Source organism: Notothenia rossii, assembly GCF_949606895.1.
Source record: "Notothenia rossii genome assembly, chromosome: 1".
NCBI lineage: Eukaryota > Metazoa > Chordata > Actinopteri > Perciformes > Nototheniidae > Notothenia > Notothenia rossii.
In genome coordinates, this window is record NC_136912.1 from 40,027,950 (window position 1) to 40,100,038 (window position 72,089).

Sequence of the window (72,089 nt, forward strand, 5' to 3'; positions counted from 1 at the left end):
GATATATGCTGTCTCACTGAAACTTGGTTGAGTCATGAAGAATATGTCAGCATAAATGAGGCCACTCCACCCAGCCATATCCATACTCATATTGCTCGAGGCAAGGGCCGAGGAGGTGGAGTTGCATCAATCTTTGACTCAAGTTTACTTATCAATACTAAACAAAAATTAAATTATACCTCCTTTGAAAGCCTTGCTTTTAGTCTTACGCATCCGACCTGGAAAACTTTGCAGCCAATCTTATTTGGTACAGTGTACCGTGCACCAGGTCCTTATTCAGAATTCTTATCAGAATTCTCTGAGTTTTTATTAACTTTGGTACTTAAAACAGATAAAGTAATTCTCGTAGGCTCCTGCAGCAGGATCTGGATATGTTAGTGCTACAGCCAAATGTAAGGAAGAGATTCCACCAATACTTAACTCGATAGCATGTCTGCATATAAGGGAGGAAACTTATACAAAATGTACACCACCCCAACTTGATCATGTTGTTGATAGTGCTACATATGCCCTGCGAATAAAATTAGACTCTGTTGCTCCTTTGAAAAAGAAGAAAATAAAACAACATACAGATGTAGCACTCCAGATAGGACTCACATGGGTGTGTCCCAGTCAAAAACCCAGCGGATCCCAGTGGCTGGGGGTGTTGCCAAATTGCTAGAGGGCGTTGCCAAATTTCCCCATTTGTCCAATTACAGGATTTAACCATGAGATGGCGCTTCATTCGAAAATACACAAAGACAACTGGGTGTTGTAGAACTTGTTCTGTTTGCAATGTTTGCAGCTCTGCAGTTGTGTTTGCTGAATACTGTAGAATTTAATCACTTATTTGTTATGGTTTTCACAGGCTACTATAATGAAAAAACATCAATATTTTAGATCAAATAAAGTATATAGTTTGCTTTATGCAGTATATTTTTTGTAATATTGTTGGGGTGTTTTTACACAGCACAGTAGATTGAAGTAAATCAATTTATACATTAAGATAAGATAAGATGGACCTTTATTCATCCCCGTGGGGAAATTCAGGAGTTCAAACAGCAACAGGGTAAGAGTGAAAAACAGGATAGCACAGATTCACACAGATTAATAAAATCAAAAATAAGATGAGCGATAAAACTAATAATAATGAGAAACTATGAAATAAGAAATGAATAAAACTAAAATATAATTATCATATCATATATTATAATGTATTGTATTATTAAGTAATATCATACATGAACCCCATTATAGCAGATGCCACATTGAATGGATGAACACATTTATGCATCAATAATTACAACAGAGTATTTCTAAATACAAGTTGTAAAAATACAATATGTATTTAATATGAATGACATAATGATTCATTTCAAATGATAATACTTTTCAGGGTTAGGTCCGGTCTGACAGCGCTTAGCTCTCTGCTGAAGATCACTGCTCTAAACAAAGTCAAAAATCCTACATCCAAACGGAATAAATATAATTAATTATTATTAATACGTTAAGTCTTGTTCATTGTTTTTCACTTTTATTAAATGTTTGATATTTCCGGCACAGACCCTTTCATACCGGCAATGCGCGATAGAAACAACAGAAAGTACGACAGTTTAAAGAGCCTGTGACAGCATCCCAACAACTGTTGTGCAATGAAATATTGGGCAACTAGTCATCTCGAACCGTCAGTTTAAAAAAGAAGGTGCGATACCGTTCCGATAAATATCAATAATTTCGAACATCGCGGGGAAATTCCTTCGACTCATTTTGAAGTTTTGGGGTAGGCCGGAAGTGACGTCAACGCGAGAACGCTTCACTGTGCGGCGAGAGAACCAAACACGGACAAAGTGTGTTGTCATGCGCAGAAATGGTGAATTACTGAGTTTAGGCACGTTAATAACGTTTTAATGAAGTTGACTACAGTATATTCATATTTGTCAGTGCTTTCATGTCAATTTGGCGAACATAAACATAAATGATCGTGGTGAAGATGATGATTAAATTAGGATTAAAAATCGGTAGTGAGAGCTGCTGAATTTCCTCCCGTAGGATGTGATATAAAAACAAATCGATTATTTTTGTAGTTGTAAACTCAAGTGGATTACACTACATTTAGTAGTGCTTTCATGTCAATTCGGCGAACATATATTACATTAAATGATCGTGAGGATGATGATTTGAAAATCGTTTGTTTGGGCCGGTCTGCATTTCCTGATGAGAAAACAAACCGATGCTTTTTGTAGTAGTAGTACACCAACATGGATTAAATGTGTGGTTTTTCTTTACCACAATGTTGGGGAAATGAATGGATAAAATGCACGGATTATTATTATTATTATTATTCCCACTCCGATCGGGACACTACACTCTTAAAACTACTGGGTTGAAAAATAACCCAATCATAACCCAGCTGCTGAGTCACTATACCGAACACACGTTGGGTTGTCTTAACCCATCTGCTGGGCTGGATAATTTTAACCCATGTGCTGGGTTGTTTATTTAACCCAAGCTAGTGATTGAAATTAACTATATGACTGGGTTAAATATAAACCATATATTGGGTTGTTTATTTAACCCAAGCTAGTGATTGAAATTAACTATAAGACTGGGTTAAATATAAACCATACATTGGGTTGTTTATTTGACCCAAGCTAGTGATTGAAATTAACTATAAGACTGGGTTGAATATAAACCATACATTGGGTTGTTTATTTAACCCAAGCTAGTGATTGAAATTAACTATATGACTGGGTTAAATATGAACCATACATTGGGTTGTTTATTTGACCCAAGCTAGTGATTGAAATTAACTATATTGTTGCTAAATAGAATATAATAACGTATAATAGTGTAATAAATTATCTCCAAACACACCGTATATATATATATATATATATATATATATATATATATATATATATAAAAAATGCATTTATTGGTAATTAAAACAGCTTTGGCAAATCGTCAACATTCGTTTGCCACTATAAACAACAATGCATTTTAGCACAATACAAATAATAATAATAATAATGATGCATTACATTTTTTATTAGAGCGCTTTTACAGGTGCTCAAAGCACTTTACAATTACACATTACACATATTAGACATGTAAGAGTCATTACTGTGGACAATACCCACAGAAGCAAATACGGGTAAAGTGTCTTGCCCCGCCTGATGCAGTAGCGGCCGAGGCGGAATCCGAACTGGAGTTCACCAACGCCCCTTGATCTGATGACCAGCGCTCTAACCACTGCACCAAAACCGCTCAAAATAACAATATTTCTCTGCCCGGCAGAAACTATATATATACAGACACAAACAAAACAAGGTAAATGAATAAATGAATAAATGAAGTAAATTAAATCACGTAAGAAAAATTAAATTAAAATAAATGAATTAACAGGACTAGTAGGTACAGTGTAAACGCATGTCAATGTTTTGAGACAATTAAAGTGTGCCTACTGTCTTTTACAATCATGTTTTGTGTCATTCATCTTTTTAGAGAGCAGCTGTCAACTTTGACACAATCACATCACTAAAAGGCTACTTCTCTCTCTGTGTACCTTTAGGCCGAAGCTGCAATTGATGTCCTCAAAAATTTGACATTTGAGGATTCGTGTCCATTAATTTCATATCCTGCCAGTTGGATAAACTCCCAGGTGGGGAGACACTGCTTTGTGTAATTGATGTCAAACACAAAGAAAGCCTTAAAACAAAGATCTACTGCACCCAGCAAAGTGTCCGTTTCAATGGCGTTGTCTGACACAATGGTGAAGGTCTGGCATATTGTCATGTCATCACCAAGACACAAGATGTGTGGGAAGGGTTGAATTCTCTCTGCTGTCTGTAGGTACTGTTTCATGTTGGTCCCCACCTGTTAATTACAAAATAAGCATGTTGTTTTTATTATCTTTTTTATGGAAGAATGAAAATGCTAGTATATAAACACAGAAACACCCACCATTATTGAAGTAGAAAAACAAAAGTAAAACTTACTGGTTGGATATTAATGAAGGACTTGCGGGACTCCTCCATGGTGGGTTTGTGGACTTTTCCTCCAATCTTGTAGGCCGATGGAGGAAGCAGAGCCGGCAGGACTTTCAAAGCTCGGTCTACGCAATATAAGAATAATACATATTAACATCAACATTAATAAAGATTGATATTTCTGAAGCAATATTGACTTTTCTGCCCTGTTGTTGAGTGGTAAAAACATGACGTGAATTGTATAGCCTATTATAATCACAGGAAGTGTTGTGACATCTTATCAGAATCTTTATTGTCACATCACAGGTTTACAGGTGTAAAACAGTGGGTGAAATTTGTTTTTGTGCAAGCTCCATCGTTTTGATTGTTTCCAGAAAGAGAAAGAAAAGGAAGGAGGGAGCAGGAATCAAAGAAAGACAACAAGGTATCTAATGAAGTGGTTCACAGACTTGTTCATGTATTTATGTATTTGTCCACAGACTCCCATCCGAAAACATGTTGTGCAAGGGACCCCATACAAGATGATTGTTAAAATATTTAAAAAATTGCAGATCTACAAGCTCACAACGAGTCTCATTGGGACGCAACGCAAGCTTGTATATCTGCTATTTTCAAAGAACCGGTGTGTGTGTTTTACATAGTAAGAAATAGCTTACCTGGTGTCATGTCATCAAACTCCAAGGGCAGTTTTCCCTCTCGCTGGGCATATGTAAGGATTCGGTCACTCATAGTAGCCCAGTTCTTAAACAGTTTTCCCACTGCCTCTGGATGAAGCAGCTGGAAGTCTTGTGATATCTGATACATTTTGAAAAACATGAAAAACAATAGAACAGTGTTTAAAGAAATTATATGGGCTTGTAGTACCTGTTAGGAAAAGGGTTATCATCAAACCGCAATAGCAAAATCATTTCTTACCATGCCAGGATTGTCTACAAGCCTAGGGAACTCAGTCAAGATTTCCGGGAGGCTTTTAGATCCATTGCTGCGAATCCACTTGCCTCTATGTAGAGCTGTTTGATTCATGTAGTCCTCAACTTGGGACACTGGATACCGATTGACCTTCATCCATTCAACCATTTCTAGAAGTTTTTCAGGAAGCAGATCAGATTCTGTTGAATGATAAGTACTGAAGGATTATTTGAATTATTTGAAGTATTAAAGTAACGTGTTATGGCAGGAAAGTTCAATCTGGTATATTCATTTTAATGTCACCTTATATAGAATGTGTGTTAAACTTGTGATTTCTGCATGGAGTGACTTCTGCCTAGCAGATACCAAGAAGAGGCCCCTAGGGTCTCTCGGTTAATTATCAATAGTCCTTGCAATTAATAGGGGAAGTCCCAGATAAATTTTCAGATAATGTAGTTAAAGTCTTGTAGAATTAATGTTTATCTCCTACACATCCTGCAGGCCTTGAGACTTGGGTCACCCAGCAGTAACCAAGATAAACGTCCTTTTGAGCTTATCAATAAAATGTATTCATTCCTAGTAAGCTGACTTTGGGGTGAAGGGAAGTTCAGGGAAGCCATTAAGCCACAAGAACAATTAAACTTCTGTTAATCAACCAAAACTCATGACTTTCAGGGGACAGGACATTCGGACCTATAACAAGGGTCACTTCATAGAGAATATGTGTGTGTATTTCTTACTGTGATCAGATGTCCTGTATAATCATTTATCAACTATTCCTGTATTGGTGTTTTATTTGATTCCTCTGCTTTTATTCTTTCATATGTGGGTACTGGAGGGCTACAAACATTGTGGAGAAATTAGCTTAAACATGTTTTATTACTCTATGGGAAATGGAAGCAGCTTTTATGACAGGGACGAGAGAGCTGGGGGAGGGGACATTCTTCTTGAGATTTTCAGCATGTCAAATGATCAGGGAAATCTACTTGTTTTAAATAGATGTGTGTGGTTGATTACTTTGTATTAATAATAACAGTATGTGTAAAGGAAGCTGGAAATATGCAATGTGAAACCTTTTATTTGAAATAAAGATTCTGCAGGGAATATTCTTAAAGAACAATAGCTCAAGTGTCTGGAAGAATTGCAGGCTAAATGAGTGTGCGGTACTTTTTACTGCTTGAGATCAGAGCTGATGTTTTCCTCTTGTTATTATTGTTTGAGGTTAAGGTATCTCACATGTGTTATTTGTATAATCCAACTATAAAAAACTATATCTTAAAACTATCTTCATAAAATGCCAAAAGTATGTGAAACTTGCAAGGAGGGGTTTGTTATCTCGAATGTAAGGGTCGCCTCTGGCTCGCGCTGATTGGCTGTCTTTTCTAAGTGGAGGACCCCTCGGGGGGGGGGGGGCAGCCGCATAGCTCCTCCTGGGGTTTTGGATATAAGCCTATGTTTTCTATGTTTCTTCTTTTCTTCAAACTGACCAGATCCGTGAGATTGGAGGAAGAGCAGGAAGTACTTCCTTTGTATTGGTATTTGTATTGTTACTTTTTAGCATTAAAACAAGATTATTGTTTAACTTGCATTCTGGTGTTTCTTAATCCCTTCGTTTTTACGAATTTACCCAGCTTACCAAACGACGCGCGGAGACGAGGTTGGTTTTAAACATCCTCCAAATCTCCAACAAATGGTGACCCGACGTGTCTGAGTGGGGTGTTTTCGGGGAAGAGACCACCAGCAGCAAGCGGACGGAATAGTCAAGGGCTAAACATCTCGGCCTCTTCTGACAACTAAAAACAGAGCTCTGTACAATAACAGGTGTGCAGATGCCAGTGTAATTCGAAATCTGTGATTTGACCATATTCCGAATTTTAGGGTTGTCAGACGAAGTTTACAGTGTTTTTATCGTAACAATGCAAATGCGTGTTTTAGTTGTAGAGTAGGATATTGAGTTCCTACAGCCAGAAGGGTATTGAAGTGCCGGGCTTAAAAAGTGGAGGTATAGAGTCCCCACAGTTAAAGTAGGATATTGAGTTCCTGCAGCTAGAAGGGTATTAAAGTCCCTGGCTTAAAAAGTGGAGGTATAGAGTCCCCACAGTTAGACTGTCTGGAGTAGTCAAATGGTAGTATTAAGTCTCCATATCAGACTGACTCAAAATAACAAATCCACAGCTCGACGGGGCTGGAGATGAGTTATTTATGTTATAAGTGATCCAAAGGAGAGTAACGCAAACTTCAAAAAACAATTTTGAAGTGACCGGACCTCATTAATCCTTATTTCTGTGGGGTTGAATCTATAAAGCCAAACGTCACGATAAAGAGTTCTGTAAGCCTGGCTTACGACTCCATGTCAGCGTCACATTGTTGAAAGACGGTGTTTAAGCGCGCTGAGAGGCTTGCTAAACTTGTTGGAATAAACATCGGACAATAAAAGCTGAATAGACTGTACGGGGAAACATTTTTCTGTGAATATTTACTAGTAACAAAGAGAGAAAGTCAGATAAAGAAGCAAAGTTTAAGCCTGCTGCTTCGAAAATCATTTCTCCCCTCGGTGAGGTGGAGCTCATTCCTGGTCGGGTGCCGCCATCTGGTGGCCAACAAGGTGTGGCACAGAAAAGACAGACTAGCGGTTCAAATATTGCTTAATAGTATAGTTTGTTGGCTCCATCTGCTGGACGTATTTTGTAGTATTTCTTGCAATATTGCGTTACATTTGGGGGACGCTTTAATCCAAAACAACTCACAATAGCTGCGTTTCGCCAGGAACATACAATCAAAGAAGACAGGATCATTAAATTGATCAGGTTTTATAAGTACCAAAACATTTCAAGTGCTACTCAACTGGCTTTCAATAAGCCAGTCCGCTGTTCCTATATAGGTGCTTTATTGGTACTTTTCTGTTATTAAATGTATCACTCAAGGTGGAGTTCAAATACATGTGTTTATACACTCTACTTATACAACTATTTACACGTCTAGACAAAGGCAGGGCAGTTAAATAAATACAATAACTACATTAGGAGTGACAACGAGCATTGTCCGGTATATCACAAATTACTAGTGAACACATATTAACCTAGTCAGATAAATACACGCGAAGTCAATATGGAAGGGCAGTTCAAAAAAAGTGGTTTAGACTTCCCAATTCCCGGAAGTTTCCAAGAACAATGGGGACAGATTGAGGGATTGATTCTAAGTGGGACAAAACAGGGAGACAAGAAGAAGGCTTTTGCCGACCTTAGGTTCCTCCATGATAAAATGATCAAAGAAGATAGAGTGGGAGGGGATGACACTCTAGGAAATTTAGGCTCAGCTCTGAATCAGTATGAGCGACAGCTTGTAAAGAAACTGGGTAACCTAAACGAGCAGAAGCCCGGATTATTTGCCCGTCAGAAACTAAAGGAAGAGAAAGAGGCGGTTGATAAATTGAGGAGGATTTGCCACAACGCAGCACTTGTCAGGAAGGGGATGATTGTGGTTCTCCCCCCAGTCAACAATCCCCCAGTCATGGTAGAAGCCCAAACACAGGGGGGGGAGTTTCAACGCTCTAGTGACGTTGGCACTCTACTGTTCCCCCAGGACATTAGGGAAGCGTGCGTGCTGACACCACCACCCACAGATGACGACATACATCAATATGTTGCAGAACGTATCAGATTTTATAGGGATATGACTCAAAAGGGCACCTCTGCCTCAGACAGGAGGAGAAGAAATCTCAGCAGTGCTGTAAATAACGTGTGCACTGCAAGAAAGGCTAGATCAGGAGAGTGGTCTCAGACAGGACATATAGAGGATCAGTATGTCCCAATCAATTCCCCCCTCATTTATCCGGATTTATCCGGTTTATCTACACAACCGCCTCCTTACTCTTCCCCTGTCCTAATCGCACCCCCCGGGTATAATCTACAGATGCCACTGACACCAGTGGGCTCTGGGTCAGACCAAGAAAAAGCAAGTGTAAGGGGGGGTAACTTTAAAATGGTGGGAAATGTTTAGCTAACTCCTTTAAGGAAGACCTCCGTTAAAAAGGGCGAAAGCAGCCCCACACCGGAAGAATTGATCGCCATTGTAGAAAAATATGAGGAGAGGGAAAGAGAGGAGAAAGCACGGGCCGACGATTACAGAAAGCAACTGGAGGAGAGAGCATCTGAGGAAAGAGGAAGAGATTATGGTAGTAAGGACAATCAGGATAGTAAGGGGGTCCATTGCCAGGAAGCGGAAGAATTACTGAGACGAGAGAAGGAAGAAATAGAACGAGAAAGTCAGGACAGAATGAATAGAGAGCAGGAGGGCGGTAGCCAACAACAAGCAGGTGGGGAAGGGTACAGTGAAAGTTCTCCCAAGGGAGAGGGCAGTTTGAGTGACCTGCCGTTCCAAGAACGGCAGGCACAAACAGGCCATTACTCCACCAGCAAGGGTGGGGCATCGGGGGATGCCAGTGGTGAGTGTTCCTCTGGAGCGGAACAGGTAGAGGTCGACGGCAGGGGGCGCGGGAGCAAAGTTAAGTACATAAATATGACAGGAACAATCACTGAACTGACTGATACACAGGTTCTTGTACTTCCCCGCATGAGTTTGAGATCTCGGCACACCTCAGAAAACCCCACACCTCTTGCCTTTATGGGTCCAGTATTACAGGCTCCTTTAGTGGCGCTCCCCAATGGGAATACCGCTTACCACCCTTTCTCACTAGGAGATGTGCATGCACTGGTTGACAAAATGCCGCTACTTACTGAGGGAGGGAGACATTGGATGAGAAAGTTTGCTGATATGTCAGTAGGACAAACAATCTGCCTTGGAGATTTCAGGAGGATATTAGCACAACAGACTTCCAGCCATGACGTAAAGAAAGTTGAGGAAAGATCAGGAACAGTAAGAATGAACGATAACCAGCCTATTTCTTCCAACAACATACACAGCTTGCTGAGCTTGGCAATGAGAGAACATTTCCCACAGACGGGAGGAGGTTACGGCTCACTATCTTTCACGTTCACACCTGGAGAGGCCGCAGCAACCATGTTGCTCAGGTCACACCAAAAATACATAGTAGCTACTGACTGTAGTCCAGAAAATAGTGACCAACATATGCAGATGTTCCGTAAAGCAATATTAGCAGCAGTACCTGCCGAGATTAAAGCTCTTATGGAGGACAACCCAGAAGTGGATCTACTAAACACGCAGACATGGGAGCGTCATCTGGGCCATCATTTAGGAAAATTTAACAAACAACTTACAAAGAATAAAACTGAGGAAGAAGAGTTGAGAGTGCAACTACTCCGTGCTCAGCTAGAAATAGCCCGTAAAACAGTTCGAAATGAGAAGAAAAGTGCCAAACAGCTGATTGTTCATCCTGTGGCGCCGGCAGAGCAGGCACCGGGGCCGCAAAACCCGAAAGGGGGTTTTCCCAACCAAGGTCCATTCTATAACCAGCCCCAATATGGCTACAATAATGGTTTTCAGCAACAGAGGGGCGGGTTCAGAGGCAGAGCTGGAGGTAGAGGAGGGTTTCAAACAGCTCCAGGAGTGTACCAATATCAACAGAGGGCGTGCTTCATCTGTGGACAGGCCAGCCACTGGTACAAGCAGTGCCCAAAGGGAACCACTCCACAGGAAGGGCGGGGACAAGGGGGACAGAGAGGGCATGTACAAGAGTACAGAGCGGACATGCAGTATTTCCAGAAACCCCAAGAGGCAGCTCCACAGGCCCAACACCAAGACCAGGGTCACGTTGCACCAAATGTGATGGCTGCTCCCTATGGCCAGTTTGTCCAGTACGAACAAGACTGTTACCCACCACAATGAGGTCGCCCAGGGAACCCTGAATGTACGGGCCTGGCGGACCCTTACATGGACATGACTGTAAAAAACGCGAAATTACCATTCCTTGTTGATTCAGGAGCTAGATATTCAACTATCAACTCCCCCGTTTTCAACACATCCAAGTCCAGTAATACAGTCTCAGTCATAGGGTTTTCGGGAGAAATAGAGCAGGTGCCGCTCACTACGCCATTAACCACCAGAATAGCGGGCCAGCTATTTCTTCATCAGTACATTCTGGCACCCCAAAGTCCGGCTAACCTCATGGGGCGGGATGTTCTTATCAAAGCTAACGCCTCCATCCTCTGATCCCCCGACGGACTAATAATATCATTCCCAAATGGCACTCGCCTCAATTGTTCACTATCAACCATAGAATCAGCTTCTCAAATGATGTTGGCCCAATCCACTGCAGCAGAAGCAACTCAGCATGCCACTATATACTGGGGGTTGCTGGACCGGCCCCAAGACAAGACACCAGGACTATTTTCCATTTTTCAACAATGGAAGCCGTGGATTAACCTCCTCAGGCCTTATGGTTCCCCTCCAGATCCTCCCCATCTGACGCTGAATTATGATAGAATGGACGACCAAAGTTATGCATATGCGTATGACGCAGAGGTGGCTATGTCCATTTGGGACGTAGCCACAACCAATTTATTTGTGGGACAAGCGGGGGTGGCTGCATCTATTGAACTCACTGATGAACAACTCTATTGGTACCATATGTCAGCTGAAGCCACACCACACATTTCCTTAGCTATCGGGAAGGGCTATGAAGCTAGGGAACTTAGTCCTATGGTAAAGACACTGCTAGAAGTCGAGGATTGGGAACCAACACAAATAGCAGCACTCACATACTCTCCCTCACACAAGGCTTATGCTCTAAAAATCTGCACACAAGAATGCATCTTCATGGAGAGACACGAAGTGGAGAGACATCACGGTAGAGAAAAAACTGACCATTCATTTACTGAAGACATGTTGCGTGACCTCCCACCTGACCTGTGGGCATCTGACTCTCATGACGTAGGTTTCTGCTCAAAGGCTGCACCAATAACATTTGAGGTGAGTAGCACTATGCCTGTAAATCTATCACAGTACCCTGTTAAACCACAGGCAAAAGGGGGAATCAGCAAGGCAGTTGAGGGTCTGAAGAGAGCAGGGGTGTTGGAACCCTCACAAAGCGAGTGGAACACTCCAATACTCCCGGTATCAAAACCTAGCGGGGAGTACAGAATGGCTCATGATTTAAGGACCATTAATGCTATTACAACTACAGCTCTGGTACCAGTTCCTAACCCATACACGGCTATTTGTAATATCACACCTGAGCATACCTGGTTCACCTGTATTGACCTGGCCAACGCTTTCTTCTGCATACCTCTGGCGGAGAAAATGAGGCCTATTTTTTCATTTACAATGGGAGGGGAAAAACTACAGTACACGAGACTGCCCCAAGGCTTCAGTCTGTCTCCAGGAATATTTAACAAAATACTCAGGGAACAGCTAGATGGCGTTTCATTACCAGAGGGGGTGGTGTTGATCCAGTATGTAGATGACCTTCTCATTGCAGCACCCTCTGCAGCCTCTTGTTTAGAGGCCACTAGGAACCTACTGGTTTGCCTCCATGCAACAGGGTTCAAGGTCTCCAAGAAAAAGCTACAATGCACCCGTAAAGAGGTGACATTTTTGGGCAGAGTTATCTCTCCAGCAGGTACGGGCATGTCAGCAACACATCAGGAGGTTATATTGCATCACCCAAAACCCAGGACAGTCAAAGACATGTTATCTTTTCTGGGTCTCACAGGCTACAGCAGACACTATATCCCGGAGTATAACCCAAGAACAGCTGTACTGAGGACACTGATCAATGAGAAAGGCATGCGCAATCTCACTGTCACACTGGACTGGACACAAGCTGCAGAAGCTGCGTTCATTTCTCTCAAACAATCCATGTCTCAGGTCACCTCTCTCGCCTCTGCATCCTATGCATTGCCATTTTTCCTTGATGTTTCTGAAAATGAAAACACAGTAAATGGTGCTCTATTTCAGAAAAAGGGGGGATGTAGGTCAATACTGATGTACATTAGTATTACACTGGACAGAGTGGAGAACAGGGAACCTCCATGTACAAGACATGCAGCAGGTACAGCACGTATCTTAAACAAAATTTCACACATTGTGATGAGACACCCTTTGACAGTACTGACAACACATAGCATTGTCTCTTTTGTGAACTCAAGTGCATTCACAATGACTTCCACAAGACAGACCAGGTTAGAGAAAACTCTGACGCAAGCACACATCACCTACACACATGAGGGAGTTAACAGCGCAGACACCATTGTTAGCGGAGAACCCCATAGGTGTGAGGAAATAATCATCCAGGATGTGAAGCTAAGAATAGATCTAAGAGACGAGCCTATGCCATATGCAGAAAACCTGTTCACAGACGGCTGTTGTTTTAGACACCCCACCAAAGGGCTCCAAGCGGCCTACGCAGTCGTGAGTCAAACAGCTGAGGGAGAGTTTGAGGAAAGATCAACAGGAGAAGTAACAGGGAAAGTCTCAGCACAGTTGGCAGAAGTAATGGGAGTCATTGCAGCATTAGAGCTATCAAAGGGAGAAGATGTAAACATCTATACAGATTCAGCATATGTTCATGGTGTTATACATGTGGAAATGCGCCAATGGATGCGAGCAGGATTTGTAACATCCACCAATACTCCCATCAAACACGAAAAACAGATCAAAAGGCTTGCAGAAGCAGTAATGTTACCCAACAAACTAGCTTTACTTAAATGTAAAGGTCACAGCACGGTAGACAACTATTTGGCTTGGGGTAACAATGCAGCAGACAAGGCAGCTAAAGCCAAAGCAGGGTATATGCCCCAGTTTCAAATGCTGGTCTCAAAATCTGCTGACTTACTGCCCGCAGTAACAGATGATACTCTTAAAGAAGCTCAAGCAACAGGGTCTCCTCAAGACAAGACAGTATGGTTAGACAGAGGAGCTACCAACAAAGACGGGATATGGTACTCCCCAGATGGGAGACCAGTGATACCCCCCGGATGGGTAAGATCAATGCTTAAAGAAGCACACGGCCCAACACATTGCGGCAAAACTCAAATGAACAGACACCTGACTCACTGGTGGCACCCCTACCTACCCGACATGATAGCTAATTACCTAGAGGAATGTGTAATTTGCTTAACCCATAACATCAGAGCCACTGTAAAACCGCACCAGGGAAAGTTTCCTTTACCTAAGATGGCAGGAGAAGAAATCATATTTGACTACACTGACATGATTGACAAAGTAAGAGGGTTCAGATACTTACTAGTTGTAGTCGATGCATACACAGGTTGGCCAGAAGCTATGCCATGCAGGAGAGAAGATGCAGACTCAGTGATCAAGTTCTTAGTCACTCATTACATTCCACTACATGGGTTTCCTAGGAAAGTGAGGTCAGACCATGGCAGCCATTTCAAGGACCACGACTTACGCACAGTAGAATAGTCTTTAGACACACTAAGACACAGTTTTGGAGCTGTCTATCACCCCCAATCTCAGGGAAAGGTAGAAAGGATGAACCAGAACATCAAACCGAAACTCAGCAAAGCATGTGAGGAGACAGGCATGAAATGGTTAGAGGCCTTGCCTCTGGCTCTCATGTCAATTAGGAGCTCTATAAACAAAGGGACAGGCTTCTCCCCATTTGAGCTGACACATGGCCATCAGTTTCCTGGCCCAGGAGCCTTGAGTGTAGGAAAGGAAGTAGAGGTCCTGAGTCAGAAACCTTATTTCCAGCAGCTTAAGGGATTGGTGTCAGGATTTTCCACACAGGTTGCTGATGCCAAAGGGGGACCCGAAAAACACGAGGCCAACACAGCGGAGTTCGTCTGGCTGAAGGTCATCCGGCCCAAGTGGCTCAACCCCAGGTTCACCGGCCCCTACAGAGTGACCCAGCGGACATCCCATGCTGTCCGCCTAGAAGGAAAGGGGGACATCTGGTACCACTGGAGCCAGTGTGCAGCGGGGAAATCACCTGGAAGGACCCTCGACGACATCCGGACGGACCTGGCTATCATCAACGCGGACATCCCTACAGCAGACGACTTGGAAGCAGGCATCAGCGGACTGGAGGAGAAGGACCTCGCGGACATCCCTACAGCAGACGACTTGGAAGCAGGCATCAGCGGACTGGAGGGGAAGGACCTCGTGGACATCCCTACAGTAGACGACTTGGAAGCAGGCATCAGCGGACTGGAGGATAAGGACCTCGCGGACATCCCTACAGCAGACGACTTGGAAGCAGGCATCAGCGGACTGGAGGAGAAGGACCTCGCGGACATCCCTACAGCGGACGACTTGGAAGCAGGCATCAGCGGACTGGAGGAGAAGGACCTCGCGGACATCCCTACAGCAGACGACTTGGAAGCAGGCATCAGCGGACTGGAGGAGAAGGACCTCGCGGACATCCCTACAGCAGACGACTTGGAAGCAGGCATCAGCGGACTGGAGGAGAAGGACAACGAGGACATCCCTACAACAGACGGCCCAGAAGTCGCCGTCAGCAGGCCGGAGCACGAAGACACAGGACTTCACGGGAAGACAGAGGAACCTACTCCCCTCTGATCAGGTTGCTATAAGCTACACATAGCACCTCATTTACTAACCCATTTTTTGAGGGAAGTGGTATCTTAACCCACAGTTTAAAGTTCTTTTAATAACCCATTTTTTGAGGGAAGTGGTATCTTAATCCACAGGTTAAAGTCATTTATTTACCTATAAGAAGATCCCATTTATAAACCCAAATTTAGGGAGTTGTTTCCTAAAAAACCCATATTTAAGGGATTTTTCTTTCTTTTTACCTCATGTAGTACTGACACAGGGACCAAAACATTTCAGAGAAGAATAGAAAATGTCTGAAGGAGCCCTGAATTTCCTGATAACCTGTTGGTTGCTACTAGTGTTAGGAGTAATAATCTACTTGTTCGCCCTACTGTATGTACATTGTAACCTTTAAAATCATGGTTGAGTGACCCAGTGGTCCACAGCATTTTTAATAACTTGGGTTTTAACACCAGACGTTAGCATAGACGTATACTGACACTAGAAGGGTTGGAGCTCACAGTATAACTATGTATGGTAACTGGAAATGTTTAGCAGGATTAGCCCTGGTTTCTACTGTGATTGTTGCCATTATTTTAATCTTATGTGATTCCATTGACCACCCAGACTCCACTCCCCCGCCAAATGAATCCGTAAACGGGGCCATTATGAGACAGTAGTTACCCCAATGTCTCCTAGACAAACCTTCACTCTCCATGCAGGTAGTGATGGAATAATACAACTAGACCTGTGCAAAATTGCCCCCTGCAGAAGCCTCGACAGTACCTATTCCTACCTAGCCAAATATGTCTGCTTAGCCCCTGCGGTATGTAACAGAATCACCACAGATACGGTTAAAGGTGCTCCTTACATTTACAGAGGCAGTACATACAAGACCAAAGGCGACCCTTATGTGTCCGTCACATACACATACGGGTGCACCTGCGAGTCCTGGTCCGGTGTCCTAGCAAATTCGGGTCCTGATGACTGGGGATACACGCCACCTTACCGATCGGCGGAAATTGTTCGATCCCTCAAACATAGAATGAAAGTGATTAGGAGAAACCCAAACGTCCCGTGCGTTGTCAGGTTTTGTAATCCAGTACGCATAACGCTAAAAAATGTAGTGCTCTCCGACGCTGGACTTGATGTCCTCGCGGTACATGCAGGGGGGGTTCGCCACAAGGCCTCTTCGAAATTAAAGTTAAACCAAAGGTAGAACGAAACCTTCCTCATGCAGCATCTAATATTAAATACCTGTCTAAAATCACATGTACGGATAAATGCACGGGGGATTATAGCCAACTTCAACCTCTAGACGTCATCCAAATGGCCACAGGATACACAGATGACAACCTATGGTTAAAATGGGTTGCCCAAACACCCCAAGAACAAATGGCAGGGGATTGCTTAGCCTGTGCTACGGCCCGCCCGCAATTAGTCACTGACCCTGCGCCCCTGTTTCCCACAGATACCTGGGGGTACAACTGTATGTTACAACTGACTAGGATGGCCAGCCCTCCTAACTGTGCCACCCTAGCCAAAGTTTTCCCTCCAATTGATAATGACACTAGGACAGGCCCATTTACCCAAAGGCGCCGGTGGGTACACATGTTTTTCCATGGTTCAAAAGTCCCCACGTTTTGACCTAGGAAATGTCTCTACGGATTGGTGTAACCTCACCATGTCTAGCACTAATATAGGACATTGGGCCAGAGCTGGGCTCTACTATAATTGTGGGGGCCACCGCCTGTTCACCCGTATTCCCGAACTATCTGTAGGATTGTGTGCTATGGTGCGCCTCCAGGCACCCCTAATGTTATTAGGCAAAAAACTGGGGCCCACGGACCCTAAAGCCACCCTTAACACCAACCTAATCACTCGACGTAGGAGAGACGCGCTGTCCAAACGCCACGCCCCGGGCTCCTTCGATTTGTCTGTCGACTCTCCCACCTACATCGATTCCATCGGAATCCCACGAGGGGTCCCTAACGAATACAAACTAGCTGATCAAATCGCTGCAGGGTTTGAAAGTTTGCCAATTATCTCTGCCTTCTTCCCTGTGACCCCTATCAAAAATGTAGAAAGGATCAACTATGTACATTACAACATACTCCGATTGGCCAATCTCACTAGGGACGCGGTAGAAGGCCTGGCTGAACAATTGGGTCCAACGTCCCTTATGGCTGTGCAAAATAGGATGGCGTTGGATATGCTTCTTGCAGAGAAGGGTGGAGTTTGTGCAATGTTTGGGGAGATGTGCTGCACATTTATTCCCAATAACACAGCTCCGGACGGTTCCGTCACAAGGGCTTTAGAAGGCCTTCGAACCCTATCTAAAACTATGCATGAACAATCGGGGGTACACAATTTCTTAGAGGAGTGGTTTGCTAACATGTTTGGTCAATGGAAAGGTTTAATTATGTCTCTTTTTATTTCTGTAGCTACTTTTGTGGCCATTTTAATAACATGTGGTTGTTGTTGTGTGCAGTGCATCCGCTCCTTGTGTGTCAAACTAATCATTTCCACCATTGAAGGAAAAGCTGCTCCTCCCCCACTGTACCAAATGCCCTTGTTGGCATATGCGGAGGGGGAGGACGAGTATGATGATTCGGCAAACAAGGACGCAGTTTTTTAACATATTTTGGTCTTTCTTCACTGTCATTGGAGGTTGTTTTCTGTTCCCAAAGGTTTAATGAAGGGGGACAGACACAGTATCAAAGAATGACAGTAGTTTTTGTTTCAAATGTCTTATGTGTGTTGCCGGTCTCGTGAGGCGAGTCCAAAAGGGGGAAAATGAAGGATTATTTGAATTATTTGAAGTATTAAAGTAACGTGTTATGGCAGGAAAGTTCAATCTGGTATATTCATTATAATGTCACCTTATATAGAATGTGTGTTAAACTTGTGATTTCTGCATGGAGTGACTTCTGCCTAGCAGATACCAAGAAGAGGCCCCTAGGGTCTCTCGGTTAATTATCAATAGTCCTTGCAATTAACAGGGGAAGTCCCAGATACATTTTCAGATAATGTAGTTAAAGTCTTGTAGAATTAATGTTTATCTCCTACACATCCTGCAGGCCTTGAGACTTGGGTCACCCAGCAGTAACCAAGATAAACGTCCTTTTGAGCTTATCAATAAAATGTATTCATTCCTAGTAAGCTGACTTTGGGGTGAAGGGAAGTTCAGGGAAGCCATTAAGCCACAAGAACAATTAAACTTCTGTTAATCAACCAAAACTCATGACTTTCAGGGGACAGGACATTCGGACCTATAACAAGGTCTCCCAGACCGTAGTCAAGGAGGGCAGAAGAGACAAGCTTCAGGTTCAATAACCAACTTAAGCTTAAATGACTGGAGAAAGGCGAGCTCTTCTTGGGAGGCCATTGCATTTATTTAGCTGTTCTTCTGTTTCACAAAATACATCAGACCTCTATTTTTCTGCTTCCTCGTTTCACTTCCAGAAACATACACACTTTCCCTCACTGTCGCTCTACCATCCACACAAACACACATGCAATAGCCATACCCCTCTCTCTCTTAAAGGGACAGCGATCTCATCTAACTCTGACTTCTAATATCATAACGTGTGCTCTGGAGAATCACAGAACGGACGATCGTCCTTATTATTATGCCGTTTAAACAAATTATTTAAATGAGTTTGTTAAATTCGGCATCATGTAAGTTGCGCTGACAGGTCCACACACTGCTTCCCCGCAGCGAGGCTCCCCCGCCCTCCTGCTGATAGTTGACGAGCGTCAAGCTCCTCAACCCCACCCCCCGTTGATGATTCTCGATCGTTGGCACGCTGATAAAAAAATTTTTTTTAAATGGCACTTCGTATCAAAAAGGTTGCCGACCCCTGCCCTACACACACGGTTCTGCCCCTCACACACACACGCTTCAAATCAAGTTGCATAAATGCTTGAGCTACGTTTTTATTATAATTACTGTGAAATCTGCCTATTATCTTTTCGTCATTATTACAACAAACACACACTTGCAACTAGTGCTGTGTACCTGGACTCACATTCAGGTTCAGGTCCGGACTCAAGTCCAGAGGTTCAGGTTCAGGTCCGGACTTATAAGTCCGGACTTGTGTCAAGTTGTGTGAGTAACTAAAGTGAACTTATTGTGAGCTAATTATCAATTGAAAATAAACTCATAATCAACTCAAATTCAAACTCGTCAGGTTTATTGTGCCCCCTTCCAACTTGTGTCTACACCATGTCTTTTCTAGAACTCTTCATGTGTTACTAACTACACAACACAAGTACATACATAGTGATGTACATACAAGACTCAATAAGCAAGAGTACAAGTCTATGTGTTCTTGTTCAAGAACAACAGCATATTGACATTGTTTGGGTGAAGTGTTGCTCTTTCGGCAGACACTATATCACAATACATACAAAGGAGTTAGCTTAGCTACACTACCAAATATGGCAACCAGCATCCCACGCTGTCAGTGTCCACTATGTCTAAGCCAGCTTCCCTTGACGTCACACAGATCTCGCGAGCAGTTGCGATATTTTGCGAGACTTCGTGAGTTCAGTAATGGCCGCCATATCAGAAGCAAAAACAATGTTTTTCGTCTTTTCTCAGCGCAAATTTCTCGATCTATGGAAGGTTTTAGATGGTTTAGAACAAAAAGGAGAATATACTTAAGTACCGGTTCCCGACGTTCCGGTTTTAACCGGACTTGAACCGAAACTTTTTACAAGTCCAGTACCGGTTCGGCGTACCGGTACGCAGCACTACTTGCAACTGATAACACTGGCAATGATTTTAGATTTATTAGACTATTAAAAAAAGAAATCATGCTTCAAATAAGTGGGGGTACGGCGTACCCCCACGTCCAACGCCCACGACACCACTGACTACAACTACAAAAAGCATCGGTTTGTTTTCTCATCAGGAAATGCAGACCGGCTCAAACAAATGATTTTTAAATCATCATCCTCACGATCATTTAATGTGTCATATGTTTTGCCGAATTGACATGAAAGCACTAATACATGTAGTGTAATCAACTTGAGTTTACAACTACAAAAATAATTGATTTGTTTTTATATCACATCCGACAGGAGGAAATTCAGCAGCTCTCACTAACGATTTTTAATCCTAATTTAATCATCATCTTCACCACGATCATTTATGTTTATGTTCGCCAAATTGACATGAAAGCACTGACAAATATGAATATACTGTAGTCAACTTCATTAAAACGTTATTAACGTGCCTAAACTCAGTAATTCACCATTTCTACTCATTACAACACACTTTGTCTGTGTTTGGCTCTCTCGCCGCACAGTGAAGCGTTCCCGCATTGACGTCACTTCCGGCTTCCCCGAAAACCTCAAAATGAGTCGAAGGAATTTCCCCGCGATGTTCGAAATTATTGATATTTATCGGAACGGTATCGCACCTTCTTTTTTAAACTAACGGTTCGAGATGACTAGTAGTCCAATATTTCATTGCACAACAGTTGTTGGGATGCTGTCACAGGCTCTTTAAGGTTAATGTCAGCTAGCTAACAAGGTACACTAACGTGTTTTGTTTTAGCAACTAGTTTTCTCCTTAAGAACTTCGTGGTGTCTGTGTATGCTGTGGATAACATTAGTGTTCACAAGAACAAGATGCACTCCCGTGTTTTGTTTTAGTTGCTCTTCAGATTTAAGCGGCCAGTTTTATATCGACTATTTGTGTGATCTCCTTTTTACATCTCGTTGTGTCATTTGAGTTTATTTGCTGTGTGTAGATTCAAGGATTTTGGTTATCTTGTCCAGGGATGCAAACTTGTCACCTTTCGGCGAAATTCTCCGTTTTGAATCCAAAATAGGTCGTTTGTGTGATTCATGTAGATCTGCAATAAAAATATTTTGGGGTATGGGAGGGGGTCTGGGACCCGGATTAATGTGCGGCCGCGAGCTTTTTTTATATATTATAATGAAGCGCGAGCTGTGTGCTCGAGTCTTCCTGCCTGTCGGCTCTGCTCATGATGTATAATAAGCCTCTGCTGCTCGGCGATGATGGTCTAGCTTCAGCAGCTACATTACCTACGGTGCGTTCGTTAATATTAACTGTGCGTCTGGAGTCATTGTGGCACAGACTGGACCGCTGGTGAACAGCTGTTAGAACGGGCCGTTCAGGTGTTCAGAGCGGAGCTCCCTGTCGGAGCGGCAGAGCGTGATGTGCACTGAAGAGTATTTTTTTCCCGTCGCAATATTATCGTTGAGCTAGCTAACTAGCATACATTGTCACTATCTGCTAACGTTAGCTTTAGCCTTCGTTTTCTAATCGTTTTTTTCATAGGCTATAAACGGAGGTGGTATAAGTATATATATTGTACTTGATTAAAAGTAGAAGTACTCAGTTATTGTACTTGAGTAAAAGTAGAAGTAGCCTTCTCAGATCGTGTAGGCTACTTGAGTAAAAGTAGAAGTACTCAGATCTTGTACTTGAGTAAAAGTAGAAGTACCAGATTGTAGGAATACTCTGTTACAGTAAAAGTCCTGCATTCCAAATGTTCCTCAAGTAAAAGTATTATTATCAAAATATAGTGAAAGTAGCGACAGTAAAAGTAGTCATTTTGCAGATTGGTCCATTTCAGAATAATATGATATGTTTTATAATGATTGATCATTAAAGTGTTATCAAAGCTGGTAAAGGTGCAGCTAGTTTGAATGACTTTGTATACTGCAGGGTAGCTTTTGGATTTACTCCAGGTGGAACTAAAGTCTGATTTAACACTTGATTATATTTTACATCATTCATCCACATCTGTAAAGTAACTAAAGGTATTACATACATTTAGTGGAGTTAAAGTACACCATGTACCTCTGAACTGTAGTGGAGTAGAAGAACAAAGTAGCAAAACATTGAAATACTTAAATAAAGTACAAGTATCTCAAAATGGTGCCCAATTATAGTACTTGTTGAGTTTATGAACTTAGTTACTTTACACCAGTGGCTATAAAGATAGAAAGACTAAGCCTTGCACAGAGGCATGAAAATACATTTTCAAAATGCTCAACAGTGCTGCCAAAATTATAAACTGACTGCTACACAATTAAAATAAATGCTTTTTATATATTTCTATGAGATGTGACTCTATGGCGTTTCTGTTATTATTAACACTGCTGCTTTAGTTGTTCTGACTGCTATGATCCTCTGTTATTCCTAATTTTAAAGCCGATATTCCGTGGGGTCAGGGGGCTCGGATCCTTGTCACCTTTTTCATACCTGATGAGTTTGCATCCCTGTTGTCAATTTGTTTGGTTATCTAGGCACAGCTGTGTGTGACTCCCTCTGGTACACTGGTATGTGTTTTCCTAATGTAGAGAGCATTGATTAATTAATAAACTACACACTGACTCTAGATCCTGACCAAATCCTTTTTTGTTGATCAAATGTTTTTCAAAAATGTATTGTATATTATATAACAGCTGCACATCACAGACCGGAGTCTCTGCTACTGTGGACCACGAAGGAGGGGATCATCATCCCCATCCCCAAAGGCCCTGCATGGCATGGAAATCTCCTCCTCCTGGAACAATTCTACACCCAGCATATGCTCCCTGTGTTGGCCAGTAGAGAGGAGGACATTTAAATAAACATACTCTTAACACCCTCGGACTCTGCGTTGTGTTTCGTATGTGTGATGGGGTGTTATGCAGAGGGGAGGAAAACAGGACACAGCAGATTGGGATTGTGGTGGAGATGCTGAGCAGTTATTTAATTGTTGCGTGTAATTATTATTATACTGCGTGCTTCTTAGTTATTCCATCTTTTGCTGTAACATGGATCTTTATGTAACTCTATATTTACTTGTTATCTACCACACTTCCTTCTACATCATACACCATCATTATACATGGTGTATATAGGATATATATATATTTGTATACATATCTGTAAATTGTATAATTTTATTTTTCGTATTTGGGATTTCTCTTTTGTCCACTCAAATACACTTGGCCCTTTCTCTTTTCCATGTGGAAAATGGCAGCTGCATATTCTGCTTTTCTCGTCTGGCTCCCTGTCTGCTCGTCTACAATGAGACAATTATATAATTAATTACTAATAATCATTTAAACCTGCTATTACCAATATTTCACAAATTCTTCATGGAAACTTAAGAGCACAGCTGTATGTTGAGTGTCAACTTTGCTTGGTTCATCTTACTGGGGGGCAGCTACATGGATGTCGGTACAGTCCACAATAATTTTGCAGTTGAAGGCAGAATGAATTTATTATTGACTCAGAATGAAGCACAACTTCATGTCATACAAAAATATATGAATATTGATTAGCAAGCAGGACCTGCAGGAACAGAGAATGGTGATGGATGGAGCTGGGAAGAGAGAAGAATAAAGAAAACAGATCAACTTTATTATCGGATATTAAAAATTCAATTTCAAAACAAGTTGCCGCTCCTACAGTTTTCTAGTATGTAAAGATGATTTCAAATGACCAATGCAAAATATCACTCAATACATGTGTGTTTCTGGGGGGTGCATTGTGCCTTTGATGTATATAAATAATATACCATAACCAAATACTATTACGTACAGTGGAAATCAGGTTGCCAGAGCAGGTCAGTCCAGTGTGCATGTTCCTCAGGGTCTCAGCAGTTACAGGTGAGGTAAAGAAAATAAAAGAGAAAAAGGTCAGTAACAACACTTTAAAGTAACAACACTGAATAATTATCTATTTTAATCATTTTCTCTCAGTAATCACTCAACTACTGTCTTTCCAACAAACAGATTGACTCACTCTCACTATCATCACAATGAAACACGTCCAGAAGAATGTCATGCAAAGCTGCCTGCCTTCTTTCCTTCGACTCTCCCTGAACTGCCTGATCTTTTAATGTTCAATGTTAACCATGTGTGCAGATAGCATTAAGTAGAAAATATGCTAATGTGGCGTTAGCCTACCTCCCGCCCCCTTAGCACCTGGTGGAGGGGACGATAGGCTACTCTTCAAATGTTTCACAAAATACTTACCATCATGACTACTCTTACTGTTTAACATTTTTGGTTTACTTCATGTTAAGGCTAATACAAATGACAAGGTTAAGTAATGTAATGTAATGCTAACTAACATGCTCGCTATTAGCTAGGTAGCTAACTTGACTATGTTCCATGCAAAACATGTATATTACCTGATATGTTTGGTCCAACGACTCCTGGTCCTTTCATAAGACGGGAAGCGATAGAACGAGCAAGTGGTATGATCTCTTTTGTGATTACAACCTGGTACAAAGCACACAGGCATCTTGTAAAAGTGCATTTATTGGAGCAATCTCTTATATTTGTTGGAGGGAATAAATCAGTCTTCTTCTTCTTCTTCCTCTTTGCTTTGCGAGTCGCAACCAGTCTTGGAGCATTATCGCCTATGACATCACTTACGCGACCCAGAATGCATTTGGGATTTGTAGTCTTTCTAGTTGCGTATTTTTCATAGTCTTATATTTCAACAGTTTTACGACAAACTGTGACTTTTTTTACATGGAAATGACTGTTTAAGATTGACAAACATCATATGTGTCATTGGTGGCACAATTCAAAAGGGATCAAAAGATAACTTTTCTCTCTCCATTGACTTCAATGTATACTTTTCCGCTTCCGGAGTCCCATGGAGGCTCCCGGAAGGTTATGGCTAGAAAGGATCCGTCTAATGTAAATATGACGTCACGTTCTCGTTCTAACTCTCGTTGTAATCGGAGCGGCTCGGCTGTAATCGGAAAGGGTCGGGGTGGGCGGGACGCGGGAAGATCGCGGGAACATCGAGAAGAGACGTCGTTCTAACTCTCGTTGTAATCAGAGCAGTGGTAACCACTCAAAGTCCTCAAGAGATAAGAAACGACAGCAGTGTGGGACCTTATTGCGGGAAATTACTGAGCACACATACCACCTACAGGATGAGACGTTCATGTGTACAGTGATATCAAGACTAAATGATCTTTTGGAGGACGTAAAGCAACACACCCCACATGACAGTAGTCTTCCTCTCACCTTCACGCCCCCCCAAACACAAAAGGCAGAAGAGGACCATAACACCTCTCAGTACCAGCCATCGTAGACACCCTTTTTCAGGTCGGGTGGGTCATAAAGCTGAGGTCATGAGATCCAACTACAGAGTAGACAGCTTGAACAAGATTTTAAAAGCTAAGTCCCCAGAGTCTAATGCGGGAGGAGGAGGCAGGGGTACGAAGAGGAGGATAGATGCTTTAGGTAAGAACAAAGTATATTTACTTTTGCCATCTCCTCTATATTCACAAAACACAGCCAATCATCCATTCCAATCCTATGTGACATGGCACAGTTCATTTCACTCCAATAGAAACTGATATAAAAGAGACCATTAGTCTTCTCATTGTGCTTATTGCTGTGGATAGGTGTTAACTATTGTTGTTGTATTGTATCATATCAAAAGTTGTTTTCATCCAAGGCACCACCGCCAGGTGAATGTTGGAAGCTTGGAGCTGTAAAGAGGTGCTAAGTAAAACAAACTTTTGAATCCATTGCATGTGATTGATGTAGTTATAAAAAGAATATCATAAGCTGTCATTACAGTCTAAATATCTAACAGCAAAAGGAGGAGAGGAGATGAGGAGAACAGAGGAGAGGAGACAGCAAAAGGAGGAGAGTATGAGGAGAGGAGAACAGGAGATGAGAGGATACAGCAAAAGGAGGATAGTCTGAGGAGAAGATGAGGAGAGGAGAACAGAGGAAACAGGGAAAGCAGAGTAAAGAGCAGAGTTGAAAGAGAAGTTGAAAGCAGAGCAAACAGTAGCAGGAGAAGTAGAGCAAATGTCAAATTAACTTTGAAAAGTATCAGCAAGAAGATCAGAGTTGCATAATGTTATTTTGTTTTATTCGTTACTGTTATATTAATGTTGTATGTTCATTTTTGTACATCGGATAATAAAGATGATCTTAACCTTGAACTCGATTCATGACCTCATTTCATTATTAAAACCTTAATATCAAATTACAGACTGGATTCAAATTAGAATCTCCAAATGTGTTGATGTAATGTTTGTGATAAACTGAAGGATAAAGTGTTCCTTTATGTGTTGAGAAAATTCCCCTCCCTCTTAAGCCAAGTAAGGTGTTTAAAAAGCCTATTGGATCAGCTGGAAAATACATCATCACAAAGCTGAAAACAGCTGTTTCACTTTACTTTTGAAAGATACGACAGAGACAAAGCGACACATATATGATGATATTATAGAATATGGTGCATTGCTGCAGATTAAACTACCCAACGGGATATAAAAGAGGTAAACACATCTACAGCAGTAACATGCAACATACATTTTATTGCACCAGGAGCTATCTTGGGACTTTTACTGCAACAACGTTGACTTGCCTGTGAATACAAAATAAACCATAGTGTTGCTGATCTACAGTGTTGTCATTCTTCTTTCAACAGCAAGACCGCTAACAAGTATTTACATATTTAATATAGTTTAGTTTCTCGCCATCCCAAACGTAAACATTCAGCCACGTGACTGCGCTTCCGAGCCGCTCCGATTACAACCGAGCCGCTCCGATTACAACGAGAGTTAGAACGAGAACGTGACGTCATATTTACATTAGACGGATCCTTTCTAGCCATAACCCTCCCGGAAGGGGAGGGACTTCGCCTCTCTATTATACTGAAGCCAGCTGCAATGGATCATTGATCCACCAGGGGGTGCAGTGGGGTTCCACACTGGAGCTCATGTGAAATAAAGTCAGATACTGTACAGTACACTGGATGTACAGCGGAACTTAATGTTGTTTAGTCTAAAAAAACGAACGGGAGGAAATGCAGCCCGGCTCTCGATTTGTAATCCTAATTTAATCATCATCTTCACCACGATCATTTATGTTCATGTTTGCCGAATTGACATGAAATCACTGACAAATATGAATATACTGTATTCAACTTCATTAAAACGTTATTAACGTGCCTAAACTCAGTAATTATACGATCATGTTCTGATAATGATGACGCAATAGCCCCGCCTCTCCCCACCTCTGCTGCTCACCCCCGAGTCAAAGTAAACTGCACACTGAATTCAGATTATTTATCTTTCTCTCGATATGGACATAAACGCGAGTGAAGTCTAATCTGACAGGAAGGAGACACGCAGCTCTGCTCACCTGCAGCTCCTCCCGCTGTGATGCAGCGGGGAACGGAGTAAAACACACACTTCAGTCAGATCATCGCCCTTAGTTATTTTAATTACCTCTCGAACTACCTAAACTACTTATAAATATGTTTATTTTTACTGTCGGCCACTCATTACTTGATCAGCTGCTGCATGAGACAGACACTGACGCTGTCCGAAGAGAGGGAGGAAAAAGAGAGGCTCCGTGTATTTTATTATTATATAAAGTCGTTATTCATTTGTTTTAAAGCTCAATAAATAACAAAGAAGACCTTTGACCGGCACTTTTTATAATTTTGTACGGAAGATTTAAACTTTAATACACGTTGACCTCTGCCCCATGGATGTATAATAAGAACTGGATACAGCGTGGGAGGCGGGGCCTCATTCATTCCTATGAGAGTTGCTTGGCGCATGATGATAAAATGGCCCAACTTTTGAGAGAACGAAACGTCACAGTTTACCCGGCATGCCTGAGAAGTACCCGTATGTGCGCTCATAGCGCATTCGCAACTTTAACCAAAATGCAAAGAATGATTGCACTATATATATATATATATACAGTGCAATAAGCTCCTTATTGCAATAAGTAGCTACAGGGACGTTAATCTAACGTCGGTAATATTAACTTTATTTAATACAACATTTACGGTACAAGATTTAATCATACAGCCCATGTAGTATAATATTTTACAAATGAGGAATTACAGCAAACATGTGCAATATATCCATTATTACAGCTCCGTGGGATGGCAGTGAGACGATATGGGTCCGTTGTTATTGTGCATCCATGGGTAAAGATAAACGCATGTAGTGCTGAACCTGCTGAACACCTAACATGAACGTGCCGGGCGGCGCGGTCCCGGGGGTTAAATGCGCGTTCATAATGCAGAGGGATATAACTCTCAGAATAACGTTATTAGCACATTTTTACAACTTGAGGAACGAATGTTTTTTATTAGTGCTATACAAGTGTTCATACTGGGTGGTTTATTTAGTTTAAAAAAAATTATCCAACAATTTACAGACCATTCTTTCCCCATGTAAGTCAATGGGAAAAAGTGTTTCCGGGCCCAGCAACCTAAAGGAAGTGTAGTACCGCCGTTTGGCCACGACGAATATTCTACTCAGGCGCACTTCCTAACCATGACAACCATGCTTTTTCGCTAATTTTATGCCACTGGTCCGTGGTCAGGCCTGGGAACCGAGACACTGGACTCAAATGTCTGCCTCACATTGAGGGGAAGAGGCATTTCCCCTTTGCTCCCGCTCCAGTTTGTGATTCTGACCATGTTCTCATAGGTTTCAAATGGTAACATGGCCATGAACATATCCCGCTATTAGAATGCAATTTTTAAAAACATAGGGTGCTACGTAACACACTTTCAGGAAAGGTCACGGACTGGGAGACATTAATATTTTATTGAAAAAAGTTACATTGCACACACACCACACAAATTGAACCGATTGGCGGTTCTCGTGTTAAATAAACTCACTAATTAATGAAACCAGTTCAATGCATTATTCTTATCATTCTTTATGAGCGCAGAAAGTCTTAAAATCAGACGGCAGGCAGTTACAGGTGTGTGTGTGTGCCTTATGTGCCCATCCCCCATGAGAATCACACGTAGCTCTGATCACCTATGATAAATGGGCCACACCCATATTCAGCCACAGAGCTCCCTATGCAAATCAAACTGTAGATGGTGTGAAAGCAGTGAGGCCTGTGAAGACACCATTGCAGTAATCGAGTCGACTGAAGATACAAGTTTAAAATCAGACCTGTTTTTTAAATGAAATCTGACGGCAGGCAGTTAGCTGTGGTCACCTATAACGGCCCGTCTACACTACAGGCATGAAAAAAAATCTTGAAGCTGGGCGTGTCTGAAGCTTGGCGATTTTTTGCGAGCAACCAATCACATGAATCTCCCGCCCCCGACATACAAAAAAAATAGCAATGTTAAAACGAAGTAAACTAGATATAAACTCTCCAAACAGGCGAAAAAAAACTATCAGTTTCACCCACTGTCTCTGCCACCTCCCTCCATGCCTGGTTCCTCCGGTTTGTATAGCTCCGGTCGTAAAGAACCGGGTGATTTGCTACCGTAATATCTCGTTTGGAATATGAGGAAATGAACTGCAGTCTGGCTCTCCCAGCTTGCACGCGGTTTGATTGGCTGCGCTTGCACTGGCGGGATTTGCATAAACGGGATTTGATTGGCTGATGCCAAGCATCGAGCCTCAAAAGTTGAACATTGTTCAACTTTTGATGCCGATAGATGCTCGTGATGCTTGCAAAGCCATGCCATGCTCCCCACAATGCAGTTCGGCGAAGATTACAAATCTTCTACGTCACCCCATTCAAGTGAATGGGCGAAGCGTTGAAAGCATTTTTTGATGCCTGTAGTGTAGACGTACCGTAACGGCCCGTCTACACTACAGGCATGAACAAATCTTGAAGCTGGGCGTGTCTGAAGCTTGGCGATTTTTTGCGAGCAACCAATCACATGAATCTCCCGCCCCCGACATACAAAGCAATAGCAATGTTAAAACGAAGTAAACTGGATATAAACTCTCCAAACAGGCGAAAAAACTATCAGTTTCACCCACTGTCTCCGCCACCTCCCTCCATGCCTGGTTCCTCCGGTTTGTATCCCGGTAAATAGTTCCGGTCGTAAAGAACCGGGTGATTTGCTACCGTAATATCTCGTTTGGAATATGAGGAAATGAACTGCGGTCTGGCTCTCCCAGCTTGCACGCGGTTTGATTGGCTGCGCTTGCACTGGCGGGATTTGCATAAACGGGATTTGATTGGCTGATGCCAAGCATCGAGCCTCAAAAGTTGAACATTGTTCAACTTTTGATGCCGATAGATGCTCGTGATGCTTGCAAAGCCATGCCATGCTCCCCACAATGCAGTTCGGCGAAAATTAAAAATCTTCTACGTCACCCCATTCAAGTGAATGGGCGAAGCGTTGAAATTTTTTTTTCATGCCTGTAGTGTAGACGTACCGTAAGGCTTGAAGCTACTTCAGATGCTGAAATATTTTTATTTTTCAAGTATAAACATACAGTATACAGATATACATGCATACAAATTATAACATCACATTTATGTTATTAATTTTACAAATAGGACAGAGGGTGCAGCACAAACAGTACGAAACAAATAGAGAGCTTTCTGAACATCACCAGGAGAGGACTCTTTCAAGACACTAGTAAATACTGAAATTAACATTAAATGTCCTATTAAAATGCAAGTTTATTCGTGACACTTCCAACATAAATGGAATTCTCACTAACCTAAAACATTTTATTTTTTTAAAAACATGTCACTTTAGAGACACAAAATACTTGAACATACAAATGAACAACACCAAATTGAGCTCACTTTCTACACTCTTTGATAATCTACCTCCTACCTAGTTTGTTTTTTAGTCCATGTATTTTGGCAGAGGCTTGGTCTGGCTGTATCTTCATAACAACCCTCTGGATAAACTCAAATGAATATTTCATTTCCAGAGTATACTGAAGACTGAAGCAATATATTAGTCCAAGAAGCATCGCAAAGCCACATCTTTCAGGTTGTGGAGCACAATTGTCTCTTCGACCACAACTGCCACATTGAAGATCTGCTGAGGAAAGGCATCCCATTCACCTTCGTAGCATATGAGTAGACCAACTTGCATCACCTTCATGGCTTCCTCAAGAGTGTCTCCATGAGCCTTAAAAAAGGAGAAATAAAAGTGAGCTCAGTGTACTACAAGTACTTTTTCTCTACAAAGCTAATTAAGAAGCTTCTGCTATAAACATAGAAGCTAAAATCTACAGTTCACAGTGTAAAAGTGCAATGTGATGGAACATCATTTCAACCGCCTCTCTTTTCACAGTTTGAGCTTTATATTTATTTATATTATTTAATAGTTACGTTTTCTTGCTGTTTTTGTTTATATTAAATGTATCATTCTTTATTGCAATTATTTTAGTTAAATTAAGGTAATTGTAAACATTACTTTTGAAGGAAACTTTGGGCACAGGGTGATTTATGTTAAAATGTACAATTACATAAAGTAATTCAAGACAGTTATGATCTTACATCACACATCCTGATGACATTTTCCTGATTTTCGCCAGACATGTAGTGTGATAGTCCCAAGAGAGCAGCAGTCCTCCTCCTCTCATTTGTGTCCTGCGGGACAACAAATGCAGTGGGATATAAACATTTGTAGCAAACAAATGGTGGCCAAATTATGGTCATCACCACTTACATCTTTCTCAAGGCAGTCCAAAAGGCCTTGTAGTGCCGGCTTCTTTCCAGTCCTGGATGCACCTTTGTAGACCTCCAGCAATGCCAGGCCATCAAGTCCATCCAGAAACGATGAAAGCAGGTCCGTAGTGACAATTCTCTGGAACTCTGCCTGAATCTGAGGAGACACAGACATATAGAAAATATTCTACCAACAGTCTGCAACTGTGCATGTTGCCTTCTCATTGTAACTGGAAAACCTGCACAACTTACAAGTCCACTTCATCCAGTTGCAGCAAAACGGAAATCTTTGAAAATCTGTCTGTAATAGAGAACACACATTTAGGTACATTATGAAGCAGGCCTTAATAAAGTAATAAGAACTGAGAACATGACAAAGAATAAGATGCACACAATTACAACAGTCACGTTGCCCATAAACTACAAGCCTTGGCTTTCACAATTACAATATTATCCCTGAATTCATATGATAAAGACTTAAACAGTACTTCATTTAAATAAATAAACAACTTGAAATGTTCATCTTTGATTGATGAGGCATATTCAATCTAATAAATTCATGGGATGCATGTAATAATAACAGGGAAAGGTTAGTGTGCATCCACATAGAGCATTTTTGTGTCTACGTGCATACCAAATATATCAATGAAAAAACTATTTGTTTTAACCAAACTTAAAAGAAATTGTACAATGGTTGTAATTGTTGATTATTTGCTTGCAGTTATTTTCCATAGACTATTCAGTGGATTATTATTGTTTTTTTAGTAATAACTTGACTACCTCTGAAAGCAGAAGTTTAGGAAAAATTATTGTTCATGTATAAATGTTATTTATTTTATTATAATATAAATATCTAACAATTACAACCATTGCACATCTTATTTATTATTGTGGGTGAACAGTAACCTTTCCCTGTGTTATAATTACATACATCTCATTAATTTATTAGATTAAATAACAATAATCTCATCAATCAAAGATCAACATTTTTAAGTGCCTTGAGCACCGACTGTTCCCGCTGCTAGAAACTGCTGATATTAAGACACTTCAGTGCGCAAGTCACAGAACGAAATGCATTGTGGGACATGTAGTTTATGGGCACCATAGTTCAATAAAATAAACTAAATATATTCCTTTCTTTTCGATAAAATATTTTCTAAAAAGCAGAAATACAAATTTGTCTCCATTTCAAGAGTGGAACATAGCATTTGTACACAATATAAATGCTATTTCAGAACACAGTTAGTATTTTACTCGTTCAATGGCGCGAGGCACCCCCTCTGTATCTGGGCAGGTTTAGCGTGAGCTGAACCAGAAAAACGTTGCAAGGATAGAATCACTTTAACACTTGCTCGGCCTTAACAAAAAACAATCTTCAAGTCCCCTTATCCACAAATGACATCCATTTCAAAGCCATGGCGGGGGCTAACAAGCTACAATTCTTAGCCGAACAGAGAGCCGGGAGACGGCTAATTACTGGCAGGAACACACACAACCTCACCAAAACACGTTAATTTTGCTTAAATATTTAACCGAACAGAGCCGGGAAACGGCTAATTACTGGAACGAACAAACAAAATCTCTCTAAATTAAGCTACAAATATAGGCAGTTACCATTTAAACCTTTTAAAAATTCATAAGCGTCATACATAAGAGTAAGAATACTTGAAACTTATTTATTTAATAAAAGTTTAGATAATCATAATCCTGTAAAGTTAGCTTGGTTAACCGACATTTTCATAACACTGTCCTGAAATAAATTCTCTTTTATAAACATTCAAACACCAGTTAGGTGTGGATTTAACTCCATTTAGCTACTTTTCGTTTTGCCTGAAACCATTAAATATGCAACCACTCACCTGACTTTGCCTGTCCGTCAGTGGTTCCTCAGCCGAAATCACTGTCTTATCGCTTCACAAAAACGTATTCATCTGCCGCTTAGCTTTTCGTAGTCATCAATCTGTCCGGTGGAAGTTCTTCTTTTGATAATGGCGAATCAAACTCTGTGGTTCACTTGCTGTTTATCGTAAAAAAATAAAAAACTCATGTCCCTGTTAAATGCATTCAATTAATGAAAACAACTATGAGACCGGGACTATTTTCACCGGGCAGGAATATGTCAACACTACTGCCATGTTAAGAGGCCATGGAAAGTTTCAGAACATTATTACACATCACAACTCACTGTTCAGTCAAATTGACTTCATAGAATGTAGAGGTCATTGAACTGGCTTACAGAGCTGAGTTGAAATAATAACAACTTATGAAATTAAGTAGAAATTGCATTAATTGATATGTTAAGTGAAAGTAACTTAAAGACAAAAGTTTCAATAACTTAATGATCAAATCCTTTTTTACAGCGGCTCCATAATATAACTGGCAAATATGTAAGAATTTCATGCATCGGCCTACAGTGTGAAAATGGTTTAATCTGTTGGAATAGAGTATAAATATCAAATATCACTACTTTTCTTCTAAATGAAATGCTGACATTACAAAATGCATGGTTTAATGTAATGTAAACATTTACATTATTATTATGATTATTTAATATATAAAGACTATATTTTCAAATGCTCTTCAAAGCAGTTTCTGTCAACTACGAAAGGCAACATCATTTCTGTATTTGTGAATGAAGCGCCATCTCCTGGTTAAAACCTGAAATTGAAAATCTGGCAACGCCCTCTTGGAAAATAGTGGGAGGGCTTAACATTCCTCTATACTGGTCTTTGGCAGGTCGTAGGCAGGAAGCTGTAAGCTGGAGTCTGAAATTCAGTGCTACATCTGTATAACTCTTAAACCCTTGGTCTTACAGTAAAAAAATTGTTTCCCTGCATTGCTTGGCTCATGACTCAACTCCCCATATGAGTCATGACCATTTGTGCTGGACTACATTTTCCACCAGTGTGCATTTTCTCCAAACACATTTTTTGCTGCTACTGCTACAGATTTTGAACAAAACTCATACAAATGGTACACATCTCTGCAGCCATGTGATCAAGATGTATCATTCAGATGTCTCATATTCCATTCCAGTTGACTATAATTTACTTTTAAGTTCCTACCGTGGAGGAACTTGTTAGTGATCCCACGTGATACAGTCTGGCAATGCCAGGCTAAGCCAATCTGGCCTAGCGGAGATCATTTCTAATTTCTCTCTACACCAAATATCTTTGCAGACAATAGCCAATCTACAAGCTCTCAATGCTTTGTTCTGCAACGCATTGTGAGCTTGAGATATTTTATTTGCCCAATGTTCGGTGAACAGAATAGGCTACAAAAATGTCAGATGGCCAGAGCTCAGAATCTTAACCACTTAAACCCTCTCAATTTAGAAAAGTGTACCTGTATGTAATTGGACCTCTTTTCCGGTCAACACCAAATTTATACTCAAATTCTCTTCACCAAAAATAGCAGATCTACAAGCTCACAACGTGTTGTAAGATGACACAATGTGAGCTTGAGCCCCCCCCCCGAATATAGATGAAGTGGTTAAAAGACTCTGTATCTAAGTGAAACGTATGAGTACTTGTCATCATCTCTGTAGGACTTCACTGCATGGAGACCGTGGTAGTCTTGGAGGGAACTCTGATCAACAGCAAACACATTAGTGGTTGCCTCAACACCATAGGCAAACAAATGCCTATCAAATCCTACTGTATCCCACTTTTGGACAACAAGCTTGACTGAGTGATCCAAGACTAGAATATTTTTCACTAGGCCAAACTGGGGTCTCCATCAGCAGCGTAAGACAGAAATACTGTCACGCCAGGTCTGTATTGTGTACCATTAACCTTTACCCAAGTTGGCACAAAGGTTTCAGTAAAGGGTGGGATATTGTCAAGACCACTTTGTACCTCACCAAAACCATCCATTACAGCCAGCAGGGTGCTGCGACCTGGACCAATTTCAGTTTCCGGTTTGAATACATCACCAGCGAGGAGAGAGTAGCACAGACTCATCTGATGCCTAAATGCCATTGTCTTGCAAATATTTCTGAAGTTGCAGGTCATGTGGCAGATGCGTTTAAAAAAGGCATGTTTCGCTTCAAAACGCATTGCCCAGAACTGAATCAGGGGTCCCAACTTCAGTATTGCACCCGGATAGTGCACCATTAAGTGATGCTTTGGAATAAGGTGCTTGTGGGGGTACAGCTCAAGGAACAGAGAGTGGTGCTCTTCAATGATGGCGGCTAAATAAACTGTAACTTCTGGTGTCAGAGATGGAGAGAAAACAATTTCCATGCATTCCAGAAGGAGGAGCAAGAGCTCCCAGTGTTTATTGTCTTCCGGTATGAGGTCCCCAATCATACACGGAACATGCCTGAGAAGACACCATGTTTGGGATGCAGACTGACGCATTGCCCTTTCTGGAATTTTAAGTTCCTGCTTCCCAATCACAGTTGGCTTGTTCTTGACATCAGAAAAGCCATAATGAGGTGAGGTGTTTGTCCTCAATCAAGGAGGCGAGAACCAACTTCAGTTCAAATGGACCTACCCCTTCCAACCAGTCATGCATAATATCCAAAACCTTGTTGTGTGTCACATTAAAGTTGGATAAATTATTCAGAATACTGTCTCTCTTGACACCAGTATCTGACATGCTATTACGACTGACATCTGCAGCATAATTTGCCTCATTTCTGATCAGGGTTGCATCCTCTTTTGTCTGTGTCTTTGTTATGTGTGCCTTGCAGATGCGACGAAAATAATTACTGGAGAAGCACCCAGTAAATCCAAGAATGACATTCAAGCCGAGATTGTCCCCACACAACTGGGCAACTGAAAATCTCACTTCACCCTTAAAGTGAGGTGTGTTGAGGGAGATCCCATTGACCTCAAGATCCTTCAGTTCCTCTATGACTGGGCACAGAACACTGTCAATCCCATAGGTTTTGGCATCATCCACTTTGTAAACTGCCACCAGAAAGTGTGATGAGAGCTTTGATAAAAACGCTGGGGGCAAACTCTTGATGACCAAGTAAATGAACCCCAACTTGTGCACTGCAACCTTTGATCCCAGTGGGTTGACTGTTTCACAGTCATCGTTATAAAACAGAAGTGGAACAGACACTTCCCTGGAGAAGAGAGGATGCTGCTTACAGTATTCCCCATCATAGAAGTCTGAAAGGACTCCATCTTCTCTTTGCTGCCAGGCAAAGATGGCATCCAAAATGCCAGGGATCTCAAGCACTTTAAGCAAGAGAGGTTTCAGGGGGACACGATAAAACGTATCTTGCAGTAAAACCTGTCTAACTGTCCCAGTAGCAGAGGCCCTTCTCTGCACAAAGGACTCTCCAGTGAACGCCTCCTCTACAGGGTCAATGAAGTTGCCTGACTTGACAAAATACTGCATCTGTTTGAATTCTGATTCAAACCCTTCGAATGAACTAGCTGCTGCCTCAAAATCATGGGCCATTTCCTTTACCCCGGGATCATCCCTATGACCACATTTCTCAAACAGATACATTGTCTTCCTCTGGAGTGAACTGACAATGTCCGAAACCAAACTAGATGTTTGTCGCACAACAAAGCGTACTGTACTGTAGGTCTGTACCGATTTAGCCTTAAGGGTTGCCAAAAACAGAGCTATTCGCTCGGTTATGGTTTCTGGTTCCAAGTCATCCCAGTAACCATTATGTTCATTTTGGACCTCTACAGGATCAGAATTGTCTACATTCATGGGAACTGAAATAGATGCTCTTGAGGCCCCCCTGGAATGCTGTTCAGTGCCACGATAATGGTCTGGGACAGAATGCTGCACAAGGTGTCTTCTGAAAGACCGCACATACCTAAAAGAACGCCTGCGACCATTTTCGTGGCACTGCCAGAATGTTGAAGCACTGTTCATGCCATGCACTGTCCTCAAATGAACAAACAGACCCTTAGCTTCACCGGGTATGACTTGTCTGCAGCGGAAGCATGTATATGCCATCATTAACTACTGTAGATGGCACTTCTTAAAGGGCAAGGCGTGAAAAAAATAAGTGGATAGAGCAGAGAAGAAAACTTACCTGCCACTTCAGACAAAAACAAACCCTTTACTCACAAGTTCCTTGTGATATTTCTGGAATTTGACACAGTTTCCAATTTTCGGTATTAGCGAGGCAATGGCAATGGCATCCAACAGGCGGGAACTCTCCTCATCAACTTCCTGGTCTGAAATTCAAAAATGACAATCATAAAGATTGTAAATGTGGTTACAATTGTGGGACCAGATGTAGGCCTGTCACAATTATTGCAATTTGAGATAGTGGCAATTATTTGCATAATCATTTCCATGTTGACACTCCAAGACAATGGTAGGGGAAACACTGGGGGGGGGGGCTAACCTCCTCTAGGAAGATTTTTTTTTAAATGTTGAAGTTAAAAGCATCAATCTGGTGCACTTTGAGAGCAACATCAGGAGATCTATGGATACATCTCTCAACACCCATATGAAACAGAACTGGAAGCAGATTTTATTTTTCTTTATGGATATTTTACAAATCATTCCCCTTTCAAACTGTATTGTTGTTTATTTATAACAACTTATCTTTACTGTCATATAGTATTTTATACCTGTTTACTTTATTCTCTTATTTTTGTATAACTATAATGATCATATTGTAAAGTCAAACAGAGGCTAAGGTTTTAGAAAAATATATAAAAGAAAAAACTGATTTCGTATATGGATACATAGGATAACAAAATATCTTCACTTTATTCAGAATTTAAATCATAAACGCTGCAATTATGTTTAATTTAAATACAAACCACCAGTTAATAGGGAAGACTTGGTGTGTAAATTGATCGCGGTCCTGCCTCCTCTGGCAAGCTGGGTGTAATCACCCTAATTACAGAGCCCAGTGCTGCATACTCAAATAGTTGCTGTGTGCGATCCTGGGAAGGGAAGCGTGTTGAGAGGAGGCATTTCTAACGGCCCTTCTACACTACAGGCAGAGACGCGGGAAGGTATTTTGAGTGGGGGTGCTGAGGTGCTGGACTCCAGTGAACACTATTACGGGCACTATAGAGCACGCACAAAAAAACTCCCCACACGCAAACACACAGTAAACCCCGCGACTGTTACAATGAAGGCTCGATAATCAGCTCACGGCATATAGGCAGGGGTAAAGTGCTATTTTTTACGAGTGGGGAGTGGACCTCACCTCCTCTAGGGGGGTCGGGGGGATGCTCCCCAGAGAAGATTTTTTTTAAATATTGAAGTTAAAAGCATCAATCTGGTGCACTTTGAGAGCAACATTAAGAGATCTATGGATACATCTCTCAACACCCAGATGAAACACAACTGTAAGCAGATGTTCTTTTTCTTTATGGATATTTTACAAATCACTCCCCTTTCAAACTGTATTCTTGTTTTACTGCCATATAGTATTTCATAACTGTTTTTCCTTTATTCTCTTATTTTTTTTATAACTATAATGATCATATGAAGGTGTGCCGCGGAAATAATCTTTTGAATAATTTTTGACCAAACCTTTTGAGACCCACTGAGATAACTTAGACTAAACTTAACTATCTAAACACTCAGAGAGTCCTTTAGCTCACCTGAGCCTCTCAGTCTGAGAGGAGAGCTCTCCTCCAGCTTGTTGTGGAACAAACAGCTCCGTATGTCCGTTAGTGCAGCTAGCTAACCAGATGCTAACAACACGGTCCCTGCTGCTGGCACCGGTCCCTCTCTCTCTCCCCCTCTCTCACACACACTAAATGCGCTATTTCCGCACACACACAGAGCCGCGAGCTTGAATGACACAAGCACACTTTTATTTCCATGCAACTCTCTGATTGGTCTGGTGTCTTGCCTCTGTTGCATTCACTGAACACGGGAAATTACAGTCCTGCCGTCCTTTCTAGTGTCTTGATGAGGTTCACGTAAAGCACGGTTAATGTATTATATTATTGAGGTAGAATTGTCAGGGGCTACAGAAAAAACATTTGGGGCAGGCCAAAATATTATTTGACCAACAATGTGGAATTTATTGGCTACATATTACACAGATGATGCACAGCGGGAGCAGCAATAACCGTCAAATAATAATTCAGACAGGGGAGCTCCCCACCCCCTGCCTGCCGCTAGGGGGTGCTGCAGCGCCCTCAGCACCCCCCTTCCCGCGCCCATGACTACAGGCATCGAAAAATGCTTTCAACGCTTCGCCCATTCACTTGAATGGGGTGACGTAGAAGATTTGTAATCTTCGCCGAACTGCATTGTGGGGAGCATGGCATGGCTTTGCAAGCATCAAGTCAGGACAGGCAGCCGGTAAGATCAGATCCAAAATGTGTGAGAGCTCTGCAGAGCCGCTAAGGTTTATGTTCTGTTTAGTTTGTTAGCGCGTGTGTCACGTGGTTTGTTAGAACTCTGAGCAGCATTGTTTATAGAGATAGGTTACAATGTGGTGCGCTAATTGTGTGGATGTCTGAGCTTAGACGCTCTGTTATTTATCTTCAGAATGATAGGTAAAATAAGGAAAATATTTATTCTGAAAAAGTATTTTTGATTTACTTAAAACCTTTCTAACAAACGGTTCTGTTTATTTATTCCAATGAAGAGTCCTGCTAAAAAGGGGAGGGAAATAATCTTTCTTGTTAAAAGAATTCATTTAATTTAGTAGTGTTAATTAGTGAAGTAATATTTAATTAATTGAATACCTCTGTTAAAGGAGGAAAAAAGCTTTCTTGTTTAGGAATAATTAATGTTGTGTTGTAAATAATTCATTTGATTTTATATGCATTGATTGAAGTCTGGTTTAATTTCATTGAATACATCTCATAAAGGAGGAAAAATTAGTTTCTAGTTTAAAAATAAACACATTTGATTTGTTAACATTTGCAGTAAAAAGTCAAGTTAAAAGAATCTGCTTTATTTACATGTTTACATGATTTGTGTGATGAGCTTACAAATTCTAAAATGTTCTTGTTTCAAAGGTTTTTCACCTGCATAAAGTGGCTACATAAAGTGGACTTCTAAATACAAATAAAGAGTATTGGAAAGAAGCTGTGTCACTGGAGTGGAATCTTGTTCTAAAAAGTCCTGTAGACGCCTCATCCCTTTCAAGTGGGGAATATACACAAAAAGCCCAGGAAGCTTGACACATATAAAGATGCCTTTACCTCACTGCTTGGAGAAAACGCTTCTTATATTCATTAGCATAGCTAGCTAACCAGATGCTAATAACAACAACGTTATTGGCAGTATGATCAGTATGACGGATGAACTGGGCTTACAACTAAAGACACAGCCACGCAAAAACTGCAGCATGTGTACGGCTCCTTATCTGAAGTGGCTGAGCGACGTTCTGGTACTCTGCGTCAGAACTACACCCCTGTCAGACGAGACACGTGATGACACGTTAGGCTCGTGTTGTGTTCAAGGACCCTGACCTTGGCCAGGAAAAACAGGCACTCGCTTGTTTAATTCTTTTGCGGTCTGAGATTTCTTTAATTTTTTTTATTTTTTGCGTTTTTATAAATTACCTCGAGGGCCGTACCAAATGGTCTCGCGGGCCGTATACGGCCCGGAGGCTCCCCACCCCTGGTTTAAGTGGTTCATTACCTAGTAAAAATAGAGACTATTTGGTATCAAAACTGGATATGGCCTTCCTCTTATTAATATATAACAAAATATTTAATAGTAACATATCAACATTGTCTCAATACAAATGAACTTACCTTTAAATGTGTCAATCAAGTTCTCAAGCTGCCATGCAGTCAATGTCTCTGTGACAAATGTTTCCATGGTGAAACCCCCACGTTACTAGAATGAAATCAGATTAAGTACATTAGAATTTCACAAAACTGTGCAATGTCTTAACATTTATTGTAAGGTACCAATCTACTAATTTACAGCTACTACAGGGGGTCTGCCAAATCTATGTTAGATAGAAAAAAAATGCGCACACAATAGAATTAAATGATGTTTCACAAAGGAAAACAATAATGCTACTTTAGGCACGCAAACACTGCAGAATACAAAGCAGACCAGTGATAGAGCTCACTTTCGCGAGGGAACAATCTCTCCATGAAGACATTTTAATCATTCACGATTTATTATTATTATTATTGGCTTCTGGCGTCGCCCCTCACCATTCACAGGGCTCGACATTATAATTGGCCCGCTGGCCCGGAAGCACTATTTAGACACCCCGGGCCAGCATAACGTACATTCCACTTGCCCGCTCGGGCCACTAAAAATATTGTTTAAAAAAAAAATGCTTCCTGTGGTATTGGTATTTTGACTATCAATTTAGTTAAATTGTTTCGTTTATCAACGCTACAACATAGCGTTTCGTGAGTCGCTTGTCATTGTTGGGTGAAAAGCAAACAGCTGTTTGCTGTGGAGCGCAGCGCGAGCAGGCTCCCGTGAGCGGGAGCGCGCTCCTTCACTAGACTATCGTGCCACCTAACCATTCGCCAAAATGTTTTTAATACCAGCGGTAACCGGCCAAGCGCCGGGCAAAAAACAATCTTCAAATAAAAGAAAGTCACCGGAGGAGTTAAAGGAGAGTGACAGGGAGCATGAGAAGAAGAGGGAGATAACGTTTCAGCCAGCTTGATCGATGGAGTTGGCTTCTAGTGGTGCAGTGACGCGTCTTAAAACCCTTTTATAATCTATCGATTAGATTTATGATTCGAAAATTATAAAAGTAGGGTAGACATGTGGAGATTATCCGGCTGAACAAAACGTGCATTTATCAAACAGGTTTGTTTTCCACTGACTTTATTTCCAGCTATTTTCCAAAACCCTGTGGAGAAGTCCCATTGCTTTTTTGTCGAGGGAACCAGCGGCTTACTTCCTGGTTTTATGACGCATCACTGCACCTCTCAATATGATGCCAATATAAACAAGGTCTTCTGTCGGCTCTTTACATCAATGCCGACCTATGCTGACAAGTAAGTGAAGAGTAGAAAATATAAAAGGTATTGGCAATAGGGAAATGTCCCAGCAGTTTAGGATAATGAAGGTTCTAATCTAATCTACTACATAGCCATTACATTTCTAACTCCCAATGACGGCAGAAAGCGCATTATACAAATAATAATAGGCTACTCATAATATCAGAAATTTGTTAACAATGACCACAATATAATTATTTTAATAAACCAAATATGATCAATTGAGGAAAGTGAGGAAGAACTGATGATTCAAATGTTGTAGTACAAGTAGTAATGTAGTTAACATAAATTACTATTGCAACAAATGTGTTAATTTTCTTCATTATTAGTCGATTTTTTTTGGACGAATGCTCCGGGCCAGTGGTTACAATGGTGGGGCCAGTGACAATACAATTCCACCGGCCCGGAGGGCCTGAAAAGTACCGGTTTGTCCTCTTCACACCTCAGCGGTGCCGCCTTTTAGCTCCAGAATCCGGTTCGTTTCCAGCTCACTTGTCGGTCTAGAAGCAAGAGCTCAGGAGCTATGAGGCGGCGTCGCTTACGTCTCTCTTACGTCGAGGGGTGCAGGAAAATAAACCCACCTCCCCTGCACAGGGGAACTGGGGATATGGAGCAGCTGCTTGTGTGACAGTCAGACAGTGAATACACATTAATAAACAATGAACCACGGCACTCTGGAGAAAAGTAAAAGGTTTGAGAAGTCGTTATTTAATTTAATCTGGCTTCGTATGATTAAAAGCAACACGATAATCGACCTGACGAAGTCCCCCATTGTTGTTGTTGTTGTGAGCGCCGATGGGGAAAAATCAGAGACGTAAACGGTGACGTCATGACGCAGCAGCGGCAGCACCAGTCGGTCTCCGGTGTGTGAACAAAGCTGGAACAGAAAAGGGAAACCGGAGCTGAATCAGAAAAGCTCTAGCACGGAGCTAGAATGGGAAAAGCACTGGTGTGAAAGCCGCATAGCTACACTGAAGTGAAGCTTGTACATCTAATAATTTTGCAAACGAACCCAAAGCTATATATACTTCAGACCTATTTATAGCTACTAGTAGAACAAACGTCTTTGTAAAATAATAATTCATCGCATCACAACGTAAATTCAAGGCTCTTTCACAGAAATGTAAAACATTTGTAGCTGCTAATGTTATACTTTGCACAGTCTGTTAAATGCCATATTACTATTAATACAGATCCCTATTGTGCTGTTATCACAACTCCATTAAAAAATATAGGTTACATAAATGTATAATTATATAAATATAGGTAAAATATAGTGATCAAATATAGGTTACATACCTTGTGTTTTGATGTGAGAAATGACAAAAAGATGGTGGGGAAGTGGGAAAATGTGGGAAAATTTATAACGCAACCTCTGGGTTAAAAATAACCCAGGCAGGTGTTCAACTGCAATTGAAGCCCTAATAACCCCTTTGACCCAGCATGAACAACCCACCAGTGTGTTTACAGTACCCAAATAACCCATAATTATGACCCAGCCAAATCAACCCAGCAATGTGTTTATAGAAATAACCCAGCATTTTTAAGAGTCTAGGTCCACCGTTTCCCCGCAGCGAGGCTCCCCCCGTTGACAGTTTACGTGGGCTGGGCTGGGTGCAGTGGCGGACTGGCCATCTTGTCTGTCAAAATGCATCTTACGTTTCTAACTTGCAATATCATTATTTCCGCTCTCTTCACTCCAGAAGAGCGATCTCCCTTTGTCTCTCTGTGTGCGGGGGGCGGGGCCTAACAGACATGCTGCAGCGAACACAAACCTACAGACTGGGGGTTGGGAGATCACAGGAAGGGGGGGGGGGGGAGCTGTGGAATGTGAGCATCCCCCTTGGGAGACTTACTCCACACATTCCGATGGCCAATTAGTTTTAAACAAAAAGTTTGCAACATGGGGGGTGGGGGCTTCTCAAAAGAGAAAATGCAGATATAATTCACTCTCTCGACTCGCTGGTATCTCGAGCTGAGCGCTCATTGGTGGTTTGTACCCCGTGCTGCTGATGAAAAACTCCATTGGCTCGGCAAAAGTTTGTTGTTTTGTGTTAGTTTTACTTCGCCACTTCCATTCACATTTTTCATCATTGTTCCACAATGTTTATCATGAAATGAATATCCATATATTTTAAACTATACTACATACCTGCCAACCCTACCGATTTGGGCGCTAGTCTACCGCTTTTGACATATTTCTACCGCCTACCGACTTAGCTGGCTTTCCCTACCGATTTTTAATCTTCCCAAACTATAACAAATAAAAATGACACTCCATAGATACTGGACTCGACTTTTGGTGGACACCGTTTGCTGCGTGTCTGTGATCGCCTCATACAAACAGTCCTCTGTGTTTCTGAAAGAGAAACAACGTGCAGACCGGGGGTAACGCTAAGGGAAAGGCAGCGTTACCCCCGACAAGGCATTTGAGTCCTGCAGGATTTCCCCGATAATATCAGTGTCTCGAAAACACATGTTGGCGACTGAAAGACATCCAGTGTTTGGTCTTTTCCGGAAGCATCCTACAGTGTCTCAACTGAAAGAGGACTACAAACACACACAAAATATAATGCAATTTTGAGATTTGGGGATATTTATCTCCCATTCTTTCACTTTTTCTGACATTTTCAACACCAAACATGTCGTTAATGTGTTTAGTGAACAACAGCAATCTGAAAGCCTGTACATTATTTATATCACACTTTATCAGTTTAAAAATGCAGGAAATGACTTTTTTAATGCAGTATTTTCTGATTTATGGCGCAACACAAAAATATTTCGCTCTGTGCAAACCTTTGACTCTAATATGTCAACAAAATGAAACAAGAATATGAACCTGGCTTTATTCAATGTTCACACAAGAGTTCTACATCCTGACACATCCTTCATCTACACTGTCTCAACTGAAAGAGGACCAGAAACACATTAAAAATATAATAAAATGTGGAGACTTTGGTATATTTATCTCCCATTCTTTTAGTTTTCAGGTATTTTACAGACTAGACATGTCGTTGATGTCACTGTTTACCAAACTACCACTTTTTCAGAAAAATGCATAAAATGATGCAACATATGTTAAATACATGGTTTATACATGTAATTACTGGGGTTCCATTTCTTCTGATTACCTAATTTGGGCGTGCACATTTGCCACACGCAAACTCTTTTGGATTTGGAAAGGTTGGCATGTATGCTATACTTGCACTGCTTACCGTTTTCATACTTTATATATCTTAGCATATTCATACACACTGTTAATACTGCTCACAGGCTGCTGTGTATATCTAGTGTATTCATACCCCTCACTGCTTATTCATAATTCAATTAATTCTATATTTTATTCTGTAGATTGTGTACATTACTTTTCACTTTACTGCTTGTTGCACCGTTAGAAGCTAAACTGCATTTCGTTGTCTCAGTAGCTGTAATCTGTGCAATAACAATAAAGCAGGCATCTTTATTGTGGCCTCAACAATCAAGTTCTAAGTAGTGCAATATGAAATAAAAACAACTACACTCTTTTGGTAGTGTTGTGGTGCCGAGAGATGGGAGTCGGAGGCGGGGTATCAAAGGTACAAGCTAGACTTTTATTTAGCATCTGAAAACCATTGTAAACAACTTCATGCCCAGGAAGCGATGACCGGCGGAAACAGGAAGTCCGGTTCACTAAAATATCCGTGCAGAACAATACCCCAACCCATAGATCCGTGGGTGAATAATGTCAATCACAACAGTGTAACATTAACAACAACTACACTATTTTGGCAGTGTAACAATTAAACAAGAACTACACTCTTTTGGCAGTAACAATTAGATAAATAATAAACAGTCAGACTGACACTGAAGACAAACAAACTATTTTCAGCAATCAATCTGTTTAGTTGACTCTGGGTGACATGTGCACATTTAAAAAAAAAAGTAGTTTTTTGGCTGTTTAGATGGTGTTGCTCCATCTGGGTCACTGCTGGTGGTTGAGACGGTGGGGTCTTTGGCGACTTCAGGAGATCGGCATTGCTGTTATTCGATGTGGACAATGCTTTCTGTCCTGCACACAGTTTACATTTGAACGTAATATTTTGTGCGTCCTTTATCCCCACAAATTGAAAATAGTGGTTATATCTCCAAGTTGTAAATGCGCTGCTGCTCTCGCTGATACTTGCATCTGCCATAGTGTGTGTGCTGGTGGTGGGCGTTGCCGTGTGTGTGTGTGTGTGTGTGTGTGTGTGTGTGTGTGTGTGTTAGCCTTAGCAAGTGTTTGTGTGTCTGTGTATTTTCCCCATAAGGCAAGACCCGCCCAACCCTTTCTCTGATTGGCTTACCCTGAAATGTTACCCCGCGTTAACCAATCATCACTCCTCTCCGGTCACTTTCACTTTTCCATGGTACTGTGAGAGGACATCGCTGTATTCGCCTGTAAATTCCATCCGCAGGGGGATTTGGTTCAGTTGGATCACATAATGTATGAATGGGAATAGTTAACTAGTAACGTTATTAGTTACCGCATAAGGTAGTTGTGTGCGTTAGTTTGTAACGCGTTAGTCCCAACACTGGTAAACACACACCTGATCACCTGAGAACGGCCGTTTCATTCAGACGGTTTAAAGAAAAAACAACGGTCTGATTTTAACAACTCAATTTGTGATTGTTATAGCAGTAATATTAGACACTAATAATACAGTAAACTATTAACACTGAACATATTATTGTTTCCCCGTGGGATTAGGATTATCAGTAGTGAGAGCCATGCTGCATTTTCCTCCGGTCGGATGTGATAAATATATATCGGCTATATCAGACACCTGTAAATATATCAGCTGTTTATTTCACATGAGTTCCAGTGTGGCGGCTTTTCACGGCTCCCCCTGGTGGATCCATGATCCATTGCAGCTGGTTTCATTAAAATTACATTTATTTATCAAGGGGGCGTATCAAGTCCTGCGGGGGGGGTTTCCTTTTCAGCAGGGGCACACCCCGTGCAGATCACGGACCCGCACAGGTAGGCGTCTGAAATGAAATGCTACATCTGTAGATTAGCTCCATGGCATAATGCCGAAACCCGCAAAATAAAGCAAAAGTCGAGACAACTTGAAAGGATATGGCGTTCCACTAAACTTGAAGAATCTCGTTTAATTTGGCATATTACTCTCAATGAATACAAGAAAGCACTGCGTAAAGCGAGAGCAGCCTACTACTCTTCATTAATAGATGAGAATAAGAATAATGCAAGATTTCTTTTCAGCACTGTTGCCAGACAGAGACAGAGACTGACAGAGAGCCACAGCTCGATTGAGCCTTCTATTCCCATAGCACTCAGTAGCAATGATTTGATGTGCTTTTTTAATGATAAAATTGTTACTCTTAGAAACAAAATTAATGATCTCTTGCCTTTGACCAGTATAGTGTTGTCAACAGCTCCAGGATATGTAAGCTCTAATATTACACTATATAGTAAATTAGAATGCTTTTCAGCCATAAACCTTGAACAATTGAATTAAATGATTCTTTCTTCAGGTGTGGCCAACCCGCGGCTCTCGAGCCGCATGCGGCTCTTTGCCTAGTTTCATGCGGCTCTTCAGTTCATATCGAATTGCATATCTGTGAGTTTGGGGGAGAGACACTGACTTCTAACTAGTGTTGCACAGTGTACCTGATACCCTGCCGTTAAAAAAACGTTATGATTCCTCCGTTTCATTAGTATCGGTACTTTAAGAATGACGGGGGAAAGTACTCCGGTGAGAAAGCGCCGTTTTTAGAAGAGCCGTGTGTGTTTAGCGCTCTACTTCCAATCCCTGCCCTGCAGTCCCGCCCCTCTCAAGCACGCTCAAGTGCATCCCTTCTCTCGTGCACGCGCTATCTGCCAGAGCGTGTGAGAAGACGAGAAGCATGGCTGCAAGTGGGAGTGCAACTGCCGCTGCGCCTCGGCTTGTTGACAAAAAAGACGCCAGAAGCGAAAAGTTGATGTATTTTAGCTATATCTCTGACAGTGACGGCAAGCCTACGGACACCACAAGGCCTGTCTGTAAGAAATGTATTAATTTTATTTAATACGAATTCTTGTCATTTATTTTATTTATTGTTCTCATTGTTTAAAAGTTTGTGTTATGGTTATGGTTCTGGTGTGAAATAAAGCACAATAATTACATTTAAGACTGTTTCCCTTTTTTTAAAGAAAAGTATCGAAAAAGAATCGGAATTCTTGACTTGGTATCGAAACCAAAATGTTGGTATCGTGACAACACTACTCCTGACAGTTAAACCTGATATTTAGTAGGTCTGTTAAGTATTGAGTGCTGATAATTCTGACGTAATTTGGCCGGTCAAAGTTGTTTGGGCTCAGATAAAATCGCTCCGTTACTTTCGTCCCCTGTTACTTTCGTCCCGTGTTACTTTCGTCCCGGCTCTCCCTACGTGCAGCGGCGCCGGATTCATTTCAGAAGTGGGGGGGCCAAAAAGTGTGTGTGTGTGTATGTGAAAGAAATGCTAAATCTACAGTGGTAATCAGTCCGCCAGTGCCTCCGCCAGGGCGGAGTGGTAATCACTCCGCCTCTCTGGCTACAGGAGGTAATGCAATTCATGAAACTTATTTAAAGAAATTCAAGAAATTGACATAAATTATTTATTCAACCGATGAACAATAGTTGTAATACAGTTACAAAAAGGACGAAGAGCCACTCGAACTGGCCTGGCTGGGGCGTAATATTAACTGTATAATAAAATAGGTCTTCCAATGAAACTATTGGTTAATAACACCTAACACAAGCTGTGATGTCATGTAATCAAAATCACATGACTCAAATGTCCAATCACAGGTGAGGGTGGAGGCGGAGCACCCTTCAAACAAATGTCCGACATTAGGCTAAAGCTAAAGAACATTTCCACGTGGCTAAATCTACACAATCTTCCTAGATTTTGCCGAAGTAAACCTCCCTTCGCTCACTGGCAAAGCAGAAGCTCCGGAGCACTTTTTTGAGGTCCATGCCGTCGGTCAAATCTTTGTGGATGTGGAGGAAGAGAAGGTGATTTAAGCGGCGCTCGGACATTGTTGAACGGAGGAACGTCTTCAACCGACGGAGGCTGGAGAAGCTCCGCTCAGCTGTTGCATTTGACATCGGCACAGTCAAATACAGCCGTAGAAGTTTATCCACTTCACTGAAGAGGGATTGCGTGCCTCGTCCCTGTGCCGCCAGCATGTCGGTGATTGTGGACACCTTTGTCACCTGCATGATGGGTCTTTCAGCCGCGGAACTACTGTTGTGTGCCTGCAAAACTGCTGGAAACAGTGACAACTGGGTGGACAGCCGTTCCATGTCAATATCACCTGTGTACATGTCGACCAGATGTTGGGGGATGTTGATGCTGCCGAAACCAGGGGGACTGTTTACTGCTGTGAGGAGTACCTGCTCCATACTCATCAGCAGCTGCAGAGTGGGTTGGTTAAACCTGCGAGTCAGCTCAGAAGTGAGCAGGTCAACTACCTCAAAAAACTGGTTCCTGAAGTAGTCCTCTGGATTTTCCCACTGATGAGATGCATCCCCATCATCATAACGGCGTGGAGCGCGCCGCCTTGGAGGAAGAGCCGGGGCCTGGACCAGGTCGCTCATGTTCGTTCTTTGGGCCTCTTCAAAGATGCTGTGGAATGCCTCTGTGGACCTCAGGTTTGTGTAGTGTGTCTGGAGCATCTGCACTGCTGACTTAACTGTCTCTGCTGAGAGGTCTTTGGACTGGAGCACCCGAGCCACCTCTTCCGCAGAAGAAAACAGTGTAAGACACACTTTCAATCCGAAGAACACACTAAATTGAGTCATCAATGCCTGCAGCCCTGGTGCCTTCTTGCTTGCTTCTGTGTTCCCCCCCATTCGGATTATTTCATCCAACGTGTCGTGGACGGCTTCATAATTCGCAAGCAGGGATTTTATTGCACTGCCTCTGGCTGTCCAGCGAGTGGGGCAGAGCGGTGTGAGGCCACTGACAGTAGGAGAGGCAGCAGCTGCAGCATCCCTAATGGTATTAAAGATGGCAAGTCGTTTTGGTGAGTTGTTGATGACCTCATGTATGTCGTGAACTAAACTGAAGGCACCACGTACCATGTTGCACTTTGAAGCAGCTTCCTGGAGTATGAGGTTTAAGCTGTGATTAGTGCAATGCATTGAGATTGCTTTGGGATTGATGTCTTTAAAACGTTTGGCCACACCTGACATTTGTCCCTGTAGAACAGATGCGCCATCGTAGGTTTGCCCTCTCATGTCACCAATGTCCAGGCCGCATCTCAGTAACATGTCCTTAATAGTAAGCGTTATTGATAATGCGTCAGTCTTAGGACAGTCATACATTCCTATGAAGTCTTCATGGACAACATAATCAGCTGATACCCATCGTACAGTCAGAGACAATTGTTCATGCCCGGAGCAATCGCGAGTTTCATCCACAATAACTGCATAATGTTCTGCATTGTTTTTAATTTCTGTTAATAAAGTGGTGAGAGATTCCCGATACATTTGGTTTATGAGTTCATTGATTGTCTCGTGTGATGCATATTTCCCGGTGAGCATGAAGCTTCTCAGAGTGGGGTTTTTATCAGCTACGAGTTCTACTAGCCTTTTGAAATTGCTCTCCTTATCCTCATGCCCCCTGATTGCTAGGCCCTGTCGGGTTAGAAACTGCAGAGAGCGCAGCTGCTCCATCATCCCATCTCTTCTTTTTCCCTGCTCAATACGCTCCTGTTGGACAAGCTGGATGTTGACTGGTGTTTGACTGAAGAAAGCACACTTTTTTTGAACACACTCTCTGTGAACATTGGACTTTTCGTGGCTGTCCAGGAGGCTTGGGCACTTTTTCCAGTTATTACATCCGGTATTTACAAAACTGTCATCTCCACATTTTGAGAAAGTTACCAGCCGTTTGACAGCAGCAAATCTGCAAATTTCACAGAAGGCCCGTTTAGTGGTTTTACAAAGAATTAGCCACTCTCGGTTTTTGTACCATTCTGCATTAAAGTACCTTTCTCTTTGTCCAAACGATCTAGCGGTCTCCTTTTTATCAACAAATAGCTGTGCAGCTTTACCCGTCTCGATGTCGCGACAACAAGCCTCCACGCAGTCGGAACCAGCCTGTTTCGGTTCAACGAGGCCTGCGGTTTTGACAGTCTCTGCGGCCGCAGAGCTGCTGCTTTTGGGTTTATCTGGCTGCGCTGGTTCTATAGTTGAAGGTCCAGGCTCCGGAGTTGTGGTGGATGTCAGGGATGTGACATTGAAGTGGTTGAATTTAAGTTTAGTTTGACTGTATTTCATTTTCTTATGCGCTGGTTCTTCTGACATGTTTGCGAGCTAAGTTTATCTTTCTAGGTTAACGGCTGCCACACACAGAACAACGTAACAAATAAACAAATCTCAGCTTTTTTATTGGTTGTAATGTAGGCTACTTGATACATTTGAATGGTGTGACAAAGTCCTCTTTGATTGGATTAAAATGTACATATTCTTCCTGTTATGTTTGCCTGCTTTATTTTACCTAGTGCAATATTTGAACTGCTCGCATTGACCCAAAGACACATTTTGAGTTGTATACACTGTTGGAAAGAGGAGATTCCTAGCTTTCTAATGATATCAGGATTGTTGTTGTACTCCAAATATTAAGCAAAATGTCACATTATATAATGATTGCCACCGAGTCATAATTTTGAGAAAAAGACGTTCAAAGTTTCCTCTTCTCTGGAATCCATCGATCTGATTGATTATTAGCGGGGCAAATGACCAGAGTAGCTATGGAGGGAAAATATTTTCGTTTGGATTACTTGTCTGGGGTAAACTCGCAAGTGTGACGAGAAACACCGGCTGTTGTTATGCCCTGTGACGTTAAATTACTCCGTTCTCCTCTTGTAATTATGCCGTTACAAGCTTTCAAAGTTGTATTTATCATCTGGATTTGCCGAAACAAGTTTAATAATCTGAAAGCCAAGACTTTGTTTATTTGAAATCAGATGAAACTGTCACGGACCCTGCCGTGTTATCTAGATTACTATACGGTTTACATTAATAATTTCAGTGAGAGGGAGGGGGAGGGGAGCTGCTGCTGCTGCTGCTGCGCTGAGAGGGAGCCGAGTGAGAGCGAGGTGCCTGTCTTTTTCCCTTTACAAGCTTCAAAACTGTATTTATCGTTTGTTTTTGGAAATAAAAGTTTCATATTCTGAAAGCCAAGACTTTGCTTATTTAAAATCAAACAAAAAACTCGAACCCCGGAAAAATATTTTTTTACACAAATACACGTATATTTTTGAATTGATCCATAAAAGTGGGGGGGCCCCCTTGGCCCCCCTGCTTCCGGCGCCCCTGCCTACGTGTGTATGTGTGGTGTCAGTTGTCAGTATGAGAGGATGACAGTGCGTCTAATTTTTATGTGGCCAAAGAGCCAATCACAATAATACCTGCAATGCAGTGAACCAATCACCTTTGAGGGGGGGGGGGAAACCTATCGTTGATCAAACACTATCCAGTGTTTCCCCTACCATTATCTTGGAGGGGCGCTGCGCCCGCCAACGGAGCCCCGCGCCTCCCCTGAAATTCAAGATGTTATAAATATAAATAATAGAAATATATATTATATATATTTTTTTAAATATATATATAGCACCAAATTGCAAATAATCTATAATTACTGTCACTTTTCACATTGAACATGTGCACTTTTATTAAATAAACTAAACGCTTTCATTTTAAGTTGTTAGTTTAGTGTTTTTGACCTTAAGAAACACTGAAGCATTAATCAATAACAATAATCCACAGCTCCTCTCTCTGCTCAGGAGGATTTAAAAAATATATATATATCCCAATGCCATAAAAATGCATCAGTGACGTGGTTGAAATCTTGTCTCCAGAAAACAAAAAACTGAAACAAGCGGTATCAGTGACTGTGTGTTTGATGTGGCTCTTTGCAGTAACATAGAAAAAATGTGGCTCTTAACCTCTGACTGGTTGGCCACCCCTGTTCGAAACCATCAACGTGTATCTTAGAACCAATTCCAACTAAGCTGTTAAAGGAAGTTTTTCCATTAATTAGCACTTCTTTATTAAATATTATGAATATGTCTTATTATCAGGCTATGTTCCACAATCATTCAAAGTAGCAGTGATAAAACCGCTTCTTAAAAAGCACAGCCTCGATCCAGAGGATTTAGCCAATTATAGACCTATTTCTAATCTTCCGTTCCTTCTTGAAAAAGCAGTCGCAAAACAGTTGTGTGATTACTTAAAAAACAATAATTGATTTGAAGATTTTCAGTCTGGCTTTAGAACACATCATAGCACAGAGACAGCTCTGGTTAAAGTCACGAATGACCTTCTCTCGCCTCAGACAAAGGACTCTATTCTTGTCTTGCTCGATCTCAGTGCTGCATTTGATACTATCAATCAATCAATCAATCAATGTTTATTTATATAGCCCAATATCACAAATGTTACATTTGTCTCAGTGGACTTCACAGTTTGTACAGAATATCAGTATGACAATACGACACCCTCTGTCCTTAGACCCTCACATCGTACAAGGAAAAACTTCCAGAGAAAACCCCACAGTTTAAAGGGAAAAATGGGAGAAACCTCAGGGAGAGCAACAGAGGAGGGATCCCTCTCCCAGGACGGACAGACGTGCAATAGATGCCGTGTGTAAATTGAAAAGATAATACATTTGCAACATAGGTAGTCCAAATGTTTTGAAATGCATGTGTGTATAATAAGAAGATGAATCCACGAGGATATCCATCCAGGACTTATGATCCAGGACCACAGCCACGACTCAAGATCCAGGACTCGCAATCCATGACACAGGACCGCAGGATCATCCATGACTCCGGATCCCGGTGTATATAGACACCAAAAAGAAAGAAATTTGGAGAAGCTGGGTTAATCGGAACATGAGAGTACACAGGTATAGACAGAGAGAAGGAAGAAGTAAGATGTCCCCCGACAAACTAAGCCTATATCAGCAAAACTAGGGGCTGAATCTAATCAGCCCTAACTATAAGCTTTATCAAAAAGCAAGGTCTTAAGCGCACCTATTGCAAAGACTGGAGCACTTAGTTGGCATATCCTATCCTATCTATCTGAACGGTCTCAGTTTGTGTGTCAACGATGAATCTTCCAAGCAAACCAAAGTGAGCCATGGAGTGCCACAGGGCTCAGTTCTTCGACCTATTTTGTTCACATTACATACACTGTAAAAAAAAAATGTTTTATTTACAGTTTTTCCCCAGACAAAATTACAGTTTTTGTATTATATTTCATAATTACAGGAAATCATATTCAATTTACAAGAATAAACGGTTTATTGAAATGTTTCATGTATTTTAACAAAAAAAAACTGTAGAAATGGAATACATTATTTATCTGTTTTCTTAGCAGTTTTTAAATGCGAATTTAACAAAACTAACCGTAAAAATAAATGATTTTCTGTTGGCAAAATTAGCTGCATTTTCTGTAATTTTACTAAAAAATACATTTGTTATGGCTATATATCACTGTCAAATACATAACAAATACTATTAATACTCATTTAAATAATGTATAATTGCAAGAAAATATGAGTAAAGAAAGAAATATTTTATAATTTTGCTTAATTTAATCACTACTTTACATTGATAAACTGAAAAAACACAGGTATTGACGATCCTATTATAGTGGGAAAAAAACTACATTTTAACACATTTTGACTAGCACTTTATTGCTACATTTGTATTAATTTGAAGATTTAATTGTTAAATATGTGAATTTCATGTTATAAAAACTGTGTAAAACCATAGAGTTAAAAAATAAATTGAATGTTATTAACATGTTGGGTGCGAATTCCTACCAGAGCACAATTCAGATATAAAATGATGCTATAACCCACCAGTAACAGCCATAGACTGTGGGTTATAGGAGACATTTGTCTATGCCATGATACATCTATAAACTAGCTCATAGCTGTCACGCATTCACTGAAGGCAAACCTAATGTGAGCATTCACTTATGATTTCTAAGTAGAAGAATAATAATAATAAGATATCATATATAAATAATAAACAACACAACATTGATTGGTTTGAGTTGTGGACAATATATTTTTTTTGAGTTTTTGGATGGCAGAAGACACTACACTACCCAGAATCCTCAGCTATCGTTTGGGACTACACCATGTGCTTAGCTTGAAAAAACCCTGTGATCAGTCCTCAAGCTCTGTGATTGGATGTTGGAGTGGCAGTTCGCAAAGTTTAAACGAGCGTCAAAAAGCACTTTGAAATAGCATGCATCCAGACCCGGTGAGGACACTATCTATACTGACTCAGCAATCACTGTAAGTTATATTCTTGTTTAAATAGACTTCTCTGTTTCATTTATTCTACTCTGTATAATTGTTCTGTAGTTATTGTAGCTAAAACGGCGATTTCTGAGAGATTTTTAATCTCAGATCTGCTCAACTCAACCTGTAAGACAGGTCTCAGTGGGTCACGCGCCTCAACCCTGCACTACAATAGGCAGGAACACTCTGCTGATTGCGCAAAGTGCAAAACAGCGTGAGTTAGTAAACCCTCAGCTAAAAATCATTTAAATAGCGCATTTAAAATCAGAATAACTCAGTGTGCATCCAGACCCGGTGAGGACACTATCTATACTGACTCAGCAATCACTTTGGCTCTTTCCTGGAGCGTCAGCTTCAGCGTCAGCCAGACGAAAACTGACAAAGACGTTGGAGTCCTGTTGGAGTCACGAGGGAGGCAAAGAGGAGGCAAATCCTACTTTGATTGAGCTAAGTATCGCTGGTGTTTTCTTTTGTTTTATTCAATTCTCTTTGGTTCTCTAGCCCCTCATGCTATAATCATGTGTATTTTCTCCATTCCTGTTCATGTGTCCTCTCGCAATTATCACTGGCCCCGTGTATCTCCTAATCGATTTAACCGGCCTGCTCTTGTCTATCCCACATGCTCCACTGAGATCCAACATCTCGTTTCAGGGGGCCTGTGGAACTGCCAGTCAGCTGTTCCTAAGGCTGACTTCATCTCTGGCTACGCTTCCCTGCAGTCTCTGGATTTCCTTGCTCTCACTGAGACCTGGATTACTCCATCCAACACATCCACCCCAGCAGCTCTCTCCACAGCATATTCCTTCTCCCATACACCCAGACCCTCTGGCAGAGGAGGTGGCACTGGTCTCCTGCTCTCTCCCAACTGGAGCTTTTCCCTCTTCAAGCTACCTAACTTCACTCCTTCCACCTTTGAATTCCATGCCGTCACAGTAACCTATCCTATACAATTAACCATTGTTGTTCTCTACCGTCCACCAGGCGCCTTGGGGGACTTCTTGGAGGAATTAGATCATCTCCTCTCACACATCCCTGAAACTGGCCCTCCCGCTGTACTTCTCGGAGACCTCAACCTCCAGACAGGGAAGATAGACGAACTAACATCTCTGTTAACCACCTTTGCTTTCTCACTGTCTCCATCCCCACCAACTCATAACGCTGGCAATGTCCTTGATCTCATATTCTCAAGGAACTGCACTACTTCTAACCTCTCTGTAAACCCGCTTCACACATCCGATCACTTCTTCATTTCATTCTCTCTACCCTTTCCAAAACATAACAACCTAATCTCTTCTAATTCTGCACCTGTCCGCCGCAACCTCCGTTCCCTCTCCCCCTCTACCTTTGCCTCATCGGTGCTCTCAGCCCTCCCTTCCTCTGATTCGTTCCAACTCCTGCCTCCAAACTCTGCTGCAGAAACTCTCCTCTCTACTCTCTCATCCTCTCTGGACTCTCTCTGTCCTCTCACGTCTCGGCCGGCTCGTCAGTCCCCTCCTGCTCCCTGGCTAAATGACGCACTGCGTGCTAATAGAACCATCCTTCGGGCAGCAGAGCGGAAATGGTGGAAATCCAAACACCATGACGACCTCCTAACCTATCAGGCTCTCCTCTCCTCTTTCTCTGCTTCCATCTCTCAGGCAAAAAGCACTTTCTTTCAAGATAAGATCCAATCTTCCTATTCCAATCCCAAAAAACTATTTTCTATCTTCTCCACCCTCTTGGACCCCCCCAAAGCCCCTCCCCCCTCCTGTCAAGCGACTTTGTTAACCACTTTGAAAAAAAGGCTGATGATATTCGCTCTTCTTTTTCTGACTCACCTTTACTCACCAGACCCACCGTTCACCCACACACTGACCTCCTTCTCCCCTCTCTCTCCAAGTGAGGTTCTTACCCTCATTACCTCTGCCCGTCCTACCACCTGTCCTCTGGACCCTATCCCCTCAAACCTCCTTCAGACTATCGCTCCTGATATTCTACCATTTCTCGCCCATTTCATCAACACTTCTCTAACTTCTGGTCACTTTCCAAACAGTCTCAAGGAGGCAAGAGTAAACCCTCTCCTAAAGAAACCCACTCTCAACCCGTCTGATGTTATAAACTACAGGCCTGTCTCTCTCCTCCCGTTCCTGTCTAAAACACATGAACGCGCTGTCTTTAAACAACTCTCCTGTTATCTCCATCAGAACAACCTTCTGGATCCGCACCAGTCTGGTTTCAAGGCAGGTCACTCAACAGAAACTGCTCTCCTTGCTGTCTCTGAGGAACTGCACACTGCTAAAGCAGCCTCCCTCTCCTCTGTCATCATCCTTCTGGACCTTTCTGCTGCATTCGACACGGTGAACCATCAGATCCTCCTTCGCACTCTCCAAGAACTTGGAGTTTCAGGCACTGCACTTTCCCTCCTCATCTCATACCTCAAAGACCGCACCTACAGGGTTACTTGGAGAGGGTCCGAGTCCGACCCTTGTTAATTAACTACAGGGGTCCCTCAGGGCTCTGTTCTTGGTCCCCTCCTCTTCTCCTTGTACACAAACTCACTCGGGTCTGTCATTAGCCCGCATGGTTTTTCATACCACTGCTACGCTGACGACACCCAACTAATTCTGTCCTTTCCCCGCTCAGAGACCCAGGTCGTCGCACGCATCTCTGCTTGCCTAGCAGACATCTCTCGGTGGATGTCTGCTCATCACCACAAGCTCAACCTTGACAAGACTGAACTGCTTTTCCTTCCGGGAAAAGATTGTCCCACTCTTGACCTAACAATCAACATCGGCACCTCTGTTGTTTCCCCAACTCAGACTGCAAGGAATCTGGGTGTGATCCTAGATAACAAACTGTCCTTCACTGCAAACATTGCTGCTACAACCCGCTGCTGCAGATACACGCTTTACAACATCAGAAGGATACGTCCCCAGCTGACCCAGAAATCCGCGCAGGTTCTGGTCCAGGCTCTCGTCATCTCACGCCTAGACTACTGCAACTCCCTCCTGGCTGGTCTACCTGCATGTGCCATCCAACCTCTGCAGCTCATCCAGAATGCAGCGGCTCGTCTGGTCTTCAACCTTCCAAAATTCTCCCACACCACGCCGCTCCTCCGCTCCCTTCACTGGCTTCCAGTAACTGCTAGAATCCACTTCAAGACACTGGTACTTGCGTACCATGCTGCGAATGGATCTGGCCATTCCTACATCCAGGACATGGTTAAACCGTACACCCCAGCACGTGCACTCCGCTCTGCATCAGCCAAACAGCTCGCTGCACCCGCACTGCGAGGGGGACCCAAGTTCCCATCAGCAAAAACTCGTGGGTTTGCTATCCTGGCTCCAAAATGGTGGAATGAGCTCCTCATTGAAATCAGGACAGCAGAAAGCTTACACATCTTCTGGCGCAGACTGAAAACTCATCTCTTTAGACTCCACTTCAAGCGATTGAATTACTAACAAAGCACTTATATACTAATAAAGGGCTGGCTTATCTAAAGCCAGTTGAGTAGCACTTGAAATGTTTGGCTCTATGAAACCTGATGTACTTATATGATTCTGTTTTCTTCAAGGTTGTATCTTCCTGGTCGAATGCACTTATTGTAAGTCGCTTTGGATAAAAGCGTCAGCTAAATGCAATGTAATGTAATGTAATGTAATGAAATGGAATGAAACCCATAGACAGCACACTATTCAAAACAGGCACACTATTCAAAACAGGAATCGAACGTGTCCTTGTTAAAAAACAATAATATCAAAACAAATTATTACTATTAACTTTATTGTGAAATTAAAACAGAACGGTAAAAGAATAGTTTCGGGTCTATTCTGATGCCAGATCTCTGTAGATAAATAAAGAACTACGACAGATGTGTAATATGTAATGCAGCCAAACCATTTATTACAATGCATTCATGTGATGACTTTAAAAGAGTAAAGCAAGCACTGCTGAATAAAGTATGATTTTCTCTTTTACGAATCATAGAGCTTGAGAACTGTTCACGGGGTTTGTCAAGCTAAGCACATGGTGTAGCTGTAGTCCCAAACGATAGCTGAGGATTCTGGGTAGTGTAGTGTCTTCTGCCATCCAAAAACTCCGAAAAAATATTTGTTACTCCGAATCGAAGGGGAAAAATACAAAAGCATTGTACACAATTCAAACCAATCAATGTTGTGTAATTAACAAGGATAATTTGTTTTTTCTGAGTTGATGAGTAGTGCAGATATCACTGTAAAATTAATCGACAGTAAGGAGCATACTTACTTCCGGGTTTAAACTTCTCCGTTATCCAATGGGAATGGACACTCGTAATACAATACATGGTCATTATCTTTTAAATAACGTTAACTAAAGAATCTATTTGACACAGCTGAAGCTCTGGCCTTCCTTACAAACTAACTAATTTAATAAAAATCACAGTTGTATTACACACAATGCACTGTTTTTTGAGAACAAAAATTCGTAACTAATGTAATTTTTACATTCTGACGAAAAATAAAAGTTATTATGAATACAAATAAAAGAAAAGAAGCCTCCCGTGAGTTACTACAAGCTATAAAGTATGTTTTAAAAACGTTTTATAGAATAAAACTTCACTGCGGGACGTTGTAGAAATGCGTGTGTGCACCACGACAAAGGAGCCTCATTCACTTTACATAGGGGTTTTTTTGCGTGGTGCCGACACGTATATGTAACAAAGTTGGTGACTCCACCACGCAATGTGGTGTTAAGGAGTCGTGGTGGAGTCACGCATTCTGGTAGGATCAGGTTGGATTATAGCCCTAGTACGCTCACCTTGTCAAGTAACCCAAGTGTGGGAAAACAACAATACCCAGAGCATTCGGTAATGAAAGTAGCTGGCAGGAATTTCATGCCAGGTGTGGATTATTGCTTGTTGCCCTGCTGAAATGTATGTTGGCTATTTGCCCAGTAATGTTGTCATCCTTTGATCTAACTGTTAGAGCTTGTATTTCTTTTAAAGAAGAAAGAAACTATTTTAACCATGGACAATGTGGTTTATCTTCTACAGAAGGCATTTGATGATCTGCCTTCTGAGGTCCTGTATCAGGTTCACAAAAATCAGAAGCTTATATTTGATCTGTATTTTTGTACAGGCCAAAACGACAAGTCAGGGGTCATCTGCATCTCGCAGTGTCCGGGAAAATACTGTTGTCTCCTCTTTGGGTTTGTTTTAATGCACTGATATCATGTGTGATTCTGAACTGTGTACGACCTTGCAGCTGCCTCTTTATGATAGGAGGAGGCAGGGCATTTCAGGTTGTTGATCTTTATGAGGAGACAGACACATACTTGTTGTCTCTTACATATCTAATTTCTATGAGGCGTGAAGGAAGTCCAGAAGACGTCACAGATGACCCATCGCAGATGACCCATCGCAGATGACCCGAAGCTTTTCCGACACCCGCGGCTGATATTAGCGCCACCTCGATTTACGACTTTGTTGTTATCTCCGTGTTTTGGACTAGACAAGCCTGATGTTTTTTCCTGCTCCGTTGAGCAACACACCCCATGTGTGTGAGTTAAACCATATCCATTGTATGTGATTTAACTCTGCTCCTTCTTTCAAGAATAAATTAGTACCTGATTATTGATTATCAACCTGGTGTCGAGTGATATTTCCCTAACACGCAGCAAGCCAAAATGTGGCGCAATGATGTCCGAAACCAATTAAATATGAATGGGCACAGTACACAACAGAGATACAATATATAGCACTTGGTGATCTGTGTCACAAGTATTGCTTTTCCCTTGCAACTCTCATATCGAGAGCCTTGAAGAGCAATTAGGGCCCTTTTTCTCAAGAACAGGAGAGACGGTTGGGACTGTGTTTCAGAGGCAGCAATTCTCCAGATCAAAGCCTGCCTGTCAGAGCCTCTTATAAACCATTTGTGCGTTCCAGCTCCTCGTGTTGTGTTCATAAAAAGTAGGCCATTGGCTGAAATTCTACGGTAGCTGTATACATTTCTATATGTTTCTACATAAGGGGAAATCCAGGAGGAGCACAGTTTCCACTGCAGGCTTTAAGGTACACACAAATTAAAGAAATGCTGGGCTTTTGAATGATGAAAGTTAAAAGTTTCAAGGGTTGGTTTACCGGATTACAAGAGCACGTCAACAAATAAAAAGTCTGGATTGCACAGAAGTTCAAACAAGTGTAAGAAAGGTTCATTTCTGTACCTGGCTAGGGTTACAACACAATTGTGCACAAACTGTACTTAAAATACGTGTTTGGCTCATATTTGTTCTCCCTCCACCCCAAATACAATAGAGGTCAATAGCGATGCACTACGTTCGCAAATTACATTTTTTATAAAAAGCCAACAATGTATCTTGCATAAAACAATGTCCTCATTACTCTTGATCATCTGCAGAACATGTTGTCAGCAGTTAATAGGGACTCCTATTGTGTGAAGTTATTTTATGCACAATCAGTAGACTGTCATTTTCACTTTCATTTTCAGTATGACATTGTGTTCAAGTTTAACGTGTTCTGTGTTTGAGTAGTTGTTATTTTGATATAACTAATCCTTATTTCATATTGTCTTTTGCTATGCTTCATTGGCACCTGACTGAAATAGTTAGCACCACAAACTGTTTTTCTCAAAGAACCAAGTCCCAATGTTCTTTGCTTAATCAAAAACCTAAGCATTGTTAGCAGTTAGCAATTTCGAGCTACACTTAGCCTGACAATTATCGTGACTATTTGAAAAATATGTTGAATTAGGGGTTTAATTTCTGTAAGTCAATTTACAAAACCTTTTAAGCTTAGACAATTGAATCTTTCAATATTTTTGCTATTTTGCTATCTTTGGCTCCGAAAGAGGACGTCACCGTTTTTAACCAATCCTCCAAAGCTACGTGTGTGTGTCGCGAGTGAGCCCTCTATGTAATGGCCCACTTGCTGGCACCCAGTTCTTTTAATCCCCCAATTAACCCACACACACGAGGAGCAGGCAGATATCAGGTAACACAATATGATCTTTATTATAAATTAAGTTAACAGTAAGGGACCATATCAGCAAAGCTTCTCACATGGAAAAGTATCAAGGCCAAGTAATGCAGTGCCTATAGACCACCCCGTCATTCAGACTGTTACTGCTCTACCCCACCCCCTGCTGGCCGGAGGGACTATCAATAGTACAACTAACAGTAAAAGATCACAAAAGCATGCAAATAACGCAAACACATGGCACTTCTATTAGGGAATCACTACACACATGACACTTCTATCAGGGAGTCACTACACACATGACACGTCTATTTAAAGAAAGCACTACACACATCACACAATGAACATGCTCTCCCACTCACTGGCCGCTAAGGAGTAAAAATGGAACAGTCACTGGCACTGGTGGGCAAATGACAACGAGTGGCAATATTTGCACTCCATACTCCCTTTGCTCATTTAACCAGTGGCAGCCTGCCAAGACATGGCCCGAGTTAAAATGATTATGGGTCCGCTCTCGGTCAGGAACACCTCAGACCGAGAGGAGTTAAAAGTTATTTCTCTCACCCTTCCTTAATCGAGCGTGTTCCAATACTGAGCGACCCAGGGATCTGGTAGGAAGACAGCAGCTGGAGACTTGGCGTGCGTCTCCCAATAGTTCGGAGCGCATCCGACTCAGATGCGCACTGGCTCTGATAGGAACAAGCGCGCGGTGCGAAAGACAGGAACTTGAGGACGTTGCAATGATCAGGAATTTCAGTGCGTTGCAATAACAGGAACTTGAGTGAGTTGAAATAAACAGGAACTTGGGAGCGTTGCAATAAACAGGAATTTGGGAGCGTTGCAATAAACAGGAACTTGGGAGCGTTGCAATGCTGCCTTCAACCGACCCGTCGATCAGCGGCTGGCAGCCGTACAGCAAATCCATTGTGGAAGCAGAACTTCCACAATGGATCTTCACCTCACGGTCGCTTCCTTGTCGATCCGTCCAGAGCCTTGCTTCCCGTTCCCTCTTCGCCTCGTAGCTTCACCTTTTCCGTTCTCCCGGCTCCTTGGTAAATGTCCCCGGTCCTCGCTTTAACCAACCACCGGCCAATCCCTGTGGCTCCCTGGAAGGCTGGGCAGGCAGCAGCCAATCACGCTGCCCTCATCCAGCTGATTCACACCAGCTGCGACAACACACATACTCCGCCCACCTGACAGCTAACCCCTTTTTATGAATGGAAACACACATTTGTCCCCACTTCTGCTTAAAATACATATACACACAGTAAATATAACGCATCACCATTTGACATACACAAATCCCATCCCTACTGGCGACATTTCCCCCCCCCCGATATTGGTGGTCGTCCCGTCCCGTCACCCCTTAGACCTGGTACCTTTGTTGAGGCACCCCAAAATGTTGACGCTGCGACCTTCTCACAGGGCCTTGTCCTTCCCCTGGCACAAGCCCACCCTCCAATTGAGGTTCAGGGTCCAACTGAGCTGGGACCTGCTCTAGTTCCACAAACTGCTCTGGCTCAGGCACTAGGCCTGGTATGACTGGAGTAGGCTGGGAATCCCACCTAGCTACAGAGGCAAAAGGCAACAAGAATACAGGCTGTTTAGGCTGGGAATCAATTTCTTGAGGACACACCTGAGACTCAGTCCATAATCCTGCTGGGCAGGGACGCATGTTGTTGCGGTGCATCGTCCGTATAGGTCCTTCCTTCCCCTCGGGCCGGATACTATACACTGGATGGCCAGGCCGTACCTGTGAGACAACAACATAGGGAGAAGGCACCCAATGTGGTTCCAACTTGCCTCTGGCTCTCCGTCTAAAGTTCCTGATCAGCACCCTCCCTCCGGGCAACAAGGGGATAGCATGGGCCTTTTTATCATACCGTGCCTGGTCCCAGTTCTGCCTTTGCTTGGCATGAGCTCGTACCCGGCTACAAGCTTCAAGCAGTGTCTGATGGTGTGTTCTCATCCAGCCATTAATTGTTCCCTTTTTCTGTGGGGGGACAACACCTACACACAGATCAACAGGCAGTCTGGCGTGACGGCCAAACAGTACAAAGTAGAGATGTTAAGATTCACCGATTCGCATCGGTGCACCGGCATAAACGTTCAAGATGCGAGTGCACCGGTTGAAAGAGTGCGCATCGGCTACAGTTTGGGTTGAACTCGCGATGCATCGATTGCGTAGCGTCTTTGCATCGGTAAAAGACCGATTCATTCATATAAAATCCCCTTATCTTGTCAACGTTCAGCAGAGACGATCTTTGATATTTGCTTCGCCACTACGGAGAACGAGAGTCTCAGTTATCAACACACACGGAAGTTGAGGAGAAAGAGAAACACAGCGCACCGAAAAATACCTACAAATCAAACGTTTGGCAACACTTCGGATTGTTCAAGAAAGACGGTGTAATAGTCATTTATGCTATATAGTTGACCGCAGGTCATGGAGAGTAATAAGGTATCCGTAGACCTTTGTATGAGGTATCTTTATTACTTAACAGGTCTACAGCCATGATACATAGATCCGTCCTAGATGCGGACTTGCATACACACAGTATCACTCCGCAGCCGCACCCCATCAGTAACGTCCTGATGGTATATGTGCGCGGCACTATTACTACAGACGGTCAACTTGAAAAATCACTCGCAAATTGTTAACGATGCCGAGCCGCTTTAAAGTACACAAGTAGTACGAGGAACTTAGCGACGCACATAAAGAGGCGACATGGGGTCTGCGGCTGAAAAGAGAAACCTGAAAGTGAGACATATGAGTTAAATCACTCAGTGAGGTGTTCTGTCAGAGAGAGGTGTTTAGCTTACAGCAGCCTGTGACGGCCAATAATAATTTAAATGTCTTCCTTACTGTAAGCAGTTATGAAATACCTGTTTGTGAAAGGTTATTTGTTTTCTTTATTGTTCAGATAGAAACCACTGCTTTCTGCTCACTGGTGAGTTAGCCTCTGAGTGTTAAGCACATCAGGCTGGCAGCTATATGGGCATTGCTCTATGGTAGCTGTTATTTGCACATTGTTAATCATGAGCAATGCATCCTTACATTGTTTAACTGTGAGGTGTTATACAATTGTACTCTGGAGAGCTTTTAAAGGTAAAAAAAATAAACGGCATGATGGGATGTGCAGTACCAAATATGTAAAGCACTTTTTTGTTAATGTATGATTTGCTGCATATAAGGAATAAAACAAAAATCCTCTGTCGTACCATATTGAAGTATCATTATTTTTGCATCGTGTTGAATCGCATCGTATCGCCCCGAATCGCATAATGTTGAATCAAATCGTATCGAACTGTATCGCAACAGGGGTGAATCGTATCGTATCGCATCGCCTGGTGTTTCAAAGGTATCGTTAATGTATCGTATCGTGGCAACGTATCGAGATGCGCATCGCATCGGCCTCAGTGATGGAGATGCACATCCCTAGTACAAAGTAGGGAGTCAATTTAGTGCTACAATGTACAGTGTTGTTGTAAGCCTGAACTAAAGCTGGCAGCTTTTCCCTCCACCGTGCCTGCTCCTCCGCACCTAGTGTGCCCAATAATGACAGCAAAGTTCTGTTGAAACGCTCACAGGCCCCATTTCTCTGGGGATGGTATGGGGTAGTGCGGCTCTTTGTACAGCCATACAGTTCACAGAGCTGTCGCATTACCTCAGACTCAAAGGCACCTCCTCGGTCCGTCAAGAACCGTTCTGGGCACCTGAAAGGCTGGATGAGAGCGGTCCTCAAATGTCTCGCCGTCGTCTGGGCTCTCTGGTCCTTGGTGGGCACTGCCACAGCATACCTGGAAAACAGATCTGTCATAACCAGGATATACTGGTGGGTGTCGGTTGGCCGTCCCAATGATAAATAGTCCAGGGCTACAACCTCCCATGGGTAACTGGATACAATGGGCTGAAGAGGGGCCCTCACCTTGGGACCAGCCTTCCCTGTCACACATTATGGGCATACTACTGTCCAGGACTTTATGTCCTTAGCCATCCCCAGCGAGTACAATCTGCGCTGCAGGATACTCAAGACCTTTTCGCTGTTGGCATGTCCAGCCGCTTTGTGGTAATCCTCCCACAGCTCCCGGGCATGTTGGGTTGGGACAATCAACTGGAAAGCCTGCTGGCCCGTGTCGGGTTCCTGAATGCAGCGCCCCAAGATTCCGTCACAAAGTTCCAGCCGATTCCATGTCTGCAACCACCCGTGCACTTGGGAGAACTCAGACCGTCGCACCTGAGACACATTTAACCCTTGGTTTATCAATTGTCTCACCTTGTCCAACTCCGGGTCTCCCTGTTGGCGCTCCAGCCAAGACCCTGGATCACAGTCCTTTCCAGCTGGTGGATCCTTCACTCTTAGACCTCCCTGAGCTCAGGGCACGTTGTAGACTGCTTTGAGATCTACTTCCCCTGGGAGCCGGAACAAGGCATCTGCATTCCGGTTTTCCACACCGGGTCGATACTTGACTGAAAAGGTGAAGTTTGCCAGCTGGGCTACCCACCTCTGTTCCAAGACACCCCAGGTTGGCTGTCCCCAGGTGTACCAGGGGATTGTTGTCTGTAAACACTGTGAATTCTGTGCCCCACAAGTAGTGTTTGAACTTCTCTGTGATTGCCCAAAATAGCGCCAGAAACTCTAACTTAAAAGAACTATAGTTCTGGTCATTCTTTTCACTAGGGCTTAGACTACGGCTGGCATATGCAATCACTCGTTCCCTCCCCTGCTGAACCTGTGATAGTACTGCACCCAGCCCATCCAAGCTGGCATCTGTATACAACAGGAAGGGTAATTTGAAATCTCCATACGCCAACACAGGCGCCTGTAATAGAGCTCGCTTAAGTTCCTCAAACGCACCCTGGCACTCTTGAGACCACTTAACTGTTGTTGATTTAACCCCTGCAGTACCCCGAAGCAGAACATTCAGGGAAGCTGCCAGCCAGGAAAAGGCAGGGATGAATCGGCGGTAGTAGCCTGCAAAGCCCAAGAAAGAACGGACTTGAGTGACTGTCTTGGGGACCGGCCATTCCTGCACAGCTGCAGTTTTTTCTGGGTCCGTGGCCACGGCTTTCTTACTGACCACATGTCCCAAGTACTTCACTTCCTTCTGGAACAGGTGACATTTGTGGGGCTGGAGCTTTAGGCCGTGCTGGTGTAGTCTCTCAAACACTTGTTCCAGGTGCTTGAGATGACTATCAAAGCAGGGAGAATACACAATGATATCATCCAGGTATATCAATAGAAAGTCATTTACTTGCCCTCCCAAACAGCGTTGCATGAGCCGCAGGAATGTGGCTGGAGCATTGCACAGACCAAACGGCATCCGCTCAAACTGGAAGAGGCCCACTGGTGTTGTGAAGGCGGTTTTCTCCTGATCTCGGGGGTCCACCGCAACCTGCCAGTACCCGCTAGCCAGATCCAGGGTGGAGTACCAAGCTGACTCCTTGAGGTGGGTGAGCGACTCTTCGACTCTGGGCAAAGGAAAAGCATCTTTGTGAGTTATGGCATTAAGTTTCCGGTAATCTACACAAGAACGCCACGATCCATCCTTTTTCCTTACCAACACTACAGGTGCTGCCCAGGGGCTGGAACTTTCCCTTAAAACCCCATTTTCCAACATACCTTCCAGTAGGGCTCGTAACTCAGCATAGAGTGTTGGTGGAACTTGCCTGTGTCTCTGTCGGATTGGAGGTGCATCACCGGTAGGGATCTGATGCAAGACTGCACTTGTGTGGCCAAAATCATCTTCATTGGCTGCAAAACCGTAGTCCACCTCCGAAGTAGATCACTTAAACGCTGCTGCTCGTTATGGTTGAGGTCCTCTCCCTGCAATGCCAGGGCCGGATGATCTGGAGGTACAGTAGCATTCTGGACTGGAGTGCTGCTTATACTCCTCACCTCTACCTCCACCGCAGATGGCCCCGTGTGGGTCAACACCAACTCCTCCTCGGTCTTCACAGCCTGAGGATCCACCTGGGACACTGTAGCCAGGGCACGACGCTGGGGGATCTCTATGGAGAAGGGATGGGGGTTACGCACTCTTATCGGAACTCTTCCACTCCTTACCCAGCTCAGTGTCCTCGCCACCCGCCACTCCTGGTCATCATTCTGGAGATTTTCCACCATAACACAGCAGTCTGTGGTGCCAACTGCTTGGGGCACCTGGGTCCAGATAATCATTTCTGCCTCTGGGGGAACCAACACAGCGGACTGACGGGGCAGTTTGGCAACCCCCTGCAGTTCGGTAGGGGATCCAACACGGCCCACTTGTCGACATTACATTACATTACATTGCATTTAGCTGACGCTTTTATCCAAAGCGACTTACAATAAGTGCATTCGACCAGGAAGATACAACCTTTAAGAAAACAGAATCATATAAGTCCATCAGGTTTCATAGAGCCAAACATTTCAAGTGCTACTCAACTGGCATTTAGAAAGCCAGCCCTTTATTAGTATATAAGTGCTTTGTTAGTAATTCTATCGCTCGAAGTGGAGTCCAAAGAGATGAGTTTTCAGTTTGCGTCGGAAGATGTGTAAGCTATCTGCTGTCCTGATTTCAATGGGGAGCTCATTCCACCATTTTGGAGCCAGGATAGCAAACCCACGTGTTTTTGCTGACGGGAACTTGGGTCCCCCTCGCAGTGCGGGTGCAGCGAGCTGTTTGGCTGATGCAGAGCGGAGTGCACGTGCTGGGGTGTACGGTTTAACCATGTCCTGGATGTAGGAAGGGCCAGATCCATTCACAGCATGGTACGCAAGTACCAGTGTCTTGAAGTGGATTCTAGCAGTTACTGGAAGCCAGTGAAGGGAGCGGAGGAGCGGTGTGGTGTGGGAGAATTTGGGAAGGTTGAAGACCAGACGAGCCGCTGCATTCTGGATGAGCTGCAGAGGTCGGATGGCACATGCAGGTAGACCAGCCAGGAGGGAGTTGCAGTAGTCTAGGCGTGAGATGACGAGAGCCTGGACCAGAATCTGCGCTGATGTCTGGGTCAGCTGGGGACGTATCCTCCTGATGTTGTAAAGCGTGTATCTGCAGCAGCGGGTTGTAGCAGCGATGTTTGCAGTGAAGGACAATTTGTTATCTAGGACCACACCCAGATTCCTTGCAGTCTGAGTCGGGGAAACAACAGAGGTGCCGATGTTGATTGTTAGGTCAAGAGTGGGACAATCTTTTCCCGGAAGGAAGAGCAGTTCAGTCTTGTCAAGGTTGAGCTTGAGGTGATGAGCAGACATCCACCGAGAGATGTCTGCTAGGCAAGCAGAGATGCGTGCGACGACCTGGGTCTCTGAGCGGGGAAAGGACAGAATTAGTTGGGTGTCGTCAGCGTAGCAGTGGTATGAAAAACCATGCGGGCTAATGACAGACCCGAGCGAGTTTGTGTACAGGGAGAAGAGGAGGGGACCAAGAACCGAGCCCTGAGGGACCCCTGTAGTTAATTGACAAGGGTCGGACTCGGACCCTCTCCAAGTAACCCTGTAGGTGCGGTCGTTGAGGTATGAGGTGAGGAGGGAAAGTGCAGTGCCTGAAACTCCAAGTTCTTGGAGAGTGCGAAGGAGGATCCGATGGTTCACCGTGTCGAATGCAGCAGAAAGGTCCAGAAGGATGATGACAGAGGAGAGGGAGGCTGCTTTAGCAGTGTGCAGTTCGTCAGAGACAGCAAGGAGAGCAGTTTCTGTTGAGTGACCTGCCTTGAAACCAGACTGGTGCGGATCCAGAAGGTTGTTCTGATGGAGATAACAGGAGAGTTGTTTAAAGACAGCGCGTTCAAGTGTTTTAGACAGGAACGGGAGGAGAGAGACGGGCCTGTAGTTAATAACATCAGACGGATTGAGAGTGGGTTTCTTAAGGAGAGGGTTTACTCTTGCCTCCTTGAGACTGTTTGGAAAGTGACCAGAAGTTAGAGAAGTGTTGATGAAATGGGTGAGAAATGGTAGAATATCAGGAGCGATAGTCTGAAGGAGGTTTGAGGGGATAGGGTCCAGAGAACAGGTGGTAGGACGGGCAGAGGTAACGAGGGTAAGAACCTCACTTGGAGAGAGAGGGGAGAAGGAGGTCAGTGTGTGGGTGAAGGGAGGGTCTGGTGACCCAGCGGTGAGTAAAGGTGAGTCAGAAAAAGAAGAGCGAATATCATCAACCTTTTGTCGACAAACAGCAAAAGCCTTTCCCCAGGCTGTGCTGACCGCAGGTGGCAGTGTTGACCTGAAGGCCGCTTCTCCTTGGTGACCATCCTGGAAGATAGTTTGCCAACAGTCCCCAATCAGATTAATCCCCAATAAGGCACATTCCTGTTGCAGGCAGGAATCTTCGACCACCACCACAACCTTCCCCATTACCTTCACCCCATTGATCTCAAAGTCCAAAAGCGCATATCCAATGTATGGGATGTGCAGCCCATTTGCAGCCTTCAGAGTGAGCCAGGGGATGTCTCCTCGGACCAATCTTTCCCCAAACTTCTCCTGAAACAGAGAATAACTGAACAGAGTGACTTGCGAACCAGTGTCCAATATACAAGGAATATTTTCACCACTTATAATTACATCCACCTCTGGGCAGGTACCAATCAATGCAGGCTTTGTTGGGGGTGTGGTCTGGGTCCCCTCCTTGACCACTTGCCCGACAGCAACCAAGGAGACAAAAAATCCGAAGGTCCAGAGCGTCGTCTGGAACAGAACCGGCGGGTGTGGCCCGCCTGCCCACACTCTAAACAGATTGGCCGACCTTGGGGGTCCCACTGGAACTGAGTCCTGGCTGTGCCCGGGGGTGGTTGACGAGGCCTAGGCTGAAATGCGGGCCCTGCTTAAAATACATATACACACAGTAAATATAACGCATCATCATTTGACATACAAAAATCCCATCCCTACTGGCGACATGTGCATTGATGCAAAAGTGTGAAACCAGGCTAGAAAAGAATGATATTGGAAAAAGATGCTGCTGTTGGATTGTTTTTAATGTAATTTTTTCAGTGCTGTGAGCACCACAAACAAAGTTCCTTTCGCCTCAGAAATCTCAGTGACAAACATCTCAAAATCAAGGCGAACAAAGGCAACACTTGCTGCATTGCCACAAAAGAGTAAGATGTGTGTCTTTTGTTTGCCTGTTGTTGTTTTTCATATCACCCACACTGGTAAAAGCATAGACTTGAGCAACACT

The 72,089-nt window shown here is 42.7% G+C and overlaps 1 protein-coding gene across 5 annotated transcripts; it reads right to left on the bottom strand.

Annotated features, from left to right (window-relative positions):
- Positions 1-3,023: 3,023 nt before the first annotated feature.
- On the bottom strand, positions 3,024-39,475 carry LOC307036914 (uncharacterized protein). Of its 5 annotated transcripts, none has more exons than XR_013807508.1 (7): positions 39,302-39,475; positions 37,800-37,909; positions 33,611-33,768; positions 32,004-32,052; positions 31,753-31,908; positions 31,581-31,673; positions 28,896-31,209 (listed from the first exon to the last, which is right to left on the bottom strand). XR_013807508.1 is itself a non-coding variant. In XM_079677558.1 (6 exons), exons 3-6 carry the CDS (start codon positions 5,043-5,045, stop codon positions 3,547-3,549), a joined length of 726 nt encoding a protein of 241 aa, XP_079533684.1. In that variant the 5' UTR covers positions 5,046-5,077; positions 37,800-37,909; positions 39,302-39,475; the 3' UTR covers positions 3,024-3,546. The 5 variants fall into 5 exon arrangements, 2 of the variants coding, with proteins under 2 accessions (XP_079533684.1, XP_079533685.1); XR_013807509.1 differs by having other exon boundaries at positions 28,896-29,522; positions 30,107-31,209; positions 33,611-37,909; XM_079677558.1 differs by lacking the exons at positions 28,896-31,209; positions 31,581-31,673; positions 31,753-31,908; positions 32,004-32,052; positions 33,611-33,768 and adding exons at positions 3,024-3,855; positions 3,978-4,093; positions 4,625-4,763; positions 4,884-5,077.
- Positions 39,476-72,089: the final 32,614 nt, after the last annotated feature.

Coding starts and splice junctions, on each gene's coding strand:
- LOC307036914 (XM_079677558.1), bottom strand. CDS start 5,045: ATGGTTGAATGGATGAAGGTCAATCGGTATCCAGTGTCCCAAGTTGAG. Junction 4,764..4,883: donor TTGTAGACAATCCTGGCATG/GTAAGAAATGAT, acceptor AAAATGTATCAG/ATATCACAAGACTTCCAGCT. Junction 3,856..3,977: donor CCTTCATTAATATCCAACCA/GTAAGTTTTACT, acceptor TGTAATTAACAG/GTGGGGACCAACATGAAACA.